The 56170-nt window shown below is 52.4% G+C and overlaps 1 protein-coding gene across 1 annotated transcript; it reads left to right on the top strand.

Annotated features, from left to right (window-relative positions):
• The first annotated feature begins 10405 nt into the window (after positions 1–10405).
• Positions 10406–52833, top strand: MROH7 (maestro heat like repeat family member 7). Its single transcript, XM_026498016.4, has 22 exons — positions 10406–11636; positions 17833–17906; positions 21230–21304; positions 22841–22920; positions 23202–23331; positions 25688–25783; positions 26239–26343; positions 26563–26698; positions 28581–28693; positions 29075–29251; positions 29672–29826; positions 32023–32161; positions 35043–35233; positions 39249–39386; positions 40398–40512; positions 44762–44902; positions 45563–45742; positions 46292–46447; positions 46706–46828; positions 49767–49869; positions 51994–52056; positions 52589–52833. Exons 1-22 carry the CDS (start codon positions 10406–10408, stop codon positions 52831–52833), a joined length of 3966 nt encoding a protein of 1321 aa, XP_026353801.3.
• The last annotated feature ends 3337 nt before the right edge of the window (positions 52834–56170 follow it).

Here is a 56170-nt window from a genome sequence, read left to right as displayed (position 1 = left end):
TCCGAGATTCAATTTAAAAAATGGTCAGTTAAGGGGCGCCTGGGTGGCACAGTGGTTAAGCGCCTGCCTTCAGCTCAGGGCGTGATCCCGGCGTTATGGGATCGAGCCCCATATCAGGCTCTTCCGCTATGAGCCTGCTTCTTCCTCTCCCACTCCCCCTGCTTGTGTTCCCTCTCTCGCTGGCTGTCTCTATCTCTGTCAAATAAATAAATAAAATCTTTAAAAAAAAATGGTCAGCTAAGATATTGGTTAAATAAGCAAACATGGATCACATAAAACGATAATGTCTAATTGGTAGGATTTAAAAAACAGAACTGGACTGAAATAAAGGATGACAATAGCATAGAAGTTGGCATATGGCTGACTGAACTTAAACTCTCGTAAGGTCCTTTGGGTTTGGGTTTTGGTTTGTTGGTTTTCCGAAGGCGGGTAACACTATTACTTAATTTTAGACTTTGCCGGTTAGTATGCATGTTCCAATGGCTAGGGCAACCCTAGAGAATAGACGTGAAATACGTAACTCTCACCAAGCAGAAGAGAGAAAAGCAGAGTAAGAGAAGGTAGGCAAATTCAGAAATCCTAAAGCAAGTAAGAAAAAAGAAAAATAAGGAGACAATTTAAAAGGAGAGATTCTACTTCTGGTAATGCAAAGCAGCTCCTTCCGACCAGCCCTCCTAGAGATAACACTGTGAACTCTGGACAAAATATAAAAAACGACTTCCTGGGGGCACCTGGCTGGCTCAGTCGGTGTGACTCTTGATCTCGGGGTTGTGAGTTTCAGCCCCATGTTGGGCGTAGAGCTTACTTAATTAAAAAAAAAAAAAGAAAAAACTTAGAAAACCAAAAACGAACTACCTGAAGATTCTGGAAAGAGAGAAAAAGCAGGAAGAGACCGGAGGGGGGCCAACATGTGGAAAGAGCAGTTGCCATATGCAAAAGTAGGTGAAATCTCACAAACGGTATTCCAGCAGGGAAGCTAGAAACAAAAGAGTGAGCCGTGCAATTCCGCTCCATGAACTACAAGAACAGGCAAGTGTCACCAATGGTGGTAGAAGTCGGGAGAGCGGTTGCCCTTGGTGGGGGATAGTGACTGGAAGGTCTCTGGGGTCCTGGCAACGTCCAATTTCTCCATCTGGGTGCTGATTACATGGTGCACTCGGGGAAAATTCATCAGAATTGGCACGATACGCGCAGTTTCCTGTCTGCATACGGTGTTTCAGTAGGAATTAGCAAAATCAAAAGGGAGCAGAAACAGGCAGGCAGGAGCAGACCGTGGAGGGGCCTGGACACCAGACCACAGAGCTTGGACGTGCCCCGTGGGCAGTGGGAGACACGGAAGGCATGCGAACCGGTTGTCGGAAAGGCTCCCTGGCGGCAGGATGGTGGCGGCTGGCCCAGGGGAGAGCTTGCCCTGTGGGACAGTATTTAGAAGGCTGGCCCAAATCTGGGCTTCTGGTGATGAGGACCTGAGCCAGAGCGGAGGGTGTGGGGTTGGAGGGACAGGACAAAATTGGAAGGACCTTTGGGTAATTGGGTGCCTGAGGCCAGGGGAGGAGAGGGGGAGTCCGAGGGGGTTCTTGGGAGAGGCTTGTCACCGCAGCTGAAGAGCGGGTGAGGGGCTAATGGGACAAGACAGGAGTTCCTGCCCAAGGAGGATTTTGCTGAGAAAGAAAACTTGGCCACGTTGGTTGGTAGGCCACGTGGAAGAGGCAAGCGGGAGGGAGCTCTAGATGGCACAGGGCCCTGAGGCAGGGTGGGGGGCTCGGAGCCGGGAGCAGGCAGGGCAGGGGTGTGGAAGGCAGAGGGGTGGGTGCAGAAAAGGGAGATCTGAGGTGGCAGGAGGGTGTTCACTGTTGAGCCCTGAGGCGCCCAGGGTGGGGACCTCGGGGGATGAGGCGGATTTCCAGGCGGGACTGAATGGCCTGGGTAATCCCCGGAATACAGTTTAGTGGATAGTTTCACCACTGCTTTCTAAACAGTGCCCAGTGAAGTTTTTCCGCGTAGTCACTGGTAATCTTAATCAGCTTACTTCTTGTTTGTTAAAGCTTTTCCTTTTTTTTTTTTTAAGATTTTATTTATTTATTTGACAGAGAGAGAACATAAGCAGGGGGAGTGGGAGAGGAAGAAGCAGGCTCATAGCGGAGGAGCCTGATGTGGGGCTCGATCCTATAATGCCGGGATCACGCCCTGAGCCGAAGGCAGATGTGTAACGACTGCGCCACCCAGGCGCCCCTTGTTAAAGCTTTTCTTTAGCAGCTAGTAGTGTCGTCTTTGCCTTATCCTGGCATCTAGGTTTCAGGGTCTGGGTCTCCCCGCCCGGCCCTCATTCCCGCCCTGCTGCACACTGTTATCTGTGCCTTGAGGGAGGAGGCAGGGTGGAGTAGGGAAAAGATAAGGGACACTTCATGCCCTTGGGCCAGGGTTTTCCCTCCGTGGGTCTCAGTTTCCTCCCCACGGACTGCCTGATTCCAAAGCCCTTTGCACACAGCCCGCTACCTGCAGGCCTCCCTCTCAGATCTGCTGTGCCCTAAGCTTGCAATGTGCCTCAGAACCAGGCTGTCACCCCAAGATAAACAAAGGTCTAAGGTTATATGGTGAGGGGCTTTGATGGGGAGGCTTGAATGCTGGGCAAGGAACTGGGGCTTCATTAGAGTAAGATCATTTCTCGGCAGTGGCGGAGGGCCCTTCCAGCTACTGTGTGAGCAAGAGGAGGGGCCTCATTGGCTGGGAGCGCCTGAGTCATGGTGACCTCACAAAGACCGTAACACCAGCCTGGGCTGGGGGGAGACAAGGTAAGCTGAGGGGTGGCTCTGGGAAAGTCCCAGGGGTGGGGGCGGCCTTCACAGCCTCCACAAGGCAGTTACCACCTTGACCCCACCCCCCTGGGTAAAAGTTTTCCCCTGGCTGTAATTCCACAGTTAGAACTTCATACCTTTGGCTTAAAGCTGAATTTTCTGTTACCATGTGGATGCCCCAGGTGGAGGTAACACACTGAACTTTATGTCCGCAGCTCAAGGCTCCTGGGAAAAGAGTTTAGGCTTGTTTTGAGAGTATGGTGGGTGGGAGTTGGGGGAGGTGAGAAGACCCAGGAAGGAATGCCATAGACTGGGGGTAGTAGGGGGGGGGCATGAAGGCAGAGACCCTGGAAGCCAGACTCGGTCTTTATCTCAAGTTCCCCTACCCTATCCTCACCCGGGGGGGGGGGAGGGATGAGGAGGAGGAGCATTTATGGGGGGCCATTGGGGGTCAGGTGCTGTGACCCTCACTATGTGCGTTATCCATTTTCTTCCCCACACGAGTCTTACGGATTGAGTATTAAGACCGATGCCCAGCATGGTGAGGCCACCTGCCCACATTCACACTACTGGTCAGAGACCAAGTAGCTTTCAAATTCCGGTCCAGCTGACCACAAAGCCCTGGATTTGCGCATCATAACTGGGCATCAGGAGAGTTGTGTTGTTTTCACTGGACTTCTCCTCTAGGGTAGGGCCTAAGTGGCAGCAGGAATGGGGAACGAGAAATGGGAAGATGTGGCTTCACTGAGTGATTCATGGCTCAGAAATCTCTGGGGTGTTGTAGGAAAAGCTGTCAGTTGAGAGGACCTGGGTTTGAATTCTGACTGCCATTTTCCGGGGCTTTGCCAACATTACTTTAGATTCCTTACTAGTCTGAATTAACATGCCAGGAAGTGAGGATAATGATACCTATCTTGAAGAGTTGTCATCCATCCACCCATCCATCCACTCATCCATCCATCCATCCATCCATCCATCCATCCATCCACCCATCCATTCCCTCACTCCACGAATGTTCCTGAACCTCCCCTGTGTGCTAGGCACTGTGTCATGTGCTGGGAAAACAGGGGTGACATGATAGCCAGAGACTGACGAGCTCATTGTTTGAGTGGAGACACGCGAGTAAACAGAGTGACCCTCTAGAACAGAGTGAAAACGTGCAAGGGGCATTTCACCCACATTGGAGGGTCCCAGGAAGACTTCCTGGAGGAAGGGACTCCTAAACTGGCATCTAAAATGTTCGATGTTAGCCAGGGGAAGTGATGGAGGGTTAGATGGGTAATCTTGGGGAAGTTTACAGGAAGAAGAAAGAGTATTTACAAAGGCCCCAAGTCAAGAAGGAGGCCAACACATCTGAGGCACTGGGAGAAGTTGAGAGTGTGGGACTGGGGAATGGATGTAGCTGGAGAGATAGAGGGGCCAGGCCTGTGGGCTGAGGGTCCTGGTAAAAGAAACAGCCATCACACTGTGGACCAGGGTGTCTCCACCATTGGCCTACCCACCAGCTATGTGATAATCACTTCGGGGAGGGGTGAAAGGGGGAGAGCTTGATAAGTCTGACTCCTTAGCCCCCTCAGAGGTACAAAGCAGAGGTCAGAAATCTGTCTTATGAAAAATATAAGCCTTACCTACACCCCATCATCTGAAAACCCATGAGGAGTCCCAGAGGGTTCTACAGGGGAATGGCATGGTTGGATTGGCATGCATTTTTCCTTTGTCTGAGAATATCTTTATTTCCCCTTCATTCCTGAGGGAGAGTTTTGCCAGATCTAGAATTCACAGTTGACAGTTTTTGTTTGTTTGTTTGTTTCACCACTGGAAAAATGTGTGCAACTTCTTTCTGGCCTCCCTGGTTTCGGATGAGAAATCCTCTGTCATTCGAATGGGTGTTCTCTCATATGTAATGCTCTCTGGTTGCTTTTAAGATTTTTTTCCATTGTGTTTAGTTTTTGGAAGTTTAATCATGATGCGTTTGGCGTGGATTTCTTTGGGTTTATCCTGTTTGTGGTTATCCTCTTCACTAAGTTTGGGATGTTTTCAACTATTCCTTCTTTGAATGTTTTCAATGCTTTCTCTTCCTCTGGAACTCTAAGAGCGCTCGATATTTTGTTTTGTATCACAGGTCTCTGAGGCAGATCTGTGTTGCAGGCCTCTCTGGTGCACCGTCTGGGGTACATGGGAGATAAAAAGAAAACCCTGGGCAATGCATCCAGTGTCATCCCTCAAGTCCCGAGGTTCCTAGACAGTCCACTGCCTTCTTCTTAGCTTTCAGAATCCATTGATGGTTTTCAGTTGAATCATTTCCAGGAGATTTAGTTGTACTTGGAAGGGAGGAGCAGGAAAAGTGAGTCTACACCCTCTTGCCTGGTACATGCATTAAAAAAATTGTGGCACAATATTGCATAGCATAAAATTCACTATTAGTGGCATTTAGTGCCTTTATAGTGCTGTGCGACCATCGTCACTATCTAGTACCCAAACATTTTTGTCACTCCACAAGGTAAGCCTGTACCCAGCAAGCAGTCCCTTCCCATTCTCCTCTTTCCTCGGTCCCTGGCAACCTCTCTCCAGCTGCCTTAATCTGCTTTTAGTCTTGCTAGAATTGCTTAGTCTAGATATTCATATGAATGGAATCATACGAAATGTGGCCTTTGTGTCTGACTTCTCTCACTTCACATAATATTTTCAGTTTGTCCTTACTTAGCAAGTATCAGCATGTGATTCTTTTTTTATGGCTGCGTAATATTCCATTGCACGGAGAAACATCTTGTTTGTCCATTCACCAGGTCACGGACATTTGGGTTGTTTCCACCTTTGGGTCTTGTGAATGTGCAACTGTGAACATTTTTGTACAAGTTTTTGTTGGAACATCCATTTTCCATTCTTTTGAGTACGTAGCTAGGAGTGGAATTGCGGGATCACGTGCTAATTCTGTTTAACCTCCTGAGGTACCACCAGGTTGGTTTTTACAGAGGCCGCACCATTTTACATCCCTATCAGCACTGTTTAAGGCTGTTGATTTTCTACATCCTTGCCAGCACTTGTTCTTTTCTTTCTTTCTTTTTTTTTTAATTTTTAACTTTTCATTTTAAAAGATATCTCTGTGCCCAATGTGGGGCTCAAACTCATGACCCCGAAATCAAGGGCCGCATGCTCTGCTGACTGAGCCAGCAGGTGCCCCTTGTTATTTTCCATTTAAAAAATTATAGTGAGTGTAAAATAATATCTTATCATGGATTTGAATTGCAACTTCCTAAGGACTAACGATGTGGAGTATATTTTTATGTGCTTGTTAAATATTTGTATATCTTCTTTGGAAAAGTGTTCTAGTCAAGTCTCATTTACCCATTTTAAAAATGGATTGCTTGCCTTTTGGTTGTTGAGTTTTAAGAGTTCTTTATATATTCTGGGGGTGTCTGGGTGGCTCGGTCGGTTAAGCATCTGACTCTTGATCTCAGGGTTGTGAGTTGAAGCCCCACGTTGGGCTCTACACGGCATGGAGCCTGCTTTAAAAAAAAGTTCTTTATATATTCTGGATACTGGACTCATCAGTTATATGACTTACAAATATTTTCTCCCATTCTGTAGGCTGTCTTTCCACCTCTTGATGATGTCTTTTGATGCACAAGTTTTTAATTTTGATGATGCCTAACTTACTTTTTTTCTTTTGTTGCTTGTGCTTTTGGTGTCACGTCTAACAAACCATTGCCAAATCTAAGGTTGTAAAGATGTACCCCTATGTTTTCTTCTAAGAGTTTTCTTTTTTTTTTAAAGATTTTATTTATTTATTCAACAGAGATAGAGACAGCCAGCTAGAGAGGGAACACAAGCAGGGGGAGTGGGAGAGGAAGAAGCAGGCTCATAGTGGAGGAGCCTGATGTGGGGCTCGATCCCAGAATGCCGGGATCACGCTCTGAGCAGAAGGCAGGCGCTTAACCGCTATGCCACCCAGGCGCCCCTCTTCTAAGAGTTTTCTAATTTTAGTTTTTATATTTAGGTCTTTAATCCTTTTTGAGTCAATTTTTGTATATAGTGTGAGGTAGGGGTCCAAGGTCATTTTTTTGCATGTTGAAACCTAGTGGTCCTACCACCATTTGTTGAAGAGACTATTCTACCTCCAATGAATGGAACTGGCAACCCTGTCAAAAATTAATTGACCATGGATGCATAGGTATATTTCTGGGCTCTCAGTTCTATTCCATTCATCTGTATGTCTATCCTTATGTCAGCACCACACCATTGAATGCAATTTTAAAGGAAGATACATGCAGCTCAATTTGGAAAATGGCTTTTTGGGAGCAGTCCCTCCATATAGGGGTCTTAGGCAATGGGATCTGCACTAGGGTCTGGCAGTGGTGATGGAGATAGGGGGAGATATTTGGGAGCTTTTCTGGAGCCCGAGTTGGCAGAACTTGGCCAAAATTGGATGCAGCAAGTGAGAAAGAGAGTAGTCAAGGATGATATCATTTCTGGCTTGTATAATAGAGCCAGTTTCTAGAAATGGAAGAGAATAAGAAGGTCTGATTTAGGAGAAAGATAGCAAGTTCTGTTTTGGATTCTCTAGGTGTGAGGTGCCCCAGTGTCAGATGTGTGTGTGCACACGTAGGTGTGTGAGTGCTTTCACATATTCCAGGCCCATATAGCTGGTAAATGTGTTCTCCACGAGGAACTAGAAGATCTACTGAGAGTTACACCCCCTGAGAGCTCCAACAACCCTGTTCAAGGCTTGGAAGGGTTCACTGAGGAGAGAGGATGGGAATCAGTCAGTGATTCTCTCAGTCTCAGACAGGGTTCGCTAGCTGTTTCATAGCTGTCCTCTACCCTCCCTATTTGGGACCCTAAGGCTTGGAAAGCAAAGGCCAAGAGGTAGCTTGTGGCTGCCGAGTCAGTAGCGAGCTCCTTTGGCTCCGCTGTGTCCCACCCAAGCCCCCCCACAACCACCGCTCTTCCCAATGCACAATGTCCCTTTGGTGGAGGGTAAGACATGGGCTGCTCCTGTCACTGGCAGGCAGCTCTGAAGTCTTGCCTGTCTGTTGCGAGATGAAAGAAGAAGATGAGGGAATAGAAGAAGAATGGGGGAGACCTGTTCTTTTCTCACGGAAGAGGGAGGGTCAGCCAGGGTTGAGACCTGTAGCTTTCTGCCCAGTGACCTGGTATTATGCTCCTGCTATGTCAGAGGGGTAGAGATTGTTCTCTTCCACAGCCCAAACCACATGGGCCTTCTAAAATCCTACGCACAGCCTCAGAGGCTTCACCTGATGCGTATTTTTCCAGGTTGAAAATGCCTCTCTTCGATAACCGTGGTGTGTGTGTGCGCGCACGCGTGCACACCCCCCCCCCCACCTGCATGCACACAGGTGGGAGGGGTGATGAAGGGAAGATCTAGGGTTTTTTGGAGCCTGAAGATTTTTTTTAGGCTCTTCTTTAAGTAAAAGAAGACAGAATTGTGAACACCAAATTAAGTAGAGTACCCTTGGAAAGGGACTGTGTAGCCAGGGGTCCTGAATCTTTAAATTTCATTAGCTTCCGGGTCAGATCAGATCTGGTGCTGAGGGTAAGCGGATACGTCCTGCTTCTGAGGCGGGGTGCAAAGCTGTGCATGGACGAAGGCAGCTCCCACTGGGCTCCGAGCGTCTTACTCCTCTGTGGCCACAGTGCCTGGCGAAGAGCGCCAGAAGGGTAGCCATCATTTAGAGAGGGCCTTTGGTAGCCCGTGTGTTCTGTGCTAGGCCCGAAACCACCACCACCCTGGGTGGCAGGCTGTCGCTCCCCATGTTAGAGATGAGCGGGATGAGGGCCAGAGGGGGAAAGTCTCTTGGCCAGGCTCACTCAGACTAGTAAAAGTTGAACTGGGATGGAATCCAGAGCCATCCAAATCTATGGTCGGTCCAAAGCCAAACTATAAAGATGCACAGAAAAATTTATAGAATGAGCGAACGATTTAGTGAATGAGTTAGTGTGTGAATAATACATGAATACGCGATGAAATGAGCTAGCGAACGAATAAATGGATGAAGAAGACATGAAACGATGAAGCAAGTAGCTTATTTACTGAACAGTTCCTGTGTGCCAGGTGCTGTGCTAGACTCTCCGAGATCTTGCTGCCCAGTGCAGAGACCAGATATTATTATGTGCCAACAAGGGACAAGTGGACAAGACACCCTGGGAACTTACAAGTGGACCTTACCTTTCTGGGGGCTCTGGAAGTCTCTTAAGCTGAAATTTGAAGGGTGAAGCCATAGGGGCTAGCCGGGAAGGAGTCTGGAGAAGGGTGTGCCCAACTTCTGGAAGGCCCAGACTGAACCCAGGAGCCTGGCTCTTTGGAAAAACACAGACACATTGAGGGGTGGTGGAATGGAGTGGGGAAGGGAGTATGGAGGGGCAGGAGGAGTGAAAGAGGCGTTAAAGCCAGACACAGAAGGGCCTTTTAGGTCCTGCTGAGAATTGGAGACGCTGTCCTGAAGACAGTGGAAAAAGCCATGGCTGACTGGCAGAAAGAGAGGGTCTTGGCTTCCCTGAGAGCCGGTAGGGTGGGTGACCTTCCTTTCCTTGACCTCCACTTCTTTAAGTATATAATGGGGCAATAACACCCAACTTCCAGAACTCTGTGTGTGTGTGTGTGTGTGTGTGTGTGTGTGTGTGTGTGTGTGTGTGTGTAGGGCAGATCTGGTTAGCAGATGTGCATGTCTGGCCTGTTGACTTTGCTCAGCAAGCATTGAGAAAACACTCTTCACCTGACTCGGTCTTCTTCTGTGTCTCCTCCCAGGGGCCCAGTCCTGCTTAAGAACACCATGAATGCAGGTGAGCTGTCCCTGGTTCCCACAGGGAGAGGAGCCCCAGTCTGGAAGTGGGGGAGGGTGGGGGAGGGTTGGGGAGTTCACCCGGCAGTCAGATTGCTGGTGTGAGGTGGGCTCTGGTTTTGAGGACTGCCCCAGGTTCTCCAGGTAGCCCGCCTCACCCAGAATAGGTAAACCGCCCCGGCCTGCTTTGGGAATCCAGTGCCACAGCCAGCTGCAGAATAGTTCTAGAAATTTAGGCTGGAAGTAGGGTAACCCCTCAGGGGGCTCCTCCTTCCCCTTTACTACCTTGGTCTAGTATTTATGGACTTCCCACTGGGTGCTAGAGGCTGGGCGTGTCCCAGGGACCAAGATAAGCATGGTTGTGGCCACCTCTACCAGAGGCTAGACCACGAAATGGGTCACTGGAATAAAGTAGGTTGAAGATTTTGCCAGGAGGAGCGGACTTGGAAAAGGACATCGGGAGGAGGTTCCAAGCCAAGGGAATTGCGTTGATTAAGGGCCGAGCGCTGAGAGGAAGAAGGGTGCGGTCAGAGAAACCCAGGGGATCTGGCTGGCTCCCAGAATGCAAGGGGCAGAGCTGAGTAGATGGGATTGGAAGGGTGGGCTGGGTGTGGTCACAAAGGACCTGAGAAGTCATGCAAGGGCTTTCATCCTAAGGATGGTGGGGAGCCATGGAAAGGTATTAAGCATGACTTAGAAGGTGGAGCATGCTGAATTTGCCTTTTTCCCTCTCAGGCGCATTGCAGGGAGCTCAACAGTTGGCTATCGGAGAGAAGGGTGCAGTGGCATTGAGAGACCACCAGACCGGGCATGGCTCTGAGCCCAGAGTCTAGTCTGGTCCTCTGTGAAAGCTCGAAGGTGACACCTACTCTCAGCTTCACCGAGGTCTCAGATTTAGCCTCCGGCACCATCTCTGGGCCCCACTCAGACATGGGCCTTGTTCCTCTCGTGAACCCACCCCTGAATCCTGGCTCAGCTCTTGTTCCAGACCTTAATTCAAGTCTGAGTCCTGTCTCAGAGGAGGCCCCTGGCCTGGTGACTGGTCACAGCCCCAGGCCTGTTGACAGCTGGACCGCGGGCCCCGCCTCCCTCCAAATCACCACTTCCTGCTCAGGTGAAGCCCTGGGCCCGAGTTCAAATCACGTCTCGAGGCCTAACTCCCAGAGGGCCCTAAGTCCAGCCTCAAACCTCGTTCTGAGCCCCAGCTCTACTGAGGCCCAGGGTCTGAGCTCAGGGAGCCACACAGGGCCCAATTCTCAGGAGGCTTTCAACTCCCTCTCAAGCAAGATTTTTGATTTGGGTCAGAGTAACTCCAATCCTTCCAGGCCTGAAGCAAACCCATTTATAAGGCCCTATTCAAGAGAGGCCCTGGTTGTGGGCCAGTGCGTCTCCAGGCCAGGCTCGAAAGCACTCCTTATTCCAGCCTCAAACTCTTCTCTGGACTTGGACTCCAACCCGATACTTGGTGTGGGCTCAAAAACCACCTCCAAGCTGGACCTGCATGCAGCTCGAGGTTCTGGTGGGACCCTGATCCCAGATGCCAACGAGACCATCACTGTGGTTTCACATAAGATCTCTGGGTCTGTCTCAAAAGGAGCCCTTGGGGCAGCCTGGGACACAAGTTCCAAGGGAACCATCAGCATGGCTTCAAATGGCAATCCCAGGTCTGACTTGAATATGACCATCACTCAGGCCTCATGCTTGACCCTGATTCCTGGCTCCAGTGACGGTATCAGCCTGCACTCCAGCACCCGTGGACCCAACTCCACCCTTTCTCCAGCCTCGTGCATGACCCTGATCCTGGGCTCCAATGAGACCGTCAGCCTGGGCTCCAGCCTCATCTTCAGCGACACGTCCACCCTGACACTGAGCAGCCAGCAAGATTATTCCGAGGACAATAGCGTCCATGCCATACCCCTGGATGAGAATCTGGGGAGCTGGGGCGAGATGGGCAGCACTGAGACAGGTCAGTTCCCGCTGGGGTTCCCCACCTCTAATACCACAGACGAGGACACCACAGCCTTCCAAAGCATCCCAGAAGGTGAGTACAGCAAGGGCGACAGCCCCAGAGAGCCACTACCTTGGAAGAATTTTGTATTCAGACTCGTAGGGCAGGGAGGCTAGAGAAGAGGAGTGGGAAGAGGAAGGAGCAGCATACAGTGGACAGCATGCAACATATCAATTATAACGAGAGATCTAGTGCTCAGCCTCTGCTTGCTGTGTGACTTGGGACAAACGACTTAACCTCTCTGAGCTTCAATTTCCCTAACTGAAATATCTCCATATCATAACGCTTTTATTATGTCCAGGTTATGAGTCACATAACTATCCATTTCTTTCAAAATGTATGCCTCTTTCTTTCCAGTTCCATTTCAGACCTGGCTTCTCAGGTTCAAGTCTGAGCCGTGGGGCAGGCAGGCTCTAGGCTCAGCTCACCTCTGCTGAGTGTTTGACATCCTCACTAGAGTGAAGCTTGACGTCCTGTCTGCGCCTCACTCACCTGGGATACACAGGGATTCTGCAAATGAATCCCTTATTGATTTTTGATGTTGTAAAGATCTTTTCCCAATTATTTATGTCTCCAAATATTTTTGTTTGTTCCTGCACCAACTCCATATTGTGATTTTTTTTTTTTGAGATTTTATTTATTTATTCGACAGAGATAGAGACAGCCAGCAAGAGAGGGAACACAAGCAGGGGGAGTGGGAGAGGAAGAAGCAGGCTCATAGCGGAGGAGCCTGATGTGGGGCTCGATCCCACAACGCTGGGATCACGCCCTGAGCCGAAGGCAGACGCTTAACCACTGTGCCACCCAGGCGCCCCCATATTGTGATTTTTAAAAATATACCATGGCTTTATAAATATGGGTTTACAAAGGTACAATGTGTGTCTGGTAGGGTGAGAATTCCTCTTTGAAGTTCTCAGACGTATTCTGAGGACAAGAGCATCCAACTGTGCCCTGGAGGCTATTAGTAGACACTCATTCTTCCATATACATTTTATTTAAAAACAAAAACAATTTTTTTTAAGATTTTATTTTTAAGTACTCTCTACACCCAACATGGAGCTTGAACTCACAGCCCCGAAATTAAGGGTCACGTTCTCCACCGACGGAGCCAGCCGGGTGCCCCTTCTACGTGCATTTTATATTTATTTATTTATTTGAGAGAGAGAGAGGGCACAAGCAAGGGGAGGGGCAGAGGGAGAAGCAGACCCCCTACTGAGCAGGGAGCCTGATGTGGGGCTCGATCCCAGGACCCCGGGGTCATGACCCGAGCCGAAGGCAGCCACTTAACCGACTGAGCCATCCACGTGCCCTGCAAGTCAGTTTTTTCTTTAAACAGTTTTATTGAGATATAATTCATATAACCATAACATTTATCCACTAAAAGGATACAACTTAATGCTTTAAAAATATACACAGTGTTAGGCAGCGATCACCACAATCCATTTTAGAACATTTTCATCTCCCCGAAAAGAAACCCTATACCCCTTAGATGTCATCCCCAACCTGTGACCCCCAGCCCTAGTCAATCACTAATCTACTTTCTGTCTCTATATATCTATTTTGGACATTTCATGTCAATGGAATCATACAATATGTGGTCCTTTGTGATTGGCTTCTACTTAGCATAATGTTCTCGAGATTCATTCATGCCGTAGCGTGGATCAGGACTTCATTCCTTCTTACGACTGAATAATATTGCACTGTATCCCACATGTTGTTTCTCCATTCATCAGCTGATAGATATTTGGGTTGTTTCTGCCCTCTGGCTATTCTGAATAGGACTACTATGAGCATTCATGCATAGATTTTGGGTGGCCATGTCTCCATTTCTCTTCGGCATACCCCTAGGAGGAGGCTTGCTCGGCCGTATGGTGACTCCGTGTTCAAGTGTATGATTCAGGGGCATTAGTCACACTTACAGTGTTGTACAGCCGTTACCACTCTCTAGTTCCCGAACTTTTTCATCACTCCAGATAGGAGCTCATACCGTAAAGCAACAGCCCCCAACCCTCTCTCTCCAGGCTCTGCTAACTCTAGTCTTTCTCTGTGAATTTGTCCACTCTAGATAGATCGTGGAAGAGGCATTATATGCTATTTGACCCTTCGTGTCTGGTTTATTTCACGTAACGTTCATCTATGCTGTAGCGCGTGCCAGTACTTCATTTCTTTTTACGGTTGAATAAAATTCTAAGATGTGTACCACATTTTTTCGTCCATTTACCCATGGATGGACACTTGCGTTGTTTCTGCTTTTGGGCTATTGTGAATAATGCTGCTGTTATAAACATCAGTGTGCAAGTATCTGTTTGAATCCTGTTCAGTTCCTTTAGCTACGTACCTACGTGTGGATTTGCTGGATCACCTGGTAATTCTATGTTTAGCTTTTGGAGGAACCACTAAACTATTTTCCAGAGCAGCTGTACTAATTTGCATTTCCACCAGCAATGTACAAGGTTTCCAATTTCTGCACTATTAATCTCTCCTTGTCAACACTTCCCATTTTTCTTTTTTTTTTCTTTTTAAAGATTTTATTTATTTATTTGACAGAGAGAGACAGCCAGCGAGGGAGGGAACACAGGCAGGGGGAGTGGGAGAGGAAGAAGCAGGCTCCCAGCAGAGGAGCCCGATGTGGGGCTCGATCCCAGGACTCCAGGATCACGCCCTGAGCCGAAAGCAGACGCTTAACGACTGAGCCACCCAGGCGCCCCTATTTTTCTTTTTTTGAAAATATTTTTATAATAGACATTCTGAAGGCTGTAAAGTGGTATCTCGTCGTGGCTTTGATTTGCATTTCTCGGATGATGACTGGTGTTGAGCATCTTTTCATGTGCTTATTGGTGTTTGTGTATCTTCTTTGGAGAAAAGTGTATTCAAGTCCTTTGCCCGTTTTCAAATTTGGTTGTTTGTGTTTTGTTGTTGTTGAGTTTTAGAAGTTCTTTATATATTCTGGCTACTTAATTCTTTATCAGATATATGATTTGCAAATATTCTCTCCCATTCTGTGAGTTGTCTTTTCATTCTCTTGGGTAGTGTTTTCTCTCTCTCTCTTTTTTTTAAGATTTATTTATTTATTTATTTGAGAGTGAGCACATGTGTATGTGTGTGCATGAGCAGGAGAGGGGGCTGAAGAGGAGGGAGAGGGATAAACAGACCCTGTGCTGAGCTCTGAGCGACTCACGACCCTGTGATCACGACCCAAGCCGAAATCAAAAGTCTGACGTTTGACCCACTGAGCCATGCAGGTGCCCCCATAGTGTTCTTTGATGCACAAAAATTTTAAATTTTGATGAAGTTGGTTTATTTTTTCCTTTATTGTCTGTCCTTTTGGTGTTGTATTCATGAAATTATTGCCATATCCAATGTCATGAAGGTTTCCTCCTATGTGTGCTTTGAAGAGTTTTATAGTTTTAGCTTTTAATCTTACTGTTTGAGTCAGCTTTTGTGTATAGTGTGAGGTAGGGGCCCAACTTCATTCTTTTTTTTTTTATTAAAGATTTTATTTATTTATTTGACAGAGAGAGACAGCCAGCAAGAGAGGGAACACAAGCAGGGGGAGTAGGAGAGGAAGAAACAGGCTCTGAGAGGAGAAGCATGATGTGGGGCTCGATCCCAGAATGCCGGGATCACACCCTGAGCCAAAGGCAGACGCTTAACGACTGCGCCACCCAGGATCCCCCCAACTTCATTCTTTTGCATGTGGAAATCCAGTTTTCCCAGAACCATTTGTTAAAAGGCCATCTTTCCCCATTGAATGGTCTTGGCACCCTTGTCAAAAATCAGTTGACTACACTTATTTCTGGGCTTTCTATTTTATTCCATCGGTCTGTACGTCCTTATGCCAAAACCACACTGTCTTGAACTATAGCTTTACAGCAAGTTTTGAAATCAGGAAGGGTGTTATGAGTCCACTAACTTTGGTTTTTTTTTCTCCAAAATTATTTTGGCTGTTTAGGGTCAATCTTTGCTATTTATTTATTTATTTATTTATTTGAGTTTTATTTACTGGGAGCCTGGGTGCCTCAGTCGGTTAAGCATCTGCCTCCAGCTCAGGTCATGATCCTGGAGTCTCGGGATCGAGTCCTGCATCAGTCTTTCTGCTCAGCAGGGAGTCTGTTTCTCTTCTGATCCTGCTCCCTCTCGTGCTTTCTCTCTCACCCTTCTCTCTGTCAAATAAATAAATAAAATCTTTGAAAAAAATTAAGTTTTATTTATTTAAGTATTCTCTATACTCCATGTGGGGCTCGAATTGACCTGAGATCAAGAGTCACATGCTCTTCTGCCTGAGTCAGGCAGGTGCCCCCAATCTTTGCTTTTTAAGAGGAGTATTTTGTCTATCAGCATTTTTTAAAGGTGTTATTTATGTATTTGAAAGACAGAGGGAGAGAGAGTAAGCAGAGGGAGGAGCAGAGGGAGAGAGACAAGCAGACTCTGCCCCTGAGCGTGGACCCTGAGTGCGGGGCATCCCACAGCCCTGAGATCATTACCCGAGGCGAGGCAGGTGAAACCAAGAGCCAACGCCCGACCAATCGACCAATCGAGCCACCCAGGCAACCCCTGCTCATTTGCATATTTAAAGACAACATATTTGCAAACTCCATTAGCCTTTTTAAAACCTTTTCAAGATATGTAACATGTATCAGTAAACTATGTAAAGAGTACTACTAATCTCAAGTACCTCCCGATGAATATTTACATATGTAAACTGGTAACTACGACACAGATCAAGACAGATCTTTCCGAGCAGCCCAGAACCGTCCCTTCTGACCTTTTCCATTCGATACCCCTTCTCCTGGGGCAGGATTTCTCAACCTCGGCATTACCGACATCTCGCGTTGTGCGGATGTGGGTGTGGGGGGCTGGGCTCCGCACTGTGAGATGTGTCCCCGGGCTCCACCCAGTAGGACGGTAGTAGCAGAGATGCTTGGAAACCCTGTGACTCTTCCATTGCTCATCAGATTTGCATGTGTTTGTGCACCTGTTTATATTGCTATAGACTCATGACTTCTTAGGTTATTCGGTGAACTATAATCTGTTGCTACCGTTATTTATTGTGATACTCAAATTGTCCCCAGTTTGACCAGTGAGATCCCCTTTAAGCAAGATTTGTGTCCCTTTGACACGTCCCCATCGTTCTTTGAGATCTCTTGTTTTCTGGTACCAGATGTCTCAGGCTCGTTCTGTACTTTCCTGCCCAAATCCCAGACTCAGCCATTGCTCCGAGGAGGCTGGTTCCTTTTAGTGGAAAATGGGACCTAGGAGACAAGATCTTGGAGCAAGCCGTGTTCACAACTGTTGGTGTCTCTGCCTCTCTCTATTGGCTCCAACCTCCAGAAGCCTCTGGTGGCCGAGATGGCCCTGAACCAAGTTCCAGGCACTTACAGGCCCTCAGAAGGAAAGAGGCCCATTTTCTTTTGGGTTCCCCTCAGTGCTGTTAAATAAGGGGCTCTATTGGTCTTGTTCAGCCAAGCGTCCATCCTGGGCCAATCACTGTGGCTGGGGGCATGGGATGCTTTTATTGGCCAAGCTTGGGTTCCAGGCCCACCCCTATCTGAAGACGGGGTGATGGATGGGCTTGCATAATCCAGCTTCACCTAGCTACAGGGAAAGGGTAGCCCACAGGGGAGAAGGGCCTCCTTCACCAGAAGACAGATGAGGAAATCTAGGGCTGACAAAACAGGTATCTCCTATCACAAATCAGAGTTTCATTATACGTTGTGATTGCAGCTGAAGGATGAGAATAGGGGGATGCTGAAGAGGATGAGTGAGCCCTCCTTTCCGAAGGTCAGGGAGGCCTCTCCAAGGAGGGGCAGGCAAGCAGAGATGCGAAGGAGGGGAGCCCTAGCTGGGCAATGGGGTGTGCTAGTGGAGTGGCCCAGGTAGAGGAGACCACCTGTGCAAAGGCCCTGAGGGGGAAGGTTGCCCTGGCCTGGAAGGAGGACAGTGTGGCCAGAGCACGGCGAGCGAGAGGAGAGCAGCAGGAGATGGGCTGGGGAGGTGGGCAGAGGACACTGATCCGGCAGGGACTCGAGGGTGCTGACAAGAATGGTGGCTTTATGCTCAGTGGAATGGGCTGCCACTGAAGGCTTTCAGGGAGGGCAGCACAGTCCGGCAGCTAGGGGAATAAGGATTGGAGTGGTTCAGTGGGGGAGGGGAGACAGGACTATGACACCAGATCTACCTCATATCTTTACCCTCCCTCTTGTCTCCTCGTTGAAACTGTGACATTCAGGAGTCTTCGATGAAGTGACCTCATGCCTGGTGGAGGTGCCGGGGAAGAGAGATGATGACAACAAGATGGCTCTGGTATGCTTCCTGCCCAACCCCCAGCTGACTTCCCCAGGGTGCCCCCTCCCCTCCCCGACTCTCCAGCGCCAGTGGTCCCTGTGTCTTTGCTCGGCTCTTCTTTTCTCCATGGCACTCATCACCGTCTGGTATGCACTACGCTTTACTAGTTCATCTTGGTTTTTGTTAGCCTCTCACACTGGAATGTATCCTCCATCAATCAGGGATTTTTAAAAAAGATTTTATCTATTTATTTATTAGAGAGAGAGAGAGCGCACACACGAGTGGGGGAGGAGGGGCAGAAGGAGAGGGAGAAGCAGACTCCCTTCTGAGCAGGGAGCCTGATGTGGGGCTTGATCCCAGGACCCTGAGATCATGACCTGAGCCGAAAGCGGTTGCTTAACCGACTGAGCCACCCAGGTGCCCCTAAATCAGGGATTTTGGTCTGTCTTATTCCCAGCTCTATTCCCAGCATCTAGAACAGTGCCTGGCACATCATAGGTGCTCAATAAAGCTTTTTAAGCAACTGAATCAATTGTGAGAGGGTCTCTAAAAGGGGAAGAAAGACTGGAAATGGCCCTTTTCAGGTCACAGTCCCAACCCAGGTCTTGGCTCAGGAGGCCAGAGAAGGCCGGCACCAATAGGACTTGGTGAGGGTCAGTGGGGACAGACTGGACAGGCCGGTGGTCATGAGTGTGAACACATGCTTAGTCAGGGAGACTGGCTGGTGGACGGAGCCTGGAGGTGGGATCCACCCAAGCCAGGCCATGCAGGGGGAAGCCCTGCCCTCAGGCTGCTTCACAGGCAAACTCCAGTCCCTGGGATGCCCCAGGATGGGGCATGGGGAGAGGGTGACAGGACTAATAAGAAGTCTGGCATTTGGGAGTATCTGTCCTCATCCCATGGCATTCCTCCAGCCGTCCACCTTGTTCTTGCCACACTGGCCTTTCTCGGTTTCTCACACCTGCCATACTCATTTCTGCCCCAGGGCCTTTGCACTTGTCTTTTCTGCCAGGAGATTTCTTCTCATCTACAAAATGTGCATAATAAAATTGAAGTGAGGCCTGTGTTAATGTATGCACAGCACTGAGCACGGTGCCTGCAACAAATAGGGTTTATTACTACAGTCGTTCAACACATTTTGTTGAGTCCCTACTATGTGCAAGTCATCATTTCAGGCACTAGAGATACAAGAGTGAGGTAACATTCTAGTTACTTCAGACCTTCCTCTAGTTCTTCATATGGTTACCCCCCCCTTTTTTTTTTGATGGTTACCTCTTTCTTGTCATTCAGGACTCAGCCCAAATATCAGCTCTCCTGAGAGGCCTCCCAGGACCCTTCAGCCTATTAACTATCCCTCTATCATCACTTTGGCAGTTTATCAGTTGTTATTTAGCAAACCACCCTCAAGACTTAGTGGTCTAAATGTTCACTCCACTGGGGGAATAAGGACTGTGGGGCCCAATATCTCATGATTCTGACATTTTTGAAAAATTTTAATTTTTATTTATTTTTACTTGAAGTGTATACAATATTATGTGAATATTATACAATATAATATATTATATTATATATTATACAATATTATAAGTGAATACAGTATTATATTAGTTTCAGGTGTACAACTTAATGATTCCACCTTTAAATACATGACCTGGTGATCACCAGGATAAACCTAGCTACCATCTGTCACCATACAAAGTTGTTACAATATTAGTGACTATATTCCCTATGTGGTACATTGCATCCCTGTGTCTTAATTATTTTATGATGGGAAATTTGTACCTTTTTAATCCCCTTCTGTTTTGCCCTCTGGCAACACCAGAATGTTTGAACATTCAGAATGAATCTGTTCTGTTTCGTTTTGTTTATTCATTTGTTTTGTTTTTTACGTTCCACATATAAGTGAAATCGCACGGTATTTGTCTTCCTCTGGCTGACTTATTTCACGTAGCACTATACCCTCTGGGTCCATCATGTTGCACGTGGCAAGATCTCATTCTTTTTTATGGCTGAGTAACATTCCATCGTGTGTGTGTGTGTGTATAGATCTCGCACACCTTCTTTATCTGTTCGTCTATTGATGGACGCTCAGGTTGCTTCCGTGTCTTGGTTATTGTAAATAATGCCGCAGTCAGCATAGTGGTGCCCGCATCTTCTAGAATGAGTGCTTTTGTTTTCTTCAGCTGGATACCCAGAAGCGGGCTTGCTGGATTGTATGACAGTTCCGAAACGGTCTGGGCTCAGCGAGGTGGCTCTTCTGCTCTCTGTGCTGTAGACTGAGGTCACTCGGGAGCAGGGGCTGGAACATCCAAGATGACCCTCATCTTCCACACGGTGTCATCAGTCCTATCTAGCCCGGCTTCCTTGCAGCACGGTGCTTGGGCTCTAGAAAGAAAAGGTGGCCAATTCCCTTAAAGGCTAGGCCAAGAATTGGCGTATTATCACTTCATGGCATTCTGTTGGTCCAAGCCAGTGGGAAGATGAGCCCCGATTCAAGGGCTCTCTGTCCTCTTGATTGCAGCGGCAAAGAACGTGCAGCCTCTTGAGCCCACCACACTCCATCAGGGCCACTTGCTTTGCTTTCTTCACTACATGAAGTTAGTTTATTTCATGAGTTTTTCTTCTTCTACCTTAAGATAATGAGGACGCATAGATTAGTTGGACATCAGTAAAGGTATTCCCCTCTCTCAGGTGGCAGGATGCCTTCACCTGGGGCGCCTGGGTGGCACAGCGGTTAAGCGTCTGCCTTCGGCTCAGGGCGTGATCCCGGCGTTATGGGATCGAGCCCCACATCGGGCTTCTCTGCTATGAGCCTGCTTCTTCCTCTCCCACTCCCCCTGCTTGTGTTCCCTCTCTCACTGGCTGTCTCTATCTCTGTCAAATAAATAAATAAAATCTTAAAAAAAAAAAAAAAAAGGATGCCTTCACCTGACTTGGATGTGCCCTTAAGAGTGGATACTAGAAAGCCCTTGAAAGGTATTATTAGTCGTGGGATTTCGGCGGGAGGTGTCAGCACCTCTTCCGTCCCATCAGCTCCTGCCTCCTCTTCCTTAAGAGAGGGAGACTGGAGAGGGGGAGTGATTTGCAGTGCCTGAAGTCTGGTCCTCTTCCAAACTCTGCCCTTTAGGGATTATCCAGCCCCTCCCCCGCTGCCACCACAGTCTTTCCCAATCTGCACCCCACCCCAAGTGCCCCCGTGGTTTCTCATTTCTCTGGAGCCAATGCTGGGGGCTGGCAGTTGGGGACGAGTTGGTGGTGGCTGGTGGGGGTGTGTGGGCCATCCCTGAGGATGGGGGTCAGTGTGGCTCTCACTCTGTGGCTTTGCCCTCTCTGCCTCCAAGGTGGAGAATGCCATCGCCCCCCAGAAGTGCCAGGAAGGGGAAGGAGAGAAGAAGACCATGATGAAGAAGATGATGGTGTGGGAACCCCGTGCGGGTCTGTGGCATTGGGTGGGGAGGAGGTGGGAGTCCCAGTCCACCCCCTGATGAGACAAGGCTTGAGATGGGAGGAGGACAGAGGAGAAGGCAGGATGCTTGGACGTGAGCCTCGGTCCACCTCTAACTGCCCTCCAGCCCCCTGGGGGAGCTCGGCAAGCTATTTTCGTTCTGTGAGCCTGGCTCTTCTCATCTCCTCAGTACCTGTGATAATGCCTGGGCATGGGCTCGCTTGTTGGGAGGATGCAAGCCAGTGGTGAGATCACTGTAGAACCCTCACCCCTGGGAGCAGTCGTTATTATTTAATACATTCTTTCCCCCAGAGATTGCTCCTGGTGGGAAACTTCCAAGAGTTTCCTTACCTTTTTGCAAAATACATTCACTTCTCAGTTATCTACTGGAATGGTTTGGGCCACTGAAGACCCCAAAATTGTATTTAGCTTTGGGTCCCTTAAAGAGATCAAACCCTTGCCCTTGATAATTTAACAAACATTAATTGAGCACCTATTGTGTGTAGATGGGAGATCAAAAGTGAGAAGTAATTAGGACATTTTGCTTTTATTTTGTATTTATTTATTTTGAAGATTTTATTTATTTGAGGGAGCCAGTGAGCGAGCATGAGCAGGGGAGGGGCAGAGTGAGAGGGAGAAGCAGACCCCACTCAGCAGGAAGCCCAGTGCTGGGGCTCAGATCCCAGGATCCCAGGATCAGGGCCCAAGCTGAAGGCAGATGCTTAACTGATGAGCCACCCAGGGGCCCCTATTTTCTTTTTTTTAAGATTTTATTTATTTATGTGACAGAGAGACAGCCAGCGAGAGAGGGAACACAGCAGGGGGAGTGGGAGAGGAAGAAGCAGGCTCATAGCGGAGGAGCCCGATGTGGGACTCGATCCCCGTACGCCGGGATCACACCCTGAGCCAAAGGCAGACGCTTTAACGACTGCACTACCCAGGCGCCCCGTCCCTATTTTTTATTTTTAAAGATTTTATTTATTTATTTGAGAGAGAGAGAGAGAGAGAGCGAGCTCACAAGCTGAGGGAGGCGCAGAGGGAGAGAGACAAGCAGACTCTGCACTGAGCAGGGAGCCCAACGCAGGGCTCGATCCCAGGACCCTGAGATCATGACCTGAGCCGAAGGCAGACGTTTAACTGACTGAGCCACCCAGGGGTCCTTAGGACATTTTAAAAGGAATTCACGTGGACCCCCTTCAAGATCCATTCATGGCGTTTTGGGCGGGCAGTCCATGGTTTAAATACACCTGCTTACTGCAAGGCCGCTGAAGCCGGGTCTTGCTGGGCCCTGTGTGTGGGGTGCGGCTGGCTAAGGTGTGGGATGTGTTTGGTGGCCTTGAACGGAGCTCAGGACAGGGTTTGAGCCATGAGCTGGCTCCCCCACTGGAGGCCTGCATGGTGTGGAGGCGGGGAGTTCCGTCCAGGCTGAGGGGCTGCCGCGGCCTGCACCCTCTGCGGAACGGTGGCCTTGCCCCCCTCACTGGCCCCTCTGTGGTCCCCTGTCCAGAGGCAGATCCAGGAGGAGCCACTGGATTCCCTCTCAAGCACCGTCCGCTGGCAGGCCATGGAGACCCTGACCCAGCTGAGGTGTCCACAGCCCTCTCCCTGACCCCCAGCCCTCTCCCCTCTTGCCTGGGCTCCACCTGTCTCTTCTGGTGCTTGTCCTTAGTGCCCCACCCACTCCTGTGCCTTTTCCTCTCCCCCCCCCCATCCTCCACACCCACTTGCCCCCTCCCCACCTCATCTTGCTCAGGCCATGCCCAAGCCCCCAGCTAGGCGCCCTCCTCCCAGCCCTGCATCCTTAGCTGCCTGCCACCGGCCACAGGCCCCCTCCCTCACTGCGTGCCCTTGCTTTGTGTCTCCGCCAGTCACACCCAGCCCGCCCTGGGTGGGCAAGAAAGATCAGAGCTGGTGAACACGTGCGTGAAGAGTGTGTTCTCCCTCCCCTCTGTGCAGGCCATGCAGGAGAAAGACGAGGCCAAGGCTGAGACCATACAGGTGAGTCGTCAGGGCTGTCAGTGTCCTTAGAGTAAGGTGCATTTCTGATCTCCCAGTGGGGAGAAAAGGAGCGTTCCAGAAGATGGATGTAAATCTTCACACTCCTACTCAAGCCGCATGACCTCACCTCTCATGGCCTGAGCAGGCACTTGATAAATATTTGGTGAATGAGTGAATCTTCGGAATAAGGGATTGCTCATTTGGGGTGCTCTGTCCCCTTGTGGGTCTTGCCCTAAGAGAGGGATGCGAGCATGTGTTGGCCCGTGGAGGTGGCAGGGATTGGGGGAGGAGGGCTGAGGACTGGGTGAGCTGGGGTGAGGCCTAGCTGGGGGGAGGGTAGAACGTCAAGGGGCTCCTGTGAGCATCTTCCAACCTTGGTGGGTGGTCCCGGAAGTGGGTAGAGGTGACCCTTAGTGCAGGATGTAGGGTCAGTGGGGGAGGTTCAGGGAGAGGAGTTTCCGCCCAGAGGGAGGCACATTCATTCATCCTTTCATTCAGCAAATACGCACAGTGCCCACTCCGAAACATCAGGGGCCGGGGGATACAGTAGAGGGAGGGCAGCGGGGAGATGGACATTGTCAAAGAATCATATGAATAAATGCACGTTTGTAGCAGTGGTAAATGTTGCAAGCCAGAAGTACTTGGGGCTATAAAGAGCCTAGGATGGATGTCCTGCCCTAGGTGGGGGTGAGGGGTCATGATGCTGCAGCTGAGAGGTTAAAGAAGAATTAGTTAGCTGGTGGGGGGGGGGTGGCAGAAAGAAAGGCATGCCAGGCAGAGGGAACAGTCTATTCAATGGCTTGAGGACAATGGGAACAAGGTGACTGCAAGAATGACAAGGGAGCCATGTGGCCGGAGCCCAGTGGTTGAGGCAAGAGTGCTGGGAAGCGAGGCTAGAGGGCAGTGGGGGCCAGACCACACTGGCAGCAGGAGGGCTCTGGGTCCCAGGAGGTGGTGCACTGAGACAAGACCCAAAGGAAAGGTGGGGGAATCCCTGCTGCCTGGGAAGAGACCAGGCAGCCCTCTTGCAGTACCAGGCCCAGACAGCAGAGGTCAGTGCTGAGCAGTGATGTACCCTGGATGGAGGGGAAGGGGAGGGAGTTGCCAAATGGGGCCGGCTTGGTGGTTGTGGGGTAACCTTGGTGTGCACAGAATGGGGAAGCCTGGACAAGGACAACCTGGGAGACAGACAGATGTGACGAGCTGGCAGAAGGAAAGGAGGCAGGGGACAGAGGGTCTTCCCAGAGTGGCTCAAACCCTCTCTTCAGCCTTATGTGTATGTAATGCCTGCACCTTCCTAAGACCATTCTGGGACTGTGGTGTGGCTAAGGGAGAGGGAACCTGGGCAGGGGAGACGTGGCTCCCTGCAGGGGCAACTTGGAAAATCTATTTGGGTCTAGGGGTAGCAAGCAAAGAAAGCATCAGAGAACTTCCCAGAGACAATAATAAAAGGAAGGCTGGCCCTCCCGTTCATCAGGCTCTTACAGCTCTAGTGCCGTTGTCCCACCCATCCTCTCATTTGTTCCTCATGACTCAAAATCACCTTGTCCTGTGAGCTTGGACAAGTGAGTCCTCATTTGCAAAATGAGAAAAACACTTTGAGGGGCGCCTGGGTGGCTCAGTCGTTGGGTGTCTGCCTTCGGCTCAGGGCGTGATCCTGGTGTTATGGGATCGAGCCCCACATCAGGCTTCTCTGCTGGGAGCCTGCTTCTTCCTCTCCCACTCTCCCTGCTTGTGTTCCCTGTCTCTCTGGCTGTCTGTCTGTCTGTCAAATAAATAAATAAAATCTTTAAAAAAAAAAAAGAAAAACACTTTGAGGACAAAGTGATATGGTTGTGCAAATCACCAGGCACTGACCTGGCCCATGGTAGATCCTTAGTCAATGTCGGGGCTCCTCTTCCTCCTCCTTTAACGTAGGACTGCAGGGATAATAATCACCAATTTCCTTTTTTTTTTTTTTTTAAAGATTTTTAAAATTTATTTGAGAGAGAGAGTGAGAGTGGGAGGGCCACAGGGAAGGAGAGAATCCCAAGCAGACACCGCGCTGAGCACAGAGCCCAATGCCGGGGTCAGTCCCAAGACCCTGAGATCATGACCTGAGCCAAAACCAAGAGTCCGACGCTTAACGGACTCGGCCACCCAGGCACTGCACCGATTTGTTAATAAGGAAACTGTAACCCATGGCGGGGAGCGGGGAGTAATTTGTCCACTATCACACCTCAAGTTAGTCTCCGAGGAGGGGCAGGAAAGCAGCTCCCATGGGCCGAGTGCCCCTCCTCCCCTGATCCATAGTCGGGGTTGCAGGCTGGGTCTGCTCCAGAGCCTCCTAGCGGCTTGGTCCTCCTCCTGTCCACAGACACTTTACCGTCAGACCCTGGAAGCCCTGCAGACACTGCTCAAAGCCCTCTTTGTGGAGGACCCCACTCCCGCTGGACTGAAGAGCATCTTGGAGGTGTGGGGGCAGGGAGGAGAGCAAGGGCAGAGGGGAAAGGAGAACGGGCCCCGGAGCGGTGGGGAGGCTGTGCCCAGAAGGAGTGGTTTGACTTCTGGATGTCACCTTGTGCTAGCGGTCTGCCCCCGGGGCCCTCTTACAGGCCCTGTTGCAAACTCGGGCCCGTCACTCTCCCTGTGCCCCGTGCTCCTGTTCTAGCAGCCGCCATAGCTTTGCCTTCTCCGTTCTCATCCCTCCCTCTCTCGTCTATCCTCATGACTCTCCAGCTATCATCTCTCTCCTCGCTGACTTTCATCCTCCCACTGGTCTTCCAGTCCTAGCCTCAGCTTCTGGACCCCATGTCTCCCTATGCTCCCGGAGGAGGAGGGGGGCAGTGGACAGTTGCCTCTATGTCCTCCTGGAAGCTTCCTGCTGACTGGTGAAGGCTGACCTGAGTCTCGCCCTTGTCCTCACAGCCTCTGGGGCCCTGGATGAACTCCGGGAAGGCCCATGAGCGAGCACGGGCTGTGAACAGCAATGTCTCTGTGTTGAACCACACGCTTCTGACTCTGCCTTTCCTTGTGAGTGGTCCCTGGGAGGGGAGGACACTCTCGGGGAGAATCTTCTTGGCTCTAAGGGAGCCGGTGCATCTGTCCCGAGGTTCCCAGGTGGCCCTTGTCATTTTCAGAGGCGCTCCTATCAGGGCCAGACCATCCAGCTCTGTTCACTAATTACATAAGAGTATTGCATAATAGTATTGAACCTATAAGACTCGGTCCCTGAAGTTATGACACAAACAGATGTCGTCGGGCTTCCCGGCGCTGGGGCTTCTGCTGGGGAGGCTCATCCTTCGCATCGGGGATCCTGACGAGGAGATTGGCCGGGAGGCTCTGGACGGCATCATCATCCTCTACACCATCCTGGAGCTCCCAAAACGTAAGTCCTTCGGGGTGCCTCGGAGGCAAGACGTCTAGCGGGGGCTCAGCCTGGGGATCGGCTGGAGCCTTGGCAGCAAGGCACAGGGAGAAGCTGGAGGAGCCCACCACAGGGGCTGACGGGGTCTGCAGAAGCCCACAGTCCCCACAGACCCAGAGCACAGAGGCTACAAACAAACCTATTTTGATTGAAGCCGTCCTGCTCTCTGAGCCCCTCCTCGTCCTTCCAAGCGTAATCTGTGGCTCCCATTGTCACATTCTTACGATGGCACCGTGCACACGTGGGCATGGTAGCCTTCATGTGCCGAGCGCAGGGCAAGGCTGTGTCTTCGTCACCACTGCATTCCCACGGTCTAGCCCTGGGCCTGGGCACATGGTGGGTGCTCAGTGGATGTTTACTGAGTGAATGAACAAAGAACAGGTCCCACGTTAGAATCGGAGTGGCTACAACCTGTAGACCCAGGTTAGGGAGCTGGGGATGTGAAATGGGCCGACCCAGTCACCGGGCTGGTGTCCGACCTCAGTGGCTACCTGCCCCCTTCCTTTCTCCATGATCCCAACCACCGGCCTTTGCATGTTGTGTGAACTTCCCCGGAGCCAGAGTGACCTGGCAATCTGAAATCACAGTTAACTGGCTATCCTGTATTTTACCTGGTGACCCCAGACCCACACTCTCAAGGGTGAAGTGGTTGTCCAGGCCCCCTGAGTATAGGGAGCAGCAAAGCTGGGCTATGAACTTGGGTCTTTCTGATTCCAGGTCTCAAACTTCTTTCCTTTACAAATAACCCACACACTGGGTCCATAAGGTCCCTCTGCCTCGATGGGCCTTTCTTGTGTTTATATCTTATATACCCCCAGGGAACCAGGTAGGACCCAGGCCACGTCTCAGTAAGGCCTTAGGAAATGAGCCTGAAATGTGTTTCCTTCAACAGAAAGCATGAAGCCACCTTGTGCCAGGTCTAGTCTAGGCACTGAAAACACAGCGATGCAGTCAAATAATCCTTCCTGTTGCGCTGCCCTTCTCGTTGTCAGGAGACCATGAACAAAATAAACAAGTGATACGTGTAGTGAAGTCAGATAACGATGAGCACTAAAGAAAACACATCAGAAAAGGGGCTTTGGGAAGGCCAGGGTAGGGGGATTGCAATTCAAAGAGAATCACCACATACCTACAGCAGAAATCAAACCGACAGCTCACTGGTGGGACATGGAGCCACTGGAACGCTCGTGCGCTGCGGGTGGGCACATAGTGGGTCCGACTGAAAACCATTTGGCAGCATCTCCTGAAGCCAAAGCTACAGCTACCCTAGGACCCAACAGGTACACTCCTGGCTACATACCTAACAAATGGGTACATACGTTCACCGAAAGGCGCGGACTAGGCATACGAGAATGTTCGTAGCGGCACCAATAGCTGGACACGCCCCAGATGTCCATCAGAAGTAGGCGAGAGAAATAAACTGTAGAGTATTCACCCCACGGGAAATGAGGCAGCACCACGGACCAACGAGCTGACGCTCCTTGCAACAGTGTGGATGGCTCTCACCGCATGATGTCGGGGGAAAGCCAGGCACGTGGGAGAACACAGGAGAACATGCCACATGGCGTCCAACGGCGAGAAATCCAGCCTGTGGGTTTAGGAGTCAGAACAGTGGTTACCTGAGTGGGGGGGGGCAGGGGATGGGAAGGAGAGCGAAGAGGGGCCTCTGGGGTGCCGATCGTGTTCTGTTGCTTGACCTGGGTGCTGATTACCTGGATGTGTTCACTCCGTAAAATCGTACCAAGCTGGTTATCTATGATTAGTGTACTTCCGACATCTGTGTGTAACAAAAAGTTTTAAAAAAAAAGGGTGGTCGGGGCTCACTGAGGCTTTCTTCTTGCAGGAACCAGAGATAAGGAAGAGACCAATAAGGAGGAGCTGTACGAGAGCAACAAGCGATTCCTGGGGCCCTACAACCCTGTCAGCCCATGCCAGAATATTCTGCGTGTGATCGCGGTGACTGCCCACTGCCCACCAGCTCTGGGCCTTCCTGGGAATGGGGGAGAGGGGCAGTGCCAGCCCACCCCAATGTCTTCTCCCCCTCTTCCATCTTTCCAGGCTCAAGTCCCCTTTAAGGAAGCCTTCCCCAACCACACGGGGCCCACCCTGAGTGCCCCCTCCTGCTCTGGTCCGTGCCTAAAAGCATGTTATTCCATTCTGGGGGCAGGGGCCATGTCTCCCCTTCTTTTGTAGCTCCTGCCCAAAGGCTTGGATACCCACAGAGTCTGCACGGCCTGCCCTGCTGCCCTCCGCGTGTATCTGGTGGGGCTGTGCATGTGTGTGTGGCTCGCTTGGGGTCCATCCGTGGGTATCAGTATCTCTGTGCCTTTGTTCCAGGAGTTTGGAGACTTCCTGGGGCCCCAGCAGGTAAAGGACCTGTTGCTAGCAGCCCTGGAAGGCTTGAAAGGCAGCTCGGAGGCCCGGGGGAAGGACTCCGGGGAGATGATGCAGCTGGCCTCGGAGGTCACACTCAGCTCGGTACTGGAATGGTACCGCCACAGGGTGCTGGAGGTGGTAAGCTCCCTGGGGGCAGGGGCTGAGCCAAGAGACCCCACAGGGCCTGCTCAGCCCTTGGGACCAGCCATCTGGCAGTGGCAGGGTGGGGGGTGCGGGAACCCCTGAGCACTGGGGACAGGGCAGGGGTGGTGGTGGCTGAGTTTTAGGTCCCTCCCACTTACAGGGGAGAAAGAACTCACTTACTGATCTGGTGGGGGGTGGGGAAGGCAGTGAGGACAACTGGCTATCTCCCAGGGAAGGAACGCTGCTCCCCTCCTCCCCATCTCTCTCCTGTTGCCTTCCTCTCTCTCTCTCTCCTCTCCCCTGCCCCTTATCCTGTCACCCCCACGTCCTTCCTCCTCCCCTCTCCCTGCTCTCCCCATGCCTGGGCTTCACCCGGCTGCCTGGCCGCTCACGGCTGCTCTGGCTGTGCCCCAGATCCCAGAAATCATGCAGGGCATCTACGCGCAGCTGAACCACATCCAGGAGCCGCGGGCCCGCGAGGTGGCCCTGCTGCCCATCTCCCTCTTGGCCAGCTCCTTCATGACCGAGGTGGTTGTGGCCCTGCTCACGTGCCCCCTCCCGCTGGACAGGTACCAACTGAGGGGCTCCTGCCACCACACCTCAGAGGGTTGGAGCAGCCCCCATCCTGGGCTGGGAGCCTGTCCTCCCACCCAGAGCAGGCCCTGGCCCTCAAAGCTGGCCCCTTCTCCGTATGATCTGTGGTGCTTATGACAACCATCAGGCACTTCCGACCCACTGCTGGATGTCCGTGCCGAGCACGGACACCTTCTCTCCTTAGTACAACCCCACTCTGCAGGTAGGGAAGCTGAGGGGAAGTTCCCTGTCCTCGGCACCCAGTGGGCAAGCAACGGCATGAGGTCCTAAACTCAGATTTGACCAACTCCAAGCCCAGAGCTCTAAGGATGCCATAGAAAGGAGGCCTGAGTGTCGGTCCTGACTCTGCCTCTAGCTGCTGTGTGGTTTGGGGAGTTCACTTGCCCTCTCTGGGCTTCATTTTCCCCCAGAGGCAAAAGGGGGAAATACTCCCTGCATGGTTCCCACTCCAGATGGCTTGTGGTGACAAGCAGTGTAACCAGCTGGGCTGAGTGTGTGCCCGGGGCCAGACCGTGCAGGGGAATGCTCCCTGCTCTCGGCCTTTGGGGAGCTCGTGGTCTGACGGGGGCAGAGGGCACTGTGGCCAGAGAGCCCAGACTGACTGCTCCAGCCTCCCAGCCCAGGAAACACTCCCACACCTTTGAATGAACAGAACAAGGCAGCAAGTGTGCGGCCCACGCCCTAAGATAGTGAGCGTGTGCAGAATTGTGCCGAGCTGTGCTTCTAGTGGGGACAGTTGGCATCATTCGTGGAGGCCAGGGAGACCGGCTGGGAAGGTGAGGGCCAGGGGGCCATGTCCCTGTGCTCCCACCTGGAAGAATTTCACCCTTTCTGGCCACACTCCCCCCCCCCCAGGGGGTTTCTTCTTGGAATCACCAACCTTCAGAGTCAAAAGACTGGCAGGGCCACATCTGACAGTGGAGTTGCTGAGCATGTAAGACAGAGCAGTGTCGGGGGCTCCTCCGCCCAGGCGTCCTTGCAGCAGCCCGTGCAACAGGCCAGACAGAGCCGGGACGAGATGTGAGGAGGCCCGGCTCTCAGGTGCCACGCCGGTGCTAGCCTGAGCCCGAGACAGATGGCCTCCTTCCATCTTGTGCCCTGGATGCCTCACGCGCCTCACCCTGGTCTTGCCTCTGGGCCTAAGAGCTGGACCCTTGGGCCTCCCCGGGGAAAGGGGTAGGAGCTGCCCTGGCTGAAAGGGCTCCTAAGAACTGCTCTCTCTTACAAAAGATCTATAGACTTCGCTTCTGGGGTCCCCACGGGGACAAGCCAAGTCCCAAGAGTCACTGCTCCGTGGGAAGCTCAACGTTACAGCCTCTTTGGTTCTTACAGTTAATTTATAGTTCCTCCCAGCCCAGATGCAATGTACCAATTGGGTCATTTTCACCATAAGCAATGTTGCCTAGCAACATAGTTGACATACTATCTTTATCAGGTTTCCAGGGGAACAGAGCTAGGAAGTTAATGGAAGGTTCAAATGCTCATGCGGAAGGGGAAAGGGGTTCCGTTAACCCTCTCGTGCACCACTGGCTTTCAGCTCCCCACAATCGATAGGAATGCCCACAGGCTGGTGCTGGCTGGCCTAGAGGCTTTCCCCTGCCTGGAGTACTGCCTTGTAAGGAGACAGGTGCAGGCACGCCTTGATATTATGTGACCAATGCAAGGTCCAGGGCCCAAGGGGCCCCCTGGCATAGAGGAATGACCATTGGCTTTGAAGACACCAGACCTGGTCACTTCCTGACTCGGCTGCTCATTAGCTGTGATGTCTTAGACTAATGATTTCACCTTTCTGAGCCCCAACTCCGCATCTGTAATATGGGAGTAACAACCCACCTTGAGGGCCATTTAAGAATTCAGTGAACTTGAATGTCTCGACTATCTTGTTTACATCTATATACCTAGAGATTTGCCTGGTGCCTGGGGTACAGCAGATGCTCCGTATTTGCCACATAAATTGTGTATAAAGCACTTGGCATGATACTGGGAAATAGGGTTTTCAATCATCGTTAGCCCCCTGCCTCTTAGAGAGTGTTTTCTGGACCATTCCTCACTGGCACACCCATGGATACCATTTTGATGGCATCTTCCCTTCTCCTTCCCCAAACCACTGGGAGGCAGGCTGGGCAGAGCACCCTGGTCCCCACTAACCATCTCCACCCCCGACCCCCCAGCAACGGCGCAGAGATGTGGAGGCAGCTGATACTGCGCAAGCCCAGCTGTGACGTCCGAGACCTCCTGGACCTGCTCCTGACCAGCCTGAAGGAGAAGCCCTTCACCAAGAAGGGCCGGGCCTCCATCGTGCCCCTAGCGGTGAGCACCCGCCTCGCCTACCCCATGGCCGCGGGGTCCTGCGCTCCCCGCCGCTCCCCTCCTGCCGAGCTGGGCACGTCCCGCTCCCGGTGCCCCGCTCGGGTGGCTTGGGCAGGTCGGTCTCCGGCTCCTGTTTGTGACCCACTGGCCGGCACAGTGCTGCTGCTCACAGGGAGGGCGGCGGCCCGGGAGGGGGGTCTCACAGACCTGCCTCTGAGAACTGGCTTGGCTACCGGTACTCATTTGGGACCCGAGCAAGTGACTTCTCCTCTGCGTCTGTACCGGGAATGATAATGAGGAAGTCTGCCTTCTGTGGTGGTCATCCAGGTAAAATGACGTAACGCATTCACTGATTAGTGACGTCACATGCTTGCTGCCAGGCTCCGAGCTCAGCCCTGGGAGCACAGAGGGAAAGGCGGCTCTGACGGCAGGAAGGGGACTGGGTAGGGGGACAGATTGCTCTCTGCCTCTGCCATTGTCACCCTGGTCCTAGCCAGCTGGATAATACCCCTGCTTATTTCTCTGCTTCCACCCCAGCCCCTCCAATCTGTACCACAGCCAAAAAATCTTTGAGAATGCACATCTGCTCTTCTCAATCCCCTCAATGGCTTCCCATTGCCCTTGAGAATAACACAGTGTTCCTACCTGTGTTGCAAGGCCCTGTGCGCCACTCAGGCCTTGCCATACTCCATGGTCCCTCTTACTCACATGGCTCCAGCCTTGTTCTTTGTCAGAAATTCATGCACACCATGCTGTCTCTGTCACAGGGCCTTTGCACATGCTGTTACCGCTCCTGAACTGCTCTCCGCTAACCTAACTTCTGCTCATCCCTCAGTTCTCAATTCAAGCATCAGCTCCTCAGGGAAGCCCTCCCTTATCTCCCTGACATCATCAAATCTATGCATATTACACTTCGCTTCACATACTTTATCTTCGAGGAGTTTACCCCAATTGTGATTTGATGTGTGGGGTCTCTTGAGTAATCTGTGAGATGCATGAATTCAGTGCCCGAGCCTCTTTTGCTCACTGTGATATCCCCAATGGCTGACATACACCTGGCACATAGTAGATGCTCAAAAAAAGTTTCGTTGGACTGATTTATTTATTCAACAACATTAATTGAGCACCTACTATGTGCCAGGCACACTCATGAATTCTGTGGATTCAGTAGAGAGCAAGACATTCTGTTGGAGGGAAGGGAAGGTGGTAACCCCTTTACAGAGAAGGACGCCGTTGCGCGGTCACATCCCAGGTCTTTGCCAAGGTCACAGAGCTAGTGAGTGGTGGGGCCAGGGCTCAAGCCCAGATCTCCCACCTCTGAATCCTGTGCTTCCCCACCGGGTTTCTCTGCCTCTCTCCCCCAGCACTGAGGTCTACGAATAAGGCATGAGCTTCCATTCCTTCCCTGATTCGGTCATTCAGCCTCTCCTCTCTTAGTGTGTGTTAGTGTATTCTTGAGTCACTCATTTGTGCCTTTGTTCAAGCATAGTTTGAGCATGGATACAGCCCAGACTAATTTTTATATCATGATGTTGATAAACAACGTGAGCAAGATTGAGCCAAGAGCAGAGCCCAATGGCACATCACTAGAGACTTTTCTCTGCAGCGCAGACCGTGCTCTTTGGACGCAATTGTTATCTTTGGTCTACTGAGAAACGTAAAGGCTTTGAGTCTGAGGTTCATCTTAGCTCTGCCACTGCCTCGCTGTAGGATCTCGGTCAGTCACTTCCCCCTGTCTAGCCGTGGTATTTTGACCTGTAAAATGGGCAGGAAGAGTCCTGCCTTGTCTATCTTCCCTTTTCAGAAGAGTGAAATGGTGTGTGTGGAAGGGCTTCCTAGGCTGTAAAGTGCAAACGACTGCCAATCCTTGTTCTCATCCAGCCTGCGTTGTGTCCCCTATTTCCCTGGGACTATGCCGCGGGCTCGGTCACTTCACAATCAAATACTCTTCCCTTGGGCCAGCAGCATGGGAGCACAGACCTTGGTCACTTCTTTGGAAAGCGTTTTCACCTCTGTCCTCATTCACTCTCCACCACACCTGTGGGGCTGGCGGGAGGGGATCCGCGACTCCCCTTACAGAGGACGAATGACTCGGAAGCTCAGAGAGGGTCAGGGAGTGGTGGGGCCAGAATGAGCCATCCAATCTCATGACCCTAGCCCATCACCTCCTCCCGTCCCGGCCCCTGCATTGTTCTCCTGCCAGTTAGAGAGGCCTCGGTGGACCGAGTGGGAGGCTAGATGGCAGGTGGAGAAGTGGGACAGTGAGCGCCGATCAGGTCCCAGGGAGCATCATGGGCCAAACGCCAATAAAGCCAAGTTCCCGGGACTTCGGCGGGCTGGTGCGGGGACTGACGGATCAGTAGGCAGTAGGCGTGGAGTGACAGAGTCCAGCGGTGGCAGTGAGAGCGGCCAGGTTTAATGGCCCAAAGTGAGGGGACAGCTGGTGTCCCACCATGTTCTCCGTGCCTGTGTTATGAGTGAGGAAAAGGCAGGGCAGGATGGATACAGCTGTGTCCAAGTGTCTGAAAGCCTGGGGTCCAGTCACAGCTCTGCTCCCAAGGGCCGCGTGACCTGGACCAAGTGCTTGTCCCTCTGAGCATGTCTCCTCACTTGCACCATGGGATCGAGACTCCACCCCACAAAGGGTGACAGAGAGCCCTCCGCCCGATTCTTCCAGGGGTGTGTCAACACCAAAGAGGCAGGCCGTTGTTCTGGGGTAGGGCTCACCCAGAGAGCCAGGAGTTGGGGTGCAGTGGGGGGTGGAGAGATCTGGGCCCTCCCAACTTGAGCCAGAGAAGAGCAAAGAGCCAGGTCCAAGGTGCTAGAGAAGCAGTCCAGGCCCCTGCCGGGAGCCTCCAGCCAGCCTCCCCTCTGCCCCCAGGCAGCCAGCGGCCTGTGTGAGCTCCTGTCGGTCAACAGCTGCGTGGGCCGCGTGAGGCGCATCTACCCGCAGCTGCTCCTGGCCCTGCTCGTTCAGGTCCATTACCACATCGGCCTCCACCTGCCTGGCCGCATGGCTTTCTGCAAGGACGCCAAGAAGGATCCTCGGCCTTCCATCTTCGTACCCGTGCGGTATGTCCTGCTGTCCCCGGCTGGGGGAGGGCTGCCTAGCAAGGGCCCTTCTAAAATCTTGAGGGCAGTCAATCGGTAGAAATTAGCTTTGGGACTAAAAGAGAAAACAGAAGCATCTTTTTTAGGAGAGCCAATTATTTTTGGACAACAACTATTTGGGAGCACCTGCTGTGGTGTGTGTGTCAGACCTGCCTGGCGCTGGACGACGGCAAAGAACCAGCCCTCCCCCAAGGAGCTCACAATTTCATGTTTCCTCCTCCCTCCCTAGACATATTATTTGTATTAGATTTGTATCCAAGGCCCACCTTTTTATTTTATTTTATTTATTTTATTATTTTATTTTATTTTTTAAGTGGATTCCACGCAGGGCTTGAACTCACGACCCTGAGATCATGACCTGAGCTGAGATCAAGAGTCGGATGCTTAACCGACTGAGCCACCCAGGCGCTCCTCACCATTTTATTTTTAATTATTAACCCATATGGGTAATATAGGCACATGGGTAAAAATCCCAAAAGACATTGAAAGTGAGTCTCCTTTCCTCTCCTTCCCCAGTGAGCCTCCCCAGAACTAGGTTCGCTCGTATCCTTCCACAGGTGGCCGATGCAGAGATAAGCACACGCTTCTGTTTCTATTCTTCCACCCAGAGTGGTGTACTTTACAGTCACACACTTTGCTTTTAGCATGCACGCTTCGGAGAGCACGCACACAGAGCTGCCCCATTATTTGTAACAGACACACACTATCCGTCTGAGTGGCATTCCAAGGTGCCATGCTTTATTTAACCAGAATCTTCTTGGTTTAGGCACTTTGCGCTTACCGACAAAGCTGCGGTGAGCTCGTTTATATGTCTTTATGCACGCGTGTGAGTGTACAATGTAGGACGGATTCCTGAAAGGAGACTGAGTGCATCAAAGGGTTTCTGCATTTACTCGTGAGCTGGGACAGAAGCACGTGGTGGAAAATGTTCTTGACCAGTGAGTGATGAAGGGGAAAATGGAGTTCCCCCTCAAGCACCCAGGTTGCCACATGGCCTCGCCCAGAAGTCACCGCATCCAGGAGGGTGTGAGAACGGCTGTCTCCCATGCCTTGGCCAGCCCAGTGGAACAGAAGATATTTATATCTTCGCTGATCTGAAAGTGGAAAAAAAAAATGCTGTCATTTTTGTTTGCATTTCTCTTATTATGATTGAGGTTGAGGTGGAAATGTCATTCGGGTTTTCTTTTTTTCAAGATTTTATTTATTTATTTGAGAGAAGGAGAGCGAGCGAGTGCATGTGTGAGTGGGGGAGGGGCAGAGGGGGAGGGAGAGGGAGAATCTCGAGCAGACTCCCTGCTGAGCATGGAGCCCCCACTCGGGGGTGGGGGGCTCCAACCCTGAGATCATGACCTGAGGCGAAACCCAGAGTCGGGCTGCTTAACCAGCTGAGCCCCCAGGTGTCCCTGTGTTCCCTTGTCTGTGAGCAACGTTTGCCCAATGTTATATAGGACTGTTGGGAATTTTTTTTGTTAATTTGTAAGAGCGTTTTATATGCTAAGGACATGAAGTCTTTGTCGGTTGTATTCCACTTAACCGGTGACTATTTTATGGTCTTGGCCATTCAGAAGGTCTGGGTTTGTATGCAGTCAAGTTTCTCAGTCTGTTCTCCTTTGGCTTCTGCTGTGGGGATGCTCGGGGAGGTCCCCCGTGAGGGGCTGAGGGCACCGGTTGCGAGGCTGGGCTTGAAGTCAGAACACCTCGGATTTGAGTACTGGTTCCATCATTTCTGCTTTGTCCTTCGGGTAAAGGTTTAACCCCTTGGCAGCTTGGTGGGCTTGCCTATGAAATGGGGTAAGCGATTCCTGCCCCACAGGTGTGTTGTAAGGACCAAGTAGGCCCCGCCTCCCAGCGTGACACCCGGTGCCAAAAAACAGAGCCAGAGGGACGTAGAGGGACGTAGACGGACGTAGAGGAGGTGCTGGGGGAGGAGGAGGAAGAGGAACCCACCGTGGAAAAGGTCTCCACTGTCGAGTAATAAAGGGTGCGATCTCTCGACTCGGAGGGCCTCCCTGAGCAAGGCCCCCAGGCAGGGGAGCTAGAGAGAGACCCCTGTCCCCCGCGTGAGGTCTAGCAGCTGCGCCCTGCGGCAGCCTCGGGCTTTGACGCAGCTCCGAGTTGTGTCGTTGCCCCAGAACCCCTGCCCCAACCCACTGCAGGGACAGGGCAACGTTTGATCTTCTTCTCTGGGAAGAGCTGAGAACCTTCTAGGAAGGTGAAGCTTGCAGAGTGGGCCTTTGCAGAGCCAAAGGACCTGCACAACCACCCGCAGCCGCCCCCTTGCCCCCACCTCTGCCTTTTTACAAAATCGCGCAGACCCCATCTGGGCTCGTAGAGGTCTATCTTTGGGAGTGGGGTGGGAAGGAAGGAAGGTGGGTCATTTTTGCTAAAATTTGGAGTCTGATCAAGGAAATGGTGGAAGAATGGAGCAGCCTAGCTAGGAATGGTGTGGCACCGCGTCCCAAAGCTTTAGCCTAATTCTGAGTTCCTCGGATGCACAAACCGGGCTGGCGTGGGTGGGGTCTGGGTAAAAGCTGTGACTGTCGGAAACCTCTAAGTCATGTCGCTCCCTGTGGAGTTCCTGAGCCCAGAGCTGTCCCCAAGCCAGGTAGTGAGAAGGTGACCAGCTGCTCCTGGAGATGGGGACACACTGGGAGAGGAGGATGGTCAAGTCACAGAGGAGAACATACACAGGTGACTCATTCGGTCTTAGTTGAAGGTACTGATGCTTGACATGGAAGGTAGAACCTTCCTTCTCCTAAGGAAAACGCGTAAAACTCAGCTATTCAGCCAGTGTTTCTGGGTGAGGAAAGAGGTGGGGGAAGGGAGTTGGGGAGGGCGAGCCTTGGGCTCTTAGGGTGGGCAACATCTGGAGTCTGCCTCCCCCTCTCCCTCCCTATGTGTGTGTGTGTGTGTGTGAGAGAGAGAGAGAGAGAGAGAGAGAGAGAGACTCTGCTGGTCCAGGACCGTAACTGACAGCCCGAGTCTTAAAGACTCAGCATGAAGCTTGCATGGTTCTGAAAGCCTGGGCCTCAGCAGGAGCTCGACGTCTCACACTGGATCAATAGTCCTTGCAAAACCCCAAACATGAAAATTAAAAGCAAATTCTTGAACATCACCTGATTTCCAAAATGCTTTCTGCTTTGTCTTGAATCATGAGAACTACTCTCAGTATCTCCTGAGGTATGTTCATACATGATAAACTCTTTAAACGAGACTTTACATTTCTAGAAAACTTTCTTTAAATGTAAACTTCATTCCACACATTGTCCGTTTTCACTTTAATAAAGGTATACATATATACGTACACGTACACGTACACATCTGTGGACACGCGGCGCCGCGCCGAGGACTAGCGGGGCGTCAGCACGCGGCCGCACCCCCTCCTGCTCCTTCACCGCCCGGCTGCTCAAGCTGGCTCTGGAGCTTCAAAAGCACGGAGGCCTGGGTTCCAGCCTCCTCAATCCATGGGTTGTAAAAGCCCCCCCGCCCCGCCGACACACACGCACCACCCAGGGCCTTCCGCTGTGCTTCCAGGTTGGGGACTCCCTCCTTAAGTGCCCTGAAGGCCTCGGGCCAACAGGAGACTGTGTACAAGTGAGCAGGGACGACTGCCCCCCAGAGTGCTGCCCAGTCATGGGCATGGAAGGGAGAGGAGGGGGAGAAGGAGGCAGGTCCCCGGGGGCCTGGCTCCACCTCTCCCTCCAGGGAAAGAGGCCCAGGAGAAAAGGGAGGATGAAGCACCATTTGGGGAATTTTGCTTCTGTTGACTCTCTTTCTCCAAGCTAATAATAATTTGTTAAAAGCCACTTTTGGTGGATACACCGATGACCACTACCTCTCAAGCAGCGCGGCCCGGAGAAGCCTGTCTGGCCAGATGGGGGCTGATGGTGGGAGCAGCAGGCTGGAGGGAGGCCTGGCCCGCGGCGGGGTGGGCGGGGGGGGGGGTCATGAGGTCTCAGCCCCCTTGTCTCGGCAGCTGGGTCGTCAAAGTGGTGAAAACCCTGCTGCTGAGGATGGGCTGCTCGTATGAGGCCACCTTTCTGGAGGACCAGGGCGGCTGGGAGCTCATGGGGCAGGCGGAGAACCACCACCGGGGAGTGTCCCTGCTGGCCAGGTGAGGCTGGGATGGCCCCGCGCAGGGGGTGGGGGGAGGGAGACAGACTTGGGTTTGCATCTCTGTTTGGGCAAGACCCTTCCCTCAGTCCATCCCCTCTGCTAAGCAGTGGGGTCTGGTCTAGCCCCTGGCAACTGCAGAGCGCTTCCTTACTTACAAAGCACCTTTCCTCACCGTGTGGGGACCCTAGTTCCTACACTCATACAGACATGCTGCTATGGCCGAGTAGTTCTGAGTGTGGCCTTGGGGCCGGTCTGCCTGTGTCCGATTCCCAGCCCACCACCTCTCAGCTGGTGACCCGGGGCAAGTTCTTGCCTCTCTCTGAGTTTTCCCCCTCAGTCGTGTGGAAATAATAATAGGACCCGTCTCCAGGGCTTAGGATGAGAGTTAAAGTACTTTGAACGGCCCCTGGTATACGGGGAGGGCTCAGCACAGGTTAGCGTTCACAGCTTACGCTGACTGGTGGGGTTGAGATTATCAGCGCACATTGTCCACAGCGGGATGCCAAGGTCCAGAGAGGGACAGTTATGTATCAAAGGTCACACAGCCAGGAAGTGGCAATGCTAGGAGATGACCTGGGGACCCAGACGGGGGTCTTCCCTTGCCCCCATACACAACCTCCCACGGGATGTTGTGGCTCCTGCAGGAATAGTGTGTTCCTGAGCCTTGCACCCCGAGTGCCTAGGGTGGTGCTGTCCCCAGGGGACTCAGGATACAATTGCCTTTATTGAGTACCTGCTATGCTCTAGGCATCATGCAGAGAGCTGTGTGCTCTGTGCTGTTGGGCAAGCTTTCCCACCCTGAGACTCCGGTTCCCCATCGGTAAAACAGAGCAGTTAAACTAGATGGGCTCTGAGGCCCTGTCCGGGTGGGAAATCCTGGGAACCCAGGAATCCAGGTGCCCCTGACTTGCTCAGAGTTAGAGTGTGAGGCTAGACCCGCCCCCCCCCCCAAGCAGGGCCCCTGGGGCTGGGGAGTCGGAGGGGACTGTTCACCCTTCCTCACCCCCAGGGCCATGGTGCACTACTCCTGCCAGGAGCTCTGCCGCCTGCTCTACTTGCTCATCCCACTGCTGGAGCGAGGCGACGAGAAGCACAAGATCACTGCCACCGCCTTCTACGTGGAGGTACCGAGCGGGCCGCGGGCACTGGGCGAGGCTCCTCCCCGGCCTCCCGGAGCACGGGCCTCGGTTCACATTACCGGTCATTTCTCCTGTGCAAACAGTACTTAACCATGGAGGGTTTCCTGAGCATGATTGCTCTAGAATGTAAAGACCTCATAGGATCTCCCTTTGCTGCTCGTTTCTCCACCCCGTCACCCCGTTCTACTCTTTCCAGACTCCCTCCATGCCCAGGTAACCCCCAACACTTGCTGGGCACTGCTATGTGCCGAGCACCAGACCAGAGCTACAAGGTTGGAGGTACAAATATGAAATTGACTCTGCCCAGCCCTCAAGGAATTCTCAGTGTGGCAGGGAAGCCAGAGGATGCCCCAATTATAAAATGGGGTGCCATGGAGTGCCTTGTGCTCTGAGGGGGCAGTGTGGTGGGAGAACAGGAGACTTGAGGTGGTGGTGGTGGTGGGAGCATCAGGGAGGGCTTCCTGGAAGAAGTGACATCTAAGCTGAATTGAGTGTGCGCAGGGTACTAGGGGGTTCTGGGAGAGATGAATCGGGGGTTGGTTAGAGTCAGACAAAGAAGAGGAGACCCACCAGCAATAATAGCTAACATTTATTGAGCATTTTCTGTCTCCCCGGCACGTTCTTAGAGTTTTACCCATATTGATTCATTTAATCCTCATAATAATCCTATGATGCAGATGCCATTTCATCCCCCATTTTAGAGGAGGAAACTGAGGCACAGATTTAAGTTAATATTCCAAGACCTCACAGCTCGTGAAGTGGCAGACTCAGGATTCGAACCCAGACTCCTGGGTTCTCAAACCCACTCTCTCCCTCTCTGCCTCTCTCTGGTTTAGAAAAAATTGTGGTAAGATACACATAGCATCAAAGTTCACATTCTTGCCATGTTTAAGGGTATGTCCCAGTGGCATGAGGTACGCTCACACGGCCGTGCAGCCGTCAGCGCCGTCCGCAGAGCTGTTGATCTTCCTTCCCAAGTGCAGCCTCTGTCTCAAACTGAAACTGAATTCATGAAGTCCGGCCTCCCCGTTCGGCCTCCCCAGCCCCGGGCAACCAAGGTGCCGCTTAGTGGCTCTGAGCTTGCCATTGTAGGCTTCACGGGAGCCCAACCCCGCAGTATTTGTCCTTTTGTGTCTGGCTGATTTCACTCAACATTATGTCTTCAGGGTTCATGCGTGTTGTTAACAGGGCTCCGAATTTCATTCTTTTTAAAGGCTGAATCATATTCCCTCGTATGTATCTACCACACTTTGTTTATCCATTCATCTGTCGACGGACACTTGTAAAAGCCGCTCTCCTAACTGCCACTCTTGCTGTCTCTTGTGACCTGCTGGTTGTCATGCTGGGGGCAAGACCTCCATCATCAGGGGCTTCAGTGGGGTTCAGAGGTAGGAGGTTCACTTTCTGCTTGGAAAGTAGAAGGTTAAGGAAGGCTTCCTGGGGGAGGTGCCATCTGAACTGAGCCTTGACAGGTGAGTAAAGTTGGCCAGACAGACAGGAGGCAGCATGGCCCTCCAGGCATTTCCTGCATCTCTCCTGCCTCTCCAGCTGGACTGTGAGTCTGGGGAGGAGGGGCCGTGTCGTGTTTGCATTGCCTCCCCATTCGAGCCCTGAAAGCTCCCCAGGTAGGTGGATGGATGGGTGAGTGCCCAGATGAACACTTGGCCTGGTCCTGCAGGCACCAGTAGAATGTGGCAGCGCCAGGAGGACAAGCTGGGGGCATGCTTCAAGGTCACACAGCTCAAGGAGTCCAGAGAGAATCTGACTAAGTCTGTCTGTCTGGATCCTCATTCCTGGTCAGCCACTGCTCTCTAAGTCTGTGAGTGGCTACCACTTGTGGTTCTTAAGGGGATGGTGGCCATTGCACCTTGCCAGACCTCAGGGGTGCTCCCATGTCCACCACAAGGTCAGGGGCGCTAGGCTTAACCTTTCCTGAACATTCCCCTGAAACTCTGAGCTGTGGCCTTCCTCCCTGGAACAAGGATCCTCAGCCAGGTTCAGTCCTTCTCCCGCTCCCCAGAAGAGGTGGGCTGCTCTCCGTCAGAGCCAGGCCCACCACATTCACTGTGGCACCTTGACATAGCTCACATATACCACCCTGGCCTCCCCAGCCAACTAGGCTGTGATCGTCTATGTGTGAGCCTGCTGCTCCCAGCAGCAGGGGGACTCAAGGGAGCTGTGTGACCTTGGCAAGTCCCGGAACCTGCCTGTGCCTCACTTTCCTCATCTGCAATATGGGGATAATGAATTGCCCACCTCATAGGGTTTTTTTAAACGATTTATTTATTTTAGAGAGAGAGCCTGCAAGAGAGCACATGCGAGCAGGGGGATGGGCAGAGGGAGAGAGAGAGAGAGAGAATCTCCAGCAGACTCCCAACGGAGTTCGGAGCCCGACTCAGGGCTCAATCCCACAACCCTGAGATCATGACCGAGATGAAATCAGGAGCCGGATGCTTAATTGACTGAGCCACCCAGACGCCCTAAGGGTTTTGATGAGGATTAAATGAGTTCCTGTAAAGCTCTTAGGATAGTGCCTGCATCTAGGAAGTATTGAGTGGGAGTCAGCTGTATTGCTATTATTATTATTTATTATTATTATTATCATCATCATCAGTACTCTTCCCTGCATCTCTAGTGTGCAGCCCGGAACCCTGGGCGGAGCAGGCCTGAGTGTCAGTTGTGTGGATGGGCAGAGGGAGGGCGGTGGGTGGAGCCCTCCTCTACAACCTCCTCCCCCTCTGAGCCATGGCCCTGCCCCTCTCCCCAGCTCTCTCTCCTCACCATAGCGACTCAGGGTCTCAATAGTCACAGTAGCGGTAAGGCCAGAGAACAGATGGGAGAAGGTGTTTAGGAGGATGACCGGGCAGGAACTGAAGACTAGTTGGCTGCCGTGGGTGGGAGGGTGGTGGGCAGAGGAAGGAGATGGGGGTGATGCCTGGTTTAGGCTGGGAAACGGGGTGGGGGGGGGTGGTGCTAGACGCGGCGATGGGAACACAGGAGGAAGGGCAATTCTAAAGAGGAAAGGAACCAGATTTCATGTTGGACCTGAACTCTTGCACCAGAAGTGTTCCCTAAGCACATACTGTCCCCCAGAGCTCGTGTTAGGTAACAGGAGCCCTGCAGAAATGCTCAGCGTGTGTCCTCAGGGAAGCCCCAGGGCGATGCAGGAGGCAGAGGCCTAAGCAGCCAGGGGCATTCAGGTTTCCATGTTCGGGGCTTCCAGGGGCCCAGGGAAGGGGGCAGTCCACCCAGGGGAGCCCGGGGGGCATTGTCAAACACAGCTTCAAGGGGAGCTGAGTTTTAGATGGACCCATGCAAGGTGAGTCGGGGCTGGAGTGGAGGTGGGCGCCCAGGGCATCCTGCCAGCACAGAGAGGACAGAACAGCCTGGATCATTCCACAAAAAATGGACCACTTGGTTAGAAGCTGGTTGGTGGTAAGAATGTGGGCTCTAGGGTGGGCATGGAGTGAATGAGGCCCTAGAAGCAAGCTGGGCCCGATGGTGAAAGGCAGCTGGAGAGCGACCCGTTCCGCCTTGCCACGAGCTGCTGATGGACGTCGGGTGCAGATGTCTGGAAAACTGTTGCTTTTCCCAGTCGCACGCTCTGGACAGCAGCACAGACTAGAGATGGTGACTTGGGTGTTACATGCCTGGGGACAGCAGTTAAAATCCTGAGCAGAGGAGCTCATTGAGGACAACGGGCAGAGGGAAGCCAGGCGGAGAGGACAGAGTTCAGGGTCACCAACACTGACGGCTGGGCGAAGACAGGAGCGAGTGGCTGTCACTAACGAGACCAGTGCCGTCCAGTATGATAGCCACGAGCCGCATGGGGCCTGTGCCGCCCCTGAAATGTGTCTGTCTGAATTGAAATGTGTTGTAAGTTTAAAATTCACACCACATTTCAGACTTGGTTTGAAAAAATTTTTTACAGAGTGTAAAATATATCAATAATGTTTATATTGATCACATGTCAAAATGATACTACTTTGGTTATATTGGGTCAAATAAGAGGCATTAGTAACATTAATTTCACCTGTTTCTTTTTTTTGCTTTTTTAATGTGCCTACTAGAAAATTTAAACTTACTCACGTGGCTTGCTTTGGACAGCACTAACCCGATAGCCATCCTTCACGCCCCACATTCAGCCCCCGGTCAACCAGCGGGCACTACCAGTGCGCGGGGAGACGGGGCTGCCCCGCGCTTGGCTCAGGGAGTAATTGCCATTATCCCGCAGCTGCTGTGGCTGGAGCAGGTGCGGCGGATCCCGGAGGAGTACTCTCTGGGGCGGATGGCGGAGGGCCTGAGCCACCAGGACCCCGTCATGAAGGTGCTGTCCATCCGAGGCCTGGTCATCTTGGCCCGTAGGACGGAGAAGGTGAGCAGAGGGCAGAGGAGAGCCCGGCCCAGCCAGGCCCTGAGCTGGAGGAAGGAGGGAGCCTGGCCGTCACTGAGTCTCAGATGCTGGGATCCATTTCTGTCCGTGCCTCAGTTGCCCCATCTGTAAAGTGGATAGGCTTTAATCGTTCCCCGTACACTGTATAGTTTCTAATCCAGTTTTTTCACAATAACCCTGAAGGCAGTATGTGTAGGAGGGGTTGGGGATGGCAGTAATTATGCCTATTTTACAGAGTAGGACACGGAGGCCCAGATTGTTGGTGCGTCTGAATATTTTGAACAGTGCTTTGTTTTCCTCTGCCAGGCCCTGTTGCAGCTCATGGTATAGGGGACCAAGGGCCGGGGTGTAGGCTCAGAAAGCTCTCTAATGATGCAGTTCTCTACCTAGTGCCGACAAGGGGGGTGGCGACAAAGGGCCTTAGGTGTCCAGACCAGAAGGAGCCAGTGAGGTCAAAGAAGACTTTGGGGACAGCAAGAGCTCAAGTGAGGGCATTCCAGGCAGGTGGGATGGCATCCCCAAAGGCCTGGAGGGGGCACCTGCGCCACCAAGGTCATCTCAGTGAATCAGAGGCTAGGTCTCCCACCTGTGAGCCCCTACTGTCAGGTGGGAGCCCGCATCCCAAATGGTCCTGCCCCACAGACCGCCAAGGTGCAGGCCCTCCTGCCCTCTATGGTGAAGGGCCTGAAGAGCATGGATGGGCTGCTGGTGGTGGAGGCGGCCCACAACCTCAAGACCATCTTCAAGGGGCAGGACCGGAAGCTGGCGGACACCTCGGTCTATGTGGAGATGTTGCAGATCCTGCTGCCCCACTTCAGTGATGTAAGAGACCCCACGGTGGGGGGGGGGGGCTGGGGGAGGGGGGCTCTTTACTACTCTGCAGGCTGCAGCAGCTCCCGTGGCCCGCTGAGGCCGCGCAGAGCGGAGTCAGCCCAGGGGAAGGTGCACCTCGTTCCAACAGGCCTCTGTCTTTTTGCACCGAGAAAGATCCTTCTCTAATCGGTTCTCACGGAGAGAGCTCTTTGTCATCAAGTCTCCCCAGACCCTTGCCTCATCGCAGTTGGCCCACCGGGAGGGGGCACGTGTTTTGATTGGTTCCAGCAGAAGGGGGCATTTTCCCCCTTGGTGCTAAGACATCTTTTAGGTTAGCAGGCGGCCCTGGCTGGGGAGAGCGGGCAGAACTCCAGACCTAGGCTCCAGTGAGCGGGGCGCTGGCCCCGGATCGGCCCCATCAGGTGGCCTCCGCCCTGCACCATCTCTGTGCCCCGCTGGAATGAGGGGAAGGAAGGCCGCGTGCCTCCACGTGGGGCTCATAGGCCCAGGCGGCCTCTTGGAGGAGGGAGCACGCCTGAGCCTCCGGGTCTGCCCCAGCCTCGAGAGGACGTGCGCGCCTCCTGCATCAACCTGTATGGCAAGGTGGTCCAGAAGCTGCGGTCGCCCCGCACCCCAGCCGTGGAGCAGCAGCTGGTCAGCACCTTCGTGCCCCTGCTGCTGATCATGCAAGAGGGCAACGCCAAGGTGAGCCAGGTGAGTGTGTGTAGGCGGCGGGCCCTGCGGCCGGGCCTCCCTTTACGGAAACCGAGCCAGAATCACTAACGGTTTGTGATGGACAAGCCTGTGTTCCAAAGGCACCCACGTCAGAACTCCTCCTCAAAACTTCGCTTGTGCATTTCAAATAGGTGTTGATTTTTCCAGAATCCAGTTTCATGAAACCTTTTTTTTTGAATATTTTCTGGCTGTCCTGGAATTCCCCAGCTCTGGTATTGCCTTTCTGTTGGTCCCCAGAAATGTATAAAGACCCTGTTCCGCTGTTCTTGCCTCATGGCATGGGAATTGCCAAAAAGAGCTTACAGCCGGAAGTCCTGGGACAACCAGCAGCAGACGGTGACCAAAATATGCAAGTACCTGGTGAGTGCTTTCAAGACTACCGCGGTTCCCGACGAGTGTGCTGGAGGTGGGCAAAGCTTTCCCCTTTCCTCTTCCTTCTTTTTGCACAAGCATCCTGACCGGCAATTCCGCTACTACCCACACGTTCTCGGCTCCTGGACGTTCATTGGCATTTCTGGCTTCTCACTTCTGGTGCCCTCTCTGGTGGTTTGTGGGACACCTCCCCGCCCACCCACACGCACTTCAAGCTCAGCATGCCTCTTCTGAGTGGACGGCCTTCCCATTTCAATCTGCTCTGTCCCTCTAGATCCCCAAAGCAGAAACCTAGAATTATCCTAGACTCCCATGTCAGTCGCCTTCCACATTTGATCAATCTTAAATATTCTAAACATCTCTGCATCTGTTTTATTGCTCCCTGCCCCACAGTCTTTGCCCTTAGTTCAGGGGCTGTGGATCCAGCGACCCCCTGGCTCTCTCCGCCTTGAACCTCATCTCTTCCGATCCCATCCCCACTCGGGCACCAGAGCGGTCTGCTTCAAACACGAGTCTGTTTGTGTTACATCCCTGATTCAAGAGCTTCGTTGGTTCCCTTTTCTGCATGAGCAATTCCCAGGGTGTATTCTCTGTGACACCCATCCCACAGGAAATGCCCCATAGGGGAGAAAAGAGGTTCTAAGCAAATAAGTATGGGAAACACTGCCTCGCCATCTTCCTCTTGGGGGTTTGCAATACTTGCAGCTCACTAAAGGCTCTGAGATGGTCTGTGCTGAGATATTCCATGGTTATTAAATCCATGGTTTCCCAAATTTATTTAACCACCGAACCCCCTTTCTAGGTAACACTTGAGGGCATCCTGAGGTAGGAGCAGGCCCCCCACGTGCCATGGAATGCATCTGCGGGATGCAGCCTAGTCCCTCTGCACGCCATTTGGAAAGCTTTGCTATCTAGTCCCCTACCTCCCCTGCTGTCACAGGTGCCCCAGGACGCAGACTCAGAACCGGAGATTAGCAGGCAGGAGGTTTATTAGGGCACAGCCACCTGTGGAACGGAGGGCACGGACAGGAGGAGAGGTCAAGCTGCAGTGTTGTTTTGGGGGAGGTCTCAGCCACCACTGCAGTGAGATGCTCCACATGTGGGGCCAGGGGCCAGGTCTTTACACCCCCGTGTCCATTTGTTACTGGATGCCAGCCACTCTGGGAAGGGACGTGACCTTGGGCCGGCAATTCTCTTCCGCGGAGGAAGTCCCCAGTGTTGGGGGAGTAATCCTTCTCACCAAAGGGAGATCCGGGTGGGGCATGCCAGCACCCCCCACACCAATCTAATGAAAATATGCAGAGTAACAGATGGTTCCTAGGAGTAAGAGAAGGGCTGGACATCAGCCTTATTAGTAATGCTCAACACCTCTGCGATCCAGGGTCTAATATTACTGTCATTTCACAGAGGGGAAAAGAGGCCTAGAGGAGGCGTTTGGCCAGGGCACTAATTCAAATACCACCAGTGACCAGGGACCCAGTGGAGAATGATCCTGAGTGACATGGAAGTGGTAGGACCTGTGGCAAGCTGGAGAGCCAGGCCCTGTTGAAAGCCTGAGTGGGTGCTCTGCTCACGGTGCAGGCCACTCTTGCCAGCTCCTCTGCTTTCCCAAGAAAAGCTAGAGACCATTTTTATAAGACGTTAATTAGCGATCGATTTAGCTTGTTGAAAACACTGCTGGTCACTGCTCTGCCAGCTCCTCGTGGTTTGTGGGTGGCAGCCTGTGACCTCTACATTAGGCCCCTCTAGAGTCTCTGTTTTTGCTCTTCCAGCATCAACAGGTTTGCTCATATGAAGGTCAACTTCTAGCCTTAGCTTTAAGGAGGGGGAGGTGACCCATTCATCCAGCCAGCCAGCCAGCCAGCCAGCGCTTTCTGGGCATCACACCACACCAAGCTTTGTCCAGGATGCTGAGGACTCAGAGCTGAGTGAGCCAGCCCCTTTTCTTGAGGGAGCTCTGGATTGGTGGGGGAGATAGGTATAAATAATCACAGCACAGTGTCATAGGTGACATGACAAGAGTGGTGAGATCCGCTCTGTCTGAGAGTTGTGAAAGGCTTCAGGGAGGCGGTGGCTTCTGAGCTGAGCCCCAAGGAATGAGAGAGATTCATCAGACGGAGAAGACAGGGAAGGGCACTGCAATCAGGAGCAATCGCTTGTACCAGGCACAGATCCTGGGGGAGCCGGGCCACATCCTTGCACTGGAGCAGAGTGTGCACAGTAGGTAGAGACATTGGTGGAGACCGATGCTGAGGAGCACAGTCAGGAAGGCTTTGATACCGGGCCCTGAGTTGACTCCCTGACATGCAAACTGTCAACAGCAGTGTAATCGTATCAGATTCTTCTTCATCTCCCTCCGCAACCTCTTAGCAGAATGTCTGCCCCCTGGTTTCTACTTGATCAAACTCATCCTGAACACCATTGTCAGACTATTTTGCCTAAAACATTGCTTGGTCATTGCTCTTTCAAGAATGGATTCTGGCTTCCTATTATCTGATGTATAATTAAGCCTTATTCCTGTCTGGCTCTGAAAGACTTTTAAGACCTCTCTAACTCTCTAGTTTATTTGTCACTGCTCTATAACTTGAATTCTTCACCTTGATCAGAGCTGTCTCCTTATCTATCATGTTCTTGCATGACTTTTTATTTTAGAACTTCCCTTCGAGCTCCCGCAGGGCGTGGGCTGGAGGAGGATACACCTGAGGCAGGAAGACCATGGAAAGGGTTGTTGCAATCCGCTAAGAGAAGATGAGGCCTGGCCTCTGGGGGCCTCAGGCAGAGGCCAGGATGGGTGGCAGAGAAGTTCAGGAGGCAAGGGGCCAGGGCTTGGCTCCTGACAGGGTCACCATTCCTAGCTTTGGGAAGGGTGGCTGGGTAATTAGTCCCTCTGAGGGCCCAGCACTCTTGGGCTTTCTCTTTGTCCCAGGTGACTACCCACCAAGACAGCGCCTTCACATTCCTCAGCCAGAGCCTGGAGTATGCCAAGAATTCCCGGGCCTCCCTCCGGAAGTACTCAGCCATGTTCATAGGTAACCTGGCAGAACTAGTTTGGCTGCTGGGACTCTGCCTGCCCTCCATTTGGCTTCCTCCCCTTGGAAGGAAGCATCCAGTCCTTCTGGGTTCAAGGCTTGGCCAGCAGAGAGTCATGGTACAAATCAGAAAGGTCTTCCCTCCTCTAAGATCCCTGCTTGGGAAATGGGCCACAGGGTGGATCCAGCCTGGACTCCTTGTGCAGGTCTCAACCTTGGCAACTGTACCCAGTGGAACTTCTGCTTCCTGCTCCCCACCCCCAGTACAGCATGGGTCCAGGCCCAACGGGAGCCTACCATTGACTATGTCAGGAGGGGCCAAGCTGTGCAGTAGAAAGAGTGAAGTAGAATCTCAGCTCCATGATCCCCTTTCCGTGTGACCCCAACTGAGTCATTTACTGCCACTGAGCCTCAGTTTCCTCACCTGTAAAATGGGGATTAACTCCTGTTTCACAGATTAGATGAGAATATTTTTTAAAAATGTGAAGCCTGGCTAGTCAAGCTGCTCCCTCAACATCAGCTCACTCCACATTTCCCATAATCCCAACCTCTGCCTTTTTTGGGGAAAAAAACAACTAGATTCCCCTTACTCAGAATCCCCCACTCCAGCCCAGACCCTTCTGATGGCATGTGGGAATGTCTCCTCCCAGCTACCCGCCCCCCCTGCCCCATAACCACACACCTTTCACCAGGACCAAGAGACCCCTCTGCCCAGGAGCTTGGAGAGGATGACGTTCCCATCCCCCACTTTGAAAAGTGATGCTTCTTTTGGTTCCTTTCCCCAACTCACTTGTGGTTTTCATCGGTCCGGTCACCCATGCACCCATTCACTGGTTCGGTTAGCAAATGTTGCTTGATGTCGCACTCTGTGTCAGGCACCATGCCTAGTCTGGAGAAAGAGAGAACCCTTCCGGAGGTGATGAGGATGGTAGGGGTGGGGGTGGGGGTGTGCTGTTAACATGACCCAGGCAGGGACAGAGGAGCAATGGCCAGGACTGGGGGTCCCTCAGAATATGGGGGCCTGCTCAGAGGCAGCTTCTCACACGGAGTGACATTATTTCCTGGTTGCTTATTTCTCTAAATCTTCCTCCAAATTAATCACACCTACAAGTGTCAGTGTTTCACATTTGAGTGGGTTCTCTGGGTCGGAGGCCTGTGCTGGGGAAACCAAGCAGAGGAGAGGCTGCGTCCACCCCCACACAACGCCCCGCCCGGTGCAGGGATTTCTAACCTCTTGTGGGTTGGTGAAACCCTAAAGAAAGTTATGAACACTTTCGCTAGAAAAATGCATACATGCATACAGTTGTGCATGTGATATAAGAGCCTCGGAGACTGCCCTTCCCACCTCCCCACCTTGAGTGCATCTAAGCTTGAGACCTCGGGTCTGGTGGGAGAGATAAGTCACAGAGTAGATCACAGTATATGCAGATGAGGGAAACTCAGATGCTCTGAGAACCCAGAGAGCCTCCTAACCTACTCTGGGCGTAAAGTCAAGAAGGATTTCCTGGAGAAGTGATTATGTTAAGCTTAATAGTCAAGGATAAATAGGAATGAGCCAGGCAGAGAGAGAGAGAGGTGGGAAGGGCCTCACAACAGGAGGGAGGTCTGGCCTGGCCCCGTTCAAGGACCTGCAGGTGCTTTGGGAGCCAGGCATGCAGGCAGGGAGCAGGGACGGGCTGGACAGTGTGGCCGAGGAGCGGGAGTCTCAGGCCCTCCAGGACCCCCCAGCCACCTGCCTGGAATGTACGCGAGGCACTCAGCGTCCTTCCCGTGAATGCTGCTCAAATTCCCTGGAGAAGGGGGCAGCTGAGGCTGCACGTCCCCGAGTCTCCGATGAGGACACTAAGGGCCAGCCTGGGTAGGGGACCACCTCGGGCCACACTGGCAGAGTCAGCTGCAGCCCAGATCCTGTCCCTGCCCTGGTGCCATCCCTGCCCTCTGGACCTGCCACCTCTCCCAGGACCCCTCTTGGGGAATCTGTCCCAGGGTCAAAACGAAGTTCTCCTTTATGTCCTCATTCATGGGACTCAAGAAGGGCAGGAGAGCTTGTCTTAGGAGGTCTGGTCCGAGGGTGGGGGTCAGAGTCAGGAGGCGGATACACTCACCTCTTGGATTACACTCAAGGGTCCCTGGTCCCCTGCATGGAGAGCATAATGACAGAAGACCGTCTGAATAAAGTGAAAGCAGGTAAGTCATGCCCTGCATCTTTGAGATCTCAGGGGCCAGTGAGGGAATGCGTGGCCCACAGCGGGTGAACAGGAAACAGAAGGGATAGGTCCCAAAGCAATTGGCTTCAGCCCAGCCTAGCTGTGCTAGTCTTTATCCACGGTGAGTAGTGTTAAGGGGTCACCAAAACAGAGAATACACAGCCCCACCCTAGGGGAGTTTATAATCCAGGGAACCAGACTAGAAAATAAGCCTCAAACCATTTAGCGCAGGGCGAGTAGTTCAGACTTACTGGGGCAGATTAATTTTGTAACCGGGGAAACTGATGGGAGCCTGAGGCTGGGGCAGTCCCGGAAGGATTCCTGGAGGAGGCAGGTTTTGATTCAGGTTTCGAAAGGCAGGAATGGTTTGAAGAGCTGGGAGGAAGGTGAGATGAGGGGATGCTGTGCAGAATGCCTGAGTCAAGGCACAGAAGGGAGAAGGAAGGATGGGCTGTGAGACCTATGTGGGGACCCGGTCTTAACAGGTGGCCTTTCCCCTCCCCATCACCCAGCTCTGGAAAACCTAAGACACGACCCAGAAGCATCAGTGTGCATCTATGCGGCCCAGGCCCAGGACCACATCCTGGCCAGCTGCCGGCGGAACTCCTGGCAGCTGCCGCACGGGGACTCGTGGGTGTGCGACCCGGCCACCACGCACCGCTGGAGCCCCAGCTGCGAGAACCTGCCCACGTCCCACCAGCGGCGCTCCTGGATCATGCAGGCCCTGGGCTCCTGGAAGATGTCCTTGAAGCAGTGATATCCCTGAGCCTCCAGCCCTCCTCAGGGGTGGCCACGACCACAGCCATGCCCCCTATAAATGCCACGTGGCTTACCTCTCCCCGTGAGTGTTTCCTCATGGGACACGCCATGGCTCTGTGCCACGGATCTGCGAGATGAGCGCGGCTTTCACTGTTGCCTCGGTCAACATCGACAGACTCACAGGCTGTTTTGTCCACGTTTTATAGGTGGGGAAGCCAAGTCTCCGGGAGGTGAAGTGGCTTCCTTAAGGCCACAGAGCAAATCTCCTGCCTGCCTCAGTGTCCCCTCTCCCACAGGGAGGGTAGAAGAACAAAAGGGGATGATGATTGGGGTGGCTTTAAGGGAAGGAAAAGCAGAGACTCCCCCCCCCCCCCATGACATCAGCACATCCTGGAGCCCTGAGCTCTGAGTTCTACTCTTGGGTCTCTGCTCAGAGATTGACTGTCTCTTATTTGGGTCACATTCACTGAGCGCCTAACCCGGACCAGGCCTGCTCTGGGTGCTGGAGGAGAGCAAGATCAGTCCCAGGCCCAGTGACTCATACTCTGATGCAGCCGTTCTCAAGAGGGCTGGTTTTGACCTGCAGAGACTATTTCGCAATATCTGGAGACATTTTTGGTGGTTGGGTGGAGCCCAGCGACAGGGTTGAACGTCCTACAGTGCACAGGGCAGCCCCTACAGTGAAGAATTATCCATCCCAAATGGTCAGAAGGGCCCAGGTTGAGACACTTTGGTCTAATGGAAGTATCAGAGACATGGAATGACGCCAACAGCCCAGTGCTGTGATGAAGGGACTCACGGGAGCTGTGAAGTCCAAAGGATGTACATAGGCCAGCTGGGAGTTGGGGTGTCAGGGAAGGCTTCCCTGAGACAAGACACCCCACAAGGAGGCTTGGAAAGATGAACACAGGAGGGGCATATGCATATATGGAGGAAAGCGAGGCACTCGGGACCAAGGACCAACTGCGGATACGTAGATTCAGTGGATCCTAGAGTGTGTAGGGGGAGATCAGGGCCGGGTTCAGGTCCCTGAGGCATTGGAGGCTGTGTGAACAAGGGAGTCTTCAGGGGGCAGCGGGAAGGCATGGTGCGGTGTCAGGCCAGGGAGAGATGTGGGCAAATATCGGCTTTAGAAAGCTCTTCCTCCAGAGTATCAGGAACCCCACAGACTTGGCTGGTGGGAGGGCGGATGGGTGTAGCCCTTCTGGACACGAATCTGTCCCTATTCAGTCGTACTAAGGTGATGCATGCCGTGACCTGGCAATTCCACTTGTGAGCACACATCGTGGAGCTCCTCCCACAGGTCCAGAAAAAGAGACGTATGAGGAAGTCTCCTGCAGCATTATTTGTGGTGTCTGGGAGACGACGCAGCCGGGTATCCATGGTCAGGGAGGGAATGGGCGCCGTGGAACCCATGCAGCAGTTAGAGGCCGGGGTACGTGTAGCACCACGGACGGGACCTAAAACCTAGTGCTAAGGGGGCAAGTACGTAAGAAACGTATGCACAAAAGAAGTCATATTTTGCAAGAACCCTTACAAACTGTAAATACACCTTAAAACACAGTGGTGGGAAGGAGTAAAGAGGAGGGCTCTGGGGCATAAAAGGGAAAAAATGATAAAAGGGAGGGGAAGAAAGCTCAGTCTGTGGTGGAAGGAAAGCAGGGGCAGGGTGGTGAACAAGGACACAGGATGACCAGGCTGGAGGCAGAATGGAAGTCTGGACTGCAGGGTAGGATGGAGAGGGGGACCGGACCTTTGGGAGACGGAGGAAGAGGAATTTTCAGAACCTGGTGGTTGACAGGAGGGAGGAAGGGGGAGGGAGACTGAGGCACTGAGGACGGTGCCTGCATTTCTGGGTGGATGACTGGGTCAAGGGTGTCCCCCCCACTGGGTGGTCCCTCAAGACCAGAAGCAGGTTCAGGGGGAGAGGAGGTCAGGCTGGATGTGGGGAGCTTGAGAGGCTTGGCGTCAATAAATGGCAGGCCAAGACCATCAGGATTCTGGGCCTAAGAGAGAGCAGGAAATGGGGGTGGTCCTTGTGCATAGCCTTTTCCGTTGCCAAGAATTTCACATGCGTGGTCTGCCTGGAGTCTCACAGTAGCCATAGGAGTTACGGAGAAGGCGGGCTGGCTTCACTGCCACATTCTACAGATGAGGACGAGGCTCGAAGATGAGTGGGCTTGTCCAAGGTCACACAAGAAAATCAACAGAAGTGTGGGTTCCAAAGGTCTTCCAACTCCCATGTCTGAGCCCTTTCCACCCAAAGACACTGCTGCCTTCATCGGCCAGAACCCAAGTCTGGGCTGGCTTTGACAAAGGACAGCTGCCCCGTTCTGGGTCTTTGAAGCACAGTAGAGGCCGATAGTCTCAGTAACTGGCCAAGGCCCCCAAGTAGTCTTGAGTGGTAAGGGTCCAAAGGCACTCAGCAAGTCACTTCCCTCACCTCCTGAGGCACCCCGCCCCCATCATCACCTGTAAATGAATTCTTACCTCACAGGGTTTTACACGAATCAAAACATGAAAGCCAAAGGATCTGTACCCAAGAAGAGAAAAGACAATGAAGAGGAGAATGAGAATGGGAACCATTAGGGAGCAGGCTAGAAGAGAAAGTGCGGAAAAGGAGCCTTGGATTTGGAAGGGAGGAGGCCCTTGTACCAGGCGTGCTGGGCGGGGCCAGGCTAGAAGGGGAAAGACACAGGCATGGCCCTGGAAGGCTCACAGACCTCCGTATGCCATCCTTAGCCCTGCTGTCTCTCTTACCCTGGGATCAGCTCAGGACCAAGCCTGCCTACTCCACTGCTGGGTCTCCCATCTCTTCTCTTCCCTGGTTTCTCAGCAGCAGCCTTGTCAATCTCTTAATCTAGCCTCCCCCATCAATTCTTCACCTGGCAACCCAGGCCTCCCTAAGACAAATTTGCCCTTAGGTCTATCACTGCCTTGCTATCTTCTGCAAGATAAAGGGCTACGAGATAAAGGTCTGACTGTCCTCTGGCCCTCATTCATCTTGCTGGCCTTTCCTCTTGACTCTTGTGGTACCCAGCATGCCAGGCTCTTGCACACCACCTTGCCTCTCTGCATAGGGACTCCCACTGCTGCCTAAAATGCTCAACTCCCCTCCAGCCCCCATCCATCTGGGGAGATCTTCCTCATCTCCGCTCTCAGTTCTGCAGAGAATGTGGGTCTGTGAAAGCTTGCTGACTCCCCGAGGTAACACCCACCCTTCTATGCCTCCACTGTGCAGACTTGTGAAAGGCCCTGCTTCAGATTGGTCTGCTGCTTGTCTGCCTTTCCTTCTAGACCAGGCTGTGGGCTCCCTGAGGCTAGAGGCCCCAGTG

Source organism: Ursus arctos, unplaced genomic scaffold, assembly GCF_023065955.2.
Source record: "Ursus arctos isolate Adak ecotype North America unplaced genomic scaffold, UrsArc2.0 scaffold_12, whole genome shotgun sequence".
Lineage (NCBI taxonomy): Eukaryota > Metazoa > Chordata > Mammalia > Carnivora > Ursidae > Ursus > Ursus arctos.
The sequence above is the reverse complement of the archived record's forward strand: the minus strand, read 5'-3'. Positions and strand labels throughout refer to the sequence as shown.

Excerpts from the sequence above, each read along its gene's own strand:
- MROH7 (XM_026498016.4), top strand. The coding sequence starts at position 10,406 with ATGGCTCTGAGCCCAGAGTCTAGTCTGGTCCTCTGTGAAAGCTCGAAG. Across the intron at positions 25,784-26,238 it reads GACTGAAGAGCATCTTGGAG|CCTCTGGGGCCCTGGATGAA; the intron begins GTGTGGGGGCAG and ends TTGTCCTCACAG. Across the intron at positions 35,234-39,248 it reads TCCATCTTCGTACCCGTGCG|CTGGGTCGTCAAAGTGGTGA; the intron begins GTATGTCCTGCT and ends TTGTCTCGGCAG.